The sequence below is a fragment of the Salvelinus alpinus genome, chromosome 3, assembly GCF_045679555.1.
Source record: "Salvelinus alpinus chromosome 3, SLU_Salpinus.1, whole genome shotgun sequence".
NCBI lineage: Eukaryota > Metazoa > Chordata > Actinopteri > Salmoniformes > Salmonidae > Salvelinus > Salvelinus alpinus.
Genome location: NC_092088.1, coordinates 14,952,193 through 15,022,908, shown reverse-complemented (window position 1 = coordinate 15,022,908; position 70,716 = coordinate 14,952,193). Strand labels below are relative to the sequence as shown.

Sequence of the window (70,716 nt, the reverse complement as noted above, 5' to 3'; positions counted from 1 at the left end):
ACTTGTTCAGGTGGTTTACGAATGTCCCAGTTTACTTCACCTAGCAGGACAAATTCAGACTTAGTGTAAGGGGCCAGGAGAGAGCTTAGGGCAGGTAGGGTACAGGCTGGTGCTGATGGAGGACGATAGCACCCAGCAACAGTCAACAAAGAGCTATTTGAAAACTGGATGCTTAAAACCAAATTAAATTGTTTGGTGGACTTGGTAGAGACAACAGAGCACTGTTGTTCCTTGGCAAAGATTGCTACTCCACCACCTTTGGAAGATCTGTCTTGCCGAAAAAGGTTATAACCAGAAAGGTTAACATCAGTGTTCAAAACACTCTTTCTTAATCACGTCTCAGTAATGACCAACACATCTGGATTGGAGCTGTGAACCCACACTTTCAATTGATCTATTTTAGGTAATAAGCTTCTAGTGTTAACGTACAGAAAACCCAGGCTTTTACGAGAGCAGAAATCCGTGAAGCAGAAATCAGAGCACAAGTCAGGATTGGGGCTAGCAGCAGTACGGGCCAGGGTGTACATGCACATTTCCAGATATCATCAACAGTACAATCAGGGCACGGCAGAGGAGAGGGAAAGCTCTGTAGTGTAGATTTTTTATGACATTTGAATGTGCATCAGATGGTAACTAGATCATGTTGTACAGCAATTTCATCAGGTAACATGAATACATAGCTGGCAACTAGGTCGTTAGGATGGGAGGCCAAGAGTGTGTAACCAATAGAGAGTCAGAGTCGCGAGAGTGGGAACAAACATTTTCTGTCCCATGGTCGGGTAAGCAAGTTCATTGTCATAAAGCACAAGAAAAAAAATCAGCGACTTGGGGCTAGCCGTTGTAAGTTCAAAGAGTCACTCGTCCCAACAAGAAAACTTGAGGGAGTAGGTCTCTGAGTCCAGTAGGCTATATAAGTCTGAGATAAAATAAATAACTATATAGTAGGCTTATACTAGTTAATTAAAGCGTTTCTGGGTAAGCTCACATAATAAGCTTCACAAGTGAATTAGCCTACATAAAATGTATGGTAGAGCAGATAAAAACGTCCGGAGTGAAAAGCTTGTTGAAAAACCATGGTAAAGTTGGCTTGAGTTTCGATATTCGCCAGACATTCGGTCCGTCAAACATCAAAAGCTCAGATTTCCCTGCTTCAGAGTCCAATGGCTGCAAAACAAAACATCCAGAGGACCTATAATCCTTTCACTCCCTCCTCTTTACCTTCTCTTCCTCTGCATCTGCTGGTAAAACCACTTTCTATCACACCACTTTCTATCACACAATTTAAAGCTTCTGCCTCTAACCCTAGGAAACTCTTTTCCACCTTCTCCTCCCTCCTTAATCCTCCACCCCCTCCCCCTCCCTCCTCCCTCTCTGCGAATTACTTTTGTCATTCACTCAGCCTATTGAGTCCACTGGTCCCACTCACACGGAACTACCCTACGCCTTGACTTCTGTCTTCCCTTTCTCTCCAGATGAAATCCTGCAACTACATTTAAAAAAATGTGTATTATTATAATTTTTTGTCATTTAGCAGACACTCTTATCCAGAGCAAATATGGTTAAGTGCCTTGAGACCTTCCGGTTACTGGCCCAACGTTCTTAACCATTAGGCTGCCCGACAACCTGCCTGCTCGACCCCATCCCTTCCTCATCCAGACCATCTCTGGAGACCTCCCATTCTTCACTTCCCTCATCAACTCATCTCTGGCCAATGGCTGCGTCCCTTCTGACTTCAAAATGGCCAGAGTTGCTCCCCTCCTTAAGAAACCAGCACTCGACCCCCCTGATGTCAAAAACTACAGACCGGTATCCCTTCTTTATTTTCTTTCCAAAACACTTGAGCGTGATGTCTCTGACCAATTCTCTCGCTATCTCCCTCAAAACGATCTTCTTGACCCTAATCAGTCAGGCGTCAAGACGGGTCACTCAACCGACTGCTCTTCTCTCTGTCACGGAGGCTCTCCGCACTGCCAAAGCTGACTCTCTCTCCTCTATTCTCATCCTACTAGATCTATCCGCAGCATTCGACACTGTGAACCATCAGATCCTCCTCTCCACCCTCTCAGGGCTGGGTGTCTCAGGTTCTGCCCACTCTTGGATTGCATCCTACCTGGCAGGCCGCTCCTACCAGGTGACGTGGAGAGGATCTGTGTCTGCACCACGTACTCTCACTACTGGTGTCCCCCAGGGCTCGGTTCTAGGCTCCCTCCTCTTCTCTCTATACATCAAGTCACTTGGCTCTGTCATATCCTCACATGATCTCACCTATCATTGCTATGCGGATTACACTCAACTACTTTCTCCTTCCACCCCTTTTGACATTCAGGTGTTGACACGCATCTCTGCATGCCTGGACGTTATCTCAGCTTGGGTGTCGGTCCACCACCTTAAGCTCAACCTCGATAAGACGGAGCTGCTCTTCCTCCCAGGGAAGGCCTGCCCCCTCCAACACCTTTCCATCCTGGTTGACATCTCCATGGTGTCCCCCTCCCAGAGTGCAAAGAACCTTGGCATCACCCTGTCGTTCTCTGCAAACATCAAAGCAGTGACACGCTCCTGAAGGTCCATGCTTTACAACATCCGTAGAGTACAACCCTACCTCACACAGGAAGCAGTGCAGGTCCTAATCCTGGGGCTTGTCATCTCCCGTCTGGACTACTGCCACCCTGCTGTTGGCTGGGCTCCCTGCTTGTGCCATCAAACTCCTGCAACTTATCCAGAATACTGCAGCCTGCCTGGTGTTCAACCTTCCCAAGTTCTCCCATGTCACCCCGCTGCTCTGCACACTCCACTGGCTTACAGTCAAAGTTTGCATCCACTATAAGACCATGGTACTTGCCTACAGAGCAGCAAGAGGAACTTCCCCTACCTACCTTCAAGTTGTGCTCAAACCCTCCACCCCAACCCAAGTACTCCGTTCTGCCAACTGTGGTATCTTGGCCCTCCCATCCCTACGGGAGGGCAGCTCCCGCTCAGCCCAGTCGAAGCTCTTTTCGTTCCTGACACCCCAATGTGTGTGTGACAGATGGATGATGTGATATGTGTTATGTAAAACACACTGATCTCAGTAATGGCCTATTTAGATGCTGCACTTTCTCGCTTTATCTCTCAAACACACACACACACACACACACACACACACACACACACACACACACACACACACACACACACACACACACACACACACACACACACACACACACACACACACACACACACACACACACACACACACACACACACACACACACACACACACACACACACACACACACACACACACACACTAACCACATCTGCATCACAACCTCTGCATCACAACCTAGACAGACAGAGAAAGTGAGAGAGTAGGAGGGGATTGGAGGTGGTTCTCTTGTCTCATAAGGCTAATTCTGTCCCAGGGACAGGGAGAGATGGAGGGAGAGAAGTAAAACGATGGGTTGGAGGATATATGAATATATTTTTATATCTTCAAATTCTGCTCTTTGGTTTAGTGGCCATACAGAAAGACATAACGTGAGGTAGAGGAGGAGGGAGAAAGATGCTGTACTTTTAGGAATGGTCTCATGATCTCGTGCCCAATCCCGTCAGACTCTAGCCTGTACCCCCAACACCCTACCACCGACCCCTCTTTAAAGCTCTCTGTCTGTCTGTTAGCCTCAGCTGCCAATGAGAATGAGGAGCGTGTGTTCCGAGAGCGGATTGGTCCTCGGCGGCGGCAGGGGGCCGTCCGGAGGCGTGTCCACCAGGTTAACGGACACAAGTTCATGGCCACGTATCTACGGCAACCTACCTACTGCTCACACTGCCGAGACTTTATCTGGTGAGAAACACACACACACACACATCAGTCTCAACCGTCTATCCGCTGTCTCATCATAGTGCTCCCTCTGCCGGCGAGACCCAGATAAAGTGGCTCAGAAATCCGCTCCAATAATTATCGTAGCATATCCCTGATTTCTATACAAAATGCTGACTTTCTCTCTTCCTCTTTTCCTCTCTATCTCTTTCTCTCTCTTTTGATTTTATAGGGGAGTGCTGGGAAAGCAGGGTTATCAATGCCAGAGTGAGAACAAGTTGTCTTTCTTTCTGTCTGGGTTCTTGAATGATTATGATAGTTTAGAGTGATACCTGAACATTCTAGAATGAATTGAGACATTATTGAGATGCACATTGTCTGTCTGTTGTATTATTATCGTGTGTTGTTCAGTGTGAAAGTGTGTAATTGTGTGTGTGTTTATTGCAGTGTGCACGTGCGTGGTCCACAAGCGCTGCCATGAGCATATCATCACCAAGTGTGCCGGGATGAAGAAGCAGGAGGATACACCCGAGGAGGTATTGTGGACTGTTTATGGTGGCCATGTTGACCAATGAGTTACCGCAATGTGTTTTGGTTTGGAACCCAGATGGTCATGAGCCGTCGTAATCTTCGCTCTCTCGCCCCCGCTACTCTCTCCTCCCCTATCCTATCACCCTTCTCCCTCCTGACTCCTGATTCTGCCTCTCCTCCCCTATCCTATCACCCTTCTCCCTCCTGACTCCTGACTCTGCCTCTCCTCCCCTATCCTATCACCCTTCTCCCTCCTGACTCCTGATTCTGCCTCTCCTCCCCTATCCTATCACCCTTCTCCCTCCTGACTCCTGACTCTGCCTCTCCTCCCCTATCCTATCACCCTTCTCCCTCCTGACTCCTGATTCTGCCTCTCCTCCCCTATCCTATCACCCTTCTCCCTCCTGACTCCTGATTCTGCCTCTCCTCCCCTATCCTATCACCCTTCTGACTCCTGACTCTGCCTCTCCTCTCCTCCCCTTACCTATCACCCTTCTCCCTCCTGACTCCTGATTCTGCCTCTCCTCCCCTATCCTATCACCCTTCTGACTCCTGATTCTGCCTCTCCTCCCCTATCCTATCACCCTTCTGACTCCTGACTCTGCCTCTCCTCCCCTATCCTATCACCCTTCTCCCTCCTGACTCCTGATTCTGCCTCTCCTCCCCTATCCTATCACCCTTCTGACTCCTGATTCTGCCTCTCCTCCCCTATCCTATCACCCTTCTCCCTTCTGACTCCTGACTCTGCCTCTCCTCCCCTATCCTATCACCCTTCTCCCTCCTGACTCCTAATTCTGCCTCTTCGACCCTACTCTCCTCCTTTTCCTCATCCTATGACTCACACTGTCCCCTTTCCTCCCGGCCGGCTGGGCCCTCCCCTCCTGCTCCTTGGCTGAGTAACTCATTGCGAGCTTACAGAACGGGGCTGCGAGCAGCTGCCAAACTCTCTCTATTATAAACTATAGGGTTATATTATTGTATTTCTCCGCGCTCTGTTAGCTGTTATAAGAGAGATGCTCCAATGTAGATGTAGATTCACACCTCCAAACAGTCACCAATTCTCCCTCCCTTCCTTTTTCCCTCCTCCCCTCCTACTCCCTCTCTCCAGGTTGGTGGCCAGAGGTTTAGTGTCAACATGCCTCATAAGTTCAGAAACCACAACTACAAGGCTCCTACCTTCTGTGACCATTGTGGATCTCTACTATGGGGACTGATGAGGCAGGGCCTGCAATGCAAGGGTGTGTGTGTGTGTATTCACTTTAATAATGAAGGTGGTTATGTTTTCATAGGTCAGATAAGACAGATTCACTGATTTGTGTGTGTGTCTGTGTGTGTGTGTGTGTGTGTGTGTGTGTGTGTGTGTGTGTGTGTGTGTGTGTGTGTGTGTGTGTGTGTGTGTGTGTGTGTGTGTGTGTGTGTGTGTGTGTGTGTGTGTGTGTGTGTGTGTGTGTGTGTGTGTATGGCTTCTTTCTACAGTTGGTTTGTGTATATGTTTGTGTGTATTTGTTAGTGTGTATTTGTGTGGGGGTGTGTAAGATGAGTGTTCATTGTCAACAGATGGTGTGAGGATAATGTAGGTCCTAATTGTGTGTGTGTGTGTGTTTAGTGTGTAAGATGAATGTCCACAAGAGGTGTGAGGCCAACGTAGCTCCCAACTGTGGTGTGGATGCCAAAGGCATCGCCAAAGTCCTGGCTGAAATGGGAGTCACTCCTGAAAACATTTCCACGACTGCACAGCGCAGGAAAAAGGTACACTCACACACAAGCTTTTCTGTCCTCGTGGGGATCTAACATTTATATCCATTCAATATAAATTCAATGCCAAATCCTAACCCTAATTCTAGCCCTTACCCTAAACCTAACCCCTATGCTTAAAATAGCCTTTGTCCTCATGGGGATGTGGGAGATGTTCCCACGAGGGTGAATTTTCCTAGTTGTACTATCCTTGTGGGGATATTTGGGGATTTCAGGTCTCCACAAGGATAGAAGAACAAGTACACGCACTCACACACACACACACACACACACACACACACACACACACACACACACACACACACACACACACACACACACACACACACACACACACACACACACACACACACACACACACACACACACACACACACACACACTCACTCACAGAAGATGGCGAGGATGACAGTGATGATGGTGCTTTTCTTTCCTCTTTCTAGTTACCACCAGGGATAGACTCCCAGTCACCTTCAGAACTCTCAGACGAGCTTCCCCCCACCTCCCCCTCACAGCACGGTAACACACAAACACATGGTCACAAACACACTCGAAGTCACACAGCTGTCTGACTTTCTTCATGTGCGCCTGTGCAGAGCTGGCTGAGTTGGAGCGGCTACAACGGGGGATGTCGTTAGAGATGCGAGGCTCTTCCTCCTCCTCCTCCGGTTCCTCCTCTACCTCGCGGGACAACGGAGCAGCGAAGAGGACTCTCAAAGACTTCAGCTTCATCAAGGTCTTGGGGAAAGGAAGCTTTGGAAAGGTGAGGAGAAGGAGGGAGGAGGGAAAGAGGAGGAAGGGAAAGAGCTGATGGTCGTGAGGAAGTGTAAAGTATCTCTCTCTTCCTCTCTCTCTCTCCCTCCCTCCCTCCTTCAGGTGATGTTAGCAGAGCTGAAAGGCAGTGAGGAAGTGTAAAGTATCCCTCTCTCTCTCTCTCTCTCTCTCTCTCTCCCTCCCTCCCTCCCTCCTTCAGGTGATGTTAGCAGAGCTGAAAGGCAGTGAGGAAGTGTAAAGTATCCCTCTCTGCCTCCCTCCCTCCTTCAGGTGATGTTAGCAGAGCTGAAAGGCAGTGAGGAAGTGTAAAGTATCCCTCTCTCTCTCTCTCTCCCTCCCTCCCACCTTCAGGTGATGTTAGCAGAGCTGAAAGGCAGTGAGGAAGTGTAAAGTATCCCTCTCTCTCTCTCTCTCTCTCTCTCTCTCTCTCTCTCTCTCCCTCCCTCCCTCCCTCCTTCAGGTGATGTTAGCAGAGCTGAAAGGCAGTGAGGAAGTGTAAAGTATCTCTCTCTGCCTCCCTCCCTCCTTCAGGTGATGTTAGCAGAGCTGAAAGGCAGTAAGGAAGTGTAAAGTATCCCTCTCTCTCTCTCTCTCTCTGCCTCCCTCCCTCCTTCAGGTGATGTTAGCAGAGCTGAAAGGCAGTGAGGAGGTGTTTGCAGTGAAGGTGTTGAAGAAGGATGTGATCCAGCAGGATGAAGACGTGGACTGCACCCTGACCGAGAAACGCATCCTGGCCCTGGCACGCACACACCCCTACCTCTGCCAGCTCTACTGCTGCTTCCAGACCCGGGTACGCACACACACACGTACACGCACACACACACGTACACACATACACATACACCTACACACACACACACACACACACACACACACACACACACACACACACACACACACACACACACACACACACACACACACACACACACACACACACACACACACACACACACACACACACACACACACACACACACACACACACACACACACACACCAACCGTCTCCTCTCCTCTCCAGGACCGTCTGTTCTTCGTGATGGAGTACGTGAACGGAGGAGACCTGATGTTTCAGATCCAACACTCCAGGAAGTTTGACGAGGCTCGCTCTCGCTTCTACGCTGCTGAAGTCACCTCCGCACTCATGTTCCTGCACCGCAACGGGGTCATATACAGGTAACCTCTGTTCTCTAACCACAGTCCACATGTTCCTGCACCGCAACGGGGTCATATACAGGTAACCTCTGTTCTCTAACCACAGTCCACATGTTCCTGCACCGCAACGGGGTCATATACAGGTAACCTCTGTTCTCTAACCACAGTCCACATGTTCCTGCACCGCAACGGGGTCATATACAGGTAACCTCGGCCCTCTAACCACAGTCCACATGTTCCTGCACCGCAACGGGGTCATATACAGGTAACCTCTGTTCTCTAACCACAGTCCACATGTTCCTGCACCGCAACGGGGTCATATACAGGTAACCTCTGCCCTCTAACCACAGTCCACATGTTCCTGCACCGCAACGGGGTCATATACAGGTAACCTCTGCCCTCTAACCACAGTCCACATGTTCCTGCACCGCAACGGGGTCATATACAGGTAACCTCTGCCCTCTAACCACAGTCCACATGTTCCTGCACCGCAACGGGGTCATATACAGGAAACCTCTGCCCTCTAACCACAGTCCACATGTTCCTGCACCGCAACGGGGTCATATACAGGTAACCTCTGCCCTCTAACCACAGTCCACATGTTCCTGCACCGCAACGGGGTCATATACAGGTAACCTCTGCCCTCTAACCACAGTCCACATGTTCCTGCACCGCAACGGGGTCATATACAGGTAACCTCTGCCCTCTAACCACAGTCCACATGTTCCTGCACCGCAACGGGGTCATATACAGGTAACCTCGGCCCTCTAACCACAGTCCACATGTTCCTGCACCGCAACGGGGTCATATACAGGTAACCTCTGCCCTCTAACCACAGTCCACATGTTCCTGCACCGCAACGGGGTCATATACAGGTAACCTCTGCCCTCTAACCTCCGCACTCATGTTCCTGCACCGCAACGGGGTCATATACAGGTAACCTCTGCCCTCTAACCACAGTCCACATGTTCCTGCACCGCAACGAGGTCATATACAGGTAACCTCTGCCCTCTAACCACAGTCCACATGGTCCTGCACCGCAACGGGGTCATATACAGGTAACCTCTGCCCTCTAACCACAGTCCACATGTTCCTGCACCGCAACGGGGTCATATACAGGTAACCTCTGCCCTCTAACCACAGTCCACATGTTCCTGCACCGCAACGGGGTCATATACAGGTAACCTCTGCCCTCTAACCACAGTCCACATGGTCCTGCACCGCAACGGGGTCATATACAGGTAACCTCTGCCCTCTAACCACAGTCCACATGTTCCTGCACCGCAACGGGGTCATATACAGGTAACCTCTGCCCTCTAACCACAGTCCACATGGTCCTGCACCGCAACGGGGTCATATACAGGTAACCTCTGCCCTCTAACCACAGTCCACATGGTCCTGCACCGCAACGGGGTCATATACAGGTAACCTCTGCCCTCTAACCACAGTCCACATGGTCCTGCACCGCAACGGGGTCATATACAGGTAACCTCTGCCCTCTAACCACAGTCCACATGTTCCTGCACCGCATAAGAATTATATAGTGCTTGCTGCTTTTGTTGAGCCAGTGTTACAGGTAACCATGATTCTCTCTCTCTCTCTCTCTCTCTCTCTCTCTCTCTCTCTCTCTCTCTCTCTCTCTCTCTCTCTCTCTCTCTCTCTCTCTCTCTCTCTCTCTCTCTCTCTCTCTCTCTCTCTCTCTCTCTCTCTCTCTCTCTCTCTCTCTCTCTCTCTCTCTCTCTCTCTCTCTCTCTCTCTCTCTCTCTCTCTCTCTCTCTCTCTCTCTCTCTCTCTCTCTCTCTCTCTCTCTCAGGGATCTGAAGTTAGATAACATATTGTTGGATGCAGAGGGCCACTGTAAGCTAGCAGACTTTGGCATGTGTAAGGAGGGCATCATCAATGGAGTCACCACAACCACGTTCTGTGGCACGCCTGATTACATAGCGCCTGAGGTGAGCTGGTGTTACACTACTTTCTGTCGCCTAAGGTTCATCTAAACTGCCCCTCGTGTCTGACGTGTGATGGCATCGCAGTGTTTTTAGATCCCCGGATGATAGAGATAACGAGTGTGTGTCTGTCTGTCTGTCTCTGTCTGTCTGTCTGTCTGTCTCTGTCTGTCTGTCTGTCTGTCTGTCTGTCTGTCTGTCTGTCTGTCTGTCTGTCTGTCTCTGTCTGTCTGTCTGTCTGTCTGTCTGTCTGTCTGTCTGTCTGTCTGTCTGTCTGTCTGTCTGTCTGTCTGTAGATCCTACAGGAACTGGAGTACGGTCCATCAGTGGACTGGTGGGCTCTGGGTGTGTTAGTGTATGAGATGTTGGCTGGCCAGCCTCCGTTTGAAGCAGACAACGAAGACGACCTCTTTGAGTCTATCCTCCATGACGATGTCCTCTACCCCGTCTGGCTCAGCAAGGAGGCTGTATCCATCCTCAGAGCTGTACGCACCATCACTCCATCATTGTTCACCTTTATCTCATCCCTCTGTCCATCCCTCATCTCTCTTTCTTTCTTTCTCTTTCTTTGTCTAACATCATTGTGTCTGTACCGTCTCTCTCTCCCTCTGTGTGTGTGTGTGTATAGTTTCTGACTAAGACCCCAGGCCAGAGGTTAGGGTGTGTGTTGTCTCAGGGTTGTGACGAGGCCATTAAGAAACACTCATTCTTCAAAGACATCGACTGGACGCTGCTGGAGCAGAGACGACTCAAACCCCCCTTCAAACCACGCATTGTAAGTCACACACACACGCACACACACACACACACACAATCACGTGTCTCCTGGTTGACTCCGCCTTCTCACTCTCGCTCTCTCTCCCACTGTCTCTCTCTCTCTCCCTCACTGTCTCTCTCTCTCCCTCACTGTCTCTCTCTCTCTCCCTCACTGTCTCTCTCTCTCCCTCACTGTCTATCTCTCTCTCTCTCTCCCTCACTGTCTGTCTCTCTCTCTCCCTCACTGTCTGTCTCTCTCTCTCCCTCACTGTCTCGCTCTCTCCCTCACTGTCTATCTTTCTCTCCCTCACTGCCTCTCTCTCTCCCTCACTGTCTATCTCTCTCTCTCTCCCTCTGTCTATCTCTCTCTCTCTCCCTCACTGTCTCTCTCTCTCTCCCTCACTGTCTGTCTCTCTCTCTCCCTCACTGTCTGTCTCTCTCTCTCTCTCTCCCTCACTGTCTCTCTCTCTCTGTAGAAGACGAGGCGTGATGTGAATAACTTTGACGAGGACTTCACCAGAGAAGACCCAGTGTTAACTCCCACAGACGAGGCTGTTATCAGACAGATCAACCAGGAGGACTTTAAAGGTTTCTCTTTCTGTGCAGAGACACAGATCTGAGAACGTAGATGCCCCTCTAGGGTTCAGATGTGTGTGTGTGTGTGTGTGTGTGTGTGTGTGTGTGTGTGTGTGTGTGTGTGTGTGTGTGTGTGTGTGTGTGTGTGTGTGTGTGTGTGTGTGTGTGTGTGTGTGTGTGTGTGTGTGTGTGTGTGTGTGTGTGTGTGTGTGTGTGTGTGTGTGTGTGTGTGTGTGTGTGTGTGTGTGTGTGTGTGTTTCTGTAGAGGAGTCTGAAGCGTGGACCGGTGCTACTGGTTACAAAAATTACTGCTGCCTAAAAAAAAGATAAAAAAATACCTTTGGTCAAAATGTTGAAAACATTTGTCAAATACTTCTGTTGAAAACATTTGTCAAATACCTGTGTGCTTTATTTGGTTTGTCTGGTACAATGGAACCAATGGAATAGTCCCAAAAGTGCAAACTCCAAGGTAAATGAAGTGCATTGGCGGGATATATATTGTATTTTTTATTTCTTTGATTAGTTGATATTGTTTTTGTTTGTACTGATTTTTAAAAATTGTGTCGGTGTTCCATTGCTGTTCCATTGACTCATTTCAACTACCTTCACCAATCAGAGATGAGCAGTCTTCAACGTAGTACAGACCACCTCACTCTCACTCCCTATTTCTGTCCTGTGTGTGTGTGTGTGTGTGTGTGTGTGTGTGTGTGTGTGTGTGTGTGTGTGTGTGTGTGTGTGTGTGTGTGTGTGTGTGTGTGTGTGTGTGTGTGTGTGTGTGTGTGTGTGTGTGTGTGTGTGTGTGTGTGTGTGTGTGTGTGTGTGTGTGTGTGTGTGTGTGTGTGTGTGTCTCTCTCTCTCTCTCTCTCTATCTGTGTACAGCGTGTGTTATGTGTATGTTCTGGGGTGTTTGGCTTTGTGACTGACATGATGTCCCCTGTCACTTTTGTTCCCACCACCACCCCAACCCCCTTCTTCCCAGAAGCCATCTCACTTTTAGTTTCTACCTCTGCTTTTCTATCCATTTCCTTTTATGTTCCGTTTTGTAATCTCTACCTATAGTGCACTACTTCATGTACACACACATACTCACATATACTCACATGCGCACACGAGATAACGAGTGTGTGTCTGTCTGTCTCTGTCTGTCTGTCTGTCTGTCTGTCTGTCTGTCTGTCTGTCTGTCTGTCTGTCTGTCTGTCTGTCTGTCTGTCTGTCTGTCTGTCTGTCTGTCTGTCTGTCTGTCTGTCTGTCTGTCTGTCTGTCTGTCTGCAATAAACACTCAACTGTCAACACAAAACGACCTCTCCCATTTTCTCTAACTGAGCGTGCATGTGTTAGTGTTGTCGATGTGTGTGTGTGTTGTGCAAACCACAATATGGAGCAAATGCATCATTTGTAATTTTCTCTTGTAAATAGCACTTTAATTGTATAAAAATGAATTGTGCACAAAGAATAAATTTTTTCTGGTTACAACAGTTGTACTAACCTCAGGTAGTCTCAGAGTAAGAGTACCACATGATGTGCTCCATTCTGCCAGAGCAGCAAAAAGTCAGAGGGAGCTCTGAGTGTATGTGAGGACATGAAGACGTTTTAACAAGACATGGTCCAGTGTGATGAAATCACTGTGTCAGCGTGCAGACACCAACCAAACATCAAACCACAGAAAATACAGCTTCCTGTTTTGATGTGCAGCACGCCACAAAGCAGATCACACAGGAAACTGGTGCTTCACTAACTGGCACTATATGACAGAGTTATAAAAGATATTAAAAAAATGAGAGAGAGAGAGAGAGCAACGGAGAGGAAAATGCAGTGATAGACATTTTGGAAGCTAGATCGAGAAATAGTTATCTTTTGGCAGATGACCTATGTCTATACATACACAAAGTTCACATTTGTAACATGTCAGTGTCTGAGGGAGGATTTTGGAGTCTTTCTGTAACTTTCTGTGACCTAAGATGACGACATCTGTTCCTGACCTGCTACTGGCTATTCTGGAGGAGCTGGTAGGAAAAGATCTGAAGAAATTTCACTGGTACCTGGCTCAGAGTGTACCAGATGGCTTTCCTCTCATCCCCAAGGGCCATCTGGAGAACGCTGACAGGCAGGACACCGTGGATATGATGGTGAACACCTATGGCCACGATGTAGCTATGAAGATCTCACTGGAAATCCTGAGGAAGATGAACCAGAAGGACCTTACCAAGATGTTAACAGTAGATCAGCAAGGTGGATATACCATACTCACACCTACACTGCTTAGTATTACTTGACAAAACAAATACACTGAAAAAAATCACTTGGAGTTGACAGAAAAGTATATAAAATATTATGTGTGAAATATATTTTTTTAATTCTCTAAAATGTTCTCTCTTTCCATTTGTAGAGGCTGAGGTTGAGGTAGCAGCTGCCTCAATTCGGGTTCCAGACTCTCCTGTCTACATCACTTGTACAGCTCAGACGGGCGGCCATGTTGTGGCCCCTTCGCTCTCCGGCTGCCATATTGGTGGTCCAGTTCACTTCAACATCAGAGTCAACTCATTAGACGAAGGTAAGTCACCTACATACTAAACACTGGACGGAATGTTGTGGTACTCAAAATAAATCACCTTGTGTAAATGTGTAAAACTACTCTCTGTCCCTCTCCCCTTACCCCCAGAGCCCATAGTTCCATCTCAAGCTTCACCTGCCCACTTTACCATGTTTCCACCTGAACCTGTGAATACAGAAGACAATGGTAATACTGATAGAAGGGGTGTATGGCTGTGTTACTGTAGATCTGTGTAGAGATGGTTGTTCGGCAGTGGTAAGAACAAGGAAACACTTTGGATCTGAAGTTGTTTTGGTAAGAAGAACCACAACATGGCAGCGTTGTCCAGTAACCTGTAGTTTACAGAGATTAAGATTTAACAACCCTTCATTATTATACTGCAGTCTCTAAACAGTTTCAGTTTGAGTGGAATATTTACAGGATAATCACATTCACAGGAACCTTTGTATACCGTGTTTGTCCCTTGTTTACTTTACCAGATGAACGAATCGAGAGTTGTCAAAATAAACTCAAACACAATCTGCATAGTAGGTTCTTCAGTGTGTTTGAGGGACTGGCCAGCCACGGGAACAGAAAACTTCTCAACCAGATCTACACAGAGCTCTACATCACAGAGGCTGGAAGTACAGAGGTCAATAATGAACACGAGGTGAGACAGATTGAGACGGCATCCAGAAGAACAGCCACACAAGAAACACCAATCCAATGCAACGACATCTTTCTGCCCTTACTTGGTCAATTCATCAGAACTGTGCTGACGAAGGGAGTCGCTGGCATCGGGAAAACCGTCTCAGTGCAGAAGTTCATTCTGGACTGGGCAGATGGAAAAGCCAATCAAAATCTCCAGTTGATATTCCCTCTTTCTTTTCGAGAGCTGAATTTGATCAGAAAGAAAAGATGCAGTTTGATCGAACTTCTCAATGGCTTTTTTACGGAAACAAAAGAAACCGAGATATCAAACTACGACAATTATCAGGTGCTTTTTGTCTTTGATGGCCTGGATGAGTGTCGACTTCCTCTAGATTTCCAGAACAATGACATTCTGTTTAAAATAACCGAGTCAACCTCAGTGGATGTGCTGCTAACAAACCTCATCAAGGGGAATCTGCTTCCCTCCGCTCAACTTTGGATAACCACCCGCCCTGCAGCAGCCAATCAAATCCCTCCTGAGTGTGTTGACAAGGTGACAGAGGTACGAGGGTTCAATGACCCACAGAAGGAAGAGTACTTCAGAAATAGAATCAGCGATGAGAACCTGGCCAGCAGAATCATCACACACATAAAGACATCAAGAAGCCTCTACATCATGTGCCACATACCCATTTTCTGTTGGATCTCAGCCATTGTTCTGGAGAGAAAGCTGGAGAAAGCAGGGAGTGGAGAGATGCCGAAGACCCTGACTCAGATGTACTCACACTTCCTGGCTTTTCAGGAGAAAGACATGAATCTCAGGCTTCAGGGAAGAGGAACACCTGACCCTGACTGGATGAGAAAGAGCATCATGTCCCTGGGAAAACTGGCTTTCCAACAACTGGAGAAAGGCAACCTGATCTTCTATGAGGAAGACCTGAGAGAGTGTGGCATACTCATCGGCCAGGCATCAGTGTACTCAGGAGTGTGTACTGAGATCTTCAGTGAGGAACTGACCTTATGCCAGGGAAAGGTGTTCTGCTTTGTTCATCTCAGTATTCAGGAGTTTCTGGCTGCCCTGTATGTGTTTCTCACATTCATCAACGACAACGTGAATCTATTAGCCAAACAGCAATCATTTCTGAGACGTTTTCCATTCGGAAATTCATCCTCAACCAGCTTCTACAAAGCAGCAGTTGACAAGGCCTTACAGAGTGAGAGTGGACACCTGGACCTGTTCCTCCGCTTCCTTCTGGGCCTCTCACTGGAGTCCAATCAGATTCTCCTACGAGGCTTGCTAACTCAGAAAATAAGTAGATCACAGACCAACAAGGAATCAGTCAAGTACATGAAGGAGAAGATCAAGGAGAATCCCTCTCCAGAGAGATGCATCAATCTGTTCCACTGTCTGAATGAACTGCATGACCATTCTCTAGTGGAGGAGATCCAAAGCTACCTGAGATCAGGAAGTCTCTCTGGAGCCAAACTCTCACCTGCACAGTGGTCAGCTCTGGTCTTTGTGTTGCTGACTTCAGAAGAGGAGCTGGATGAGTTTGAGCTGAAAAAATACTCCAGATCAGAGGAGGGTCTTCTGAGACTGCTGCCAGTGGTCAAAGCCTCCAGGACAGCACTGTGAGTACAACATCAGAAATCATCAGACACACACTCTTCTCGCTCTGTCTGTTTAGTCAGGTAAAGACTTGTGTTTATGTATTCTATTTCCTAGACTGAATCGATGCAAACTCACAGAGCGATGCTGTGAAGCGTTGGCCTCAGCACTCAGCTCATACTCCTCACACCAGAGAGAGCTGGACCTGAGTCACAACGACCTACAGGATTCAGGGGTGAAGCTGCTCTCTGCTGGACTGGCAAGTCCACAGTGTAAACTGGAAACATTAAGGTCAGCATTTCTGTGGTTTTACAACATGATCATTATTTTCACAATTAATGTAAAATCTATGTTGTCTAGTATATTTTAGGAAAGCATCGATGTTTGTTTGTTATGTATGTCCCCTATTCATTTGATATATTTTCATTCTAGCCTGAGGCGATGCAAACTCACAGAAAGATGCTGTGAAGCGTTGGCCTCAGCTCTCAGCTCAAACTCTTCACACCTGAGAGAGCTGGACCTGAGTGACAACAACCTGCAGGATTCAGGAGTCATGCTGCTCTCTGCAGGACTGGGCAGTCCGCACTGTAAACTGGAGGTTGTAAGGTGAGGGATTTCTAAACAATCTGGTTTTACGAGTAAAATATTGATAATATATATTCACCACTTTTAGAGGCAGCTAAATGTAAAATGATTTTCTCTTTTTGTTTAAAGGTTGTCACTTTGTAGTGTCACAGAGGAAGGATGTGCTTTGCTAGCATCCTCTCTCAATTCCAACCCCTCACACCTGAGAGAGCTGGACTTGAGCTATAATTACCCAGGAGACTCGGGAGTGAAGCTTCTCTCTGCTGTACTGGAAGATCCACACTGTAAACTGGAGAAACTTAGGTAACAATGAATTTGTAAAACAAGTCTATTAACAGTTTGGGATTGAGTGAATCACAGCCCTGTTTTACTGCCTCTCTGACAGTGTGGAGTGCTGTGCTGAATTCAGGATCAGACCAGGACCACAGAGATGTGAGTATGTACATTGTGTGTGCGTGTGCGTGTGCGTGTACGTGCGTGCGTGCGTGTTATTTTACTGTGAGTTTCATAATTTTTTCAGATGCCTGTGAGCTCACACTGGACCCAAACACAGCACACAAAGAGCTCTCGCTGTCTGAGGAGAACAGGAAGGTGACGCGAGGGAAAGAGCAGCCGTTTCCTGATCACCCAGAGAGATTTGACTACTGGAGGCAGGTGCTGTGTCGAGAAGGTCTGGATGGGCGCTGCTATTGGGAGGCAGAGTGTAATGGGAGAGCTCTGATGGGAGTAGCTTACAGAGGGATCAGCAGGAGTGGAGAGGGACATGACTGCTGGTTTGGACGAAACGCTGTGTCCTGGAGTCTGAACTGCTCTAATGACAGCTACACAGCCTGGCACAATGACAAGAGCACTGCCATAACCATCTCCTCTCTCTCTAACAGAGTAGGAGTGTATCTGGACTGGCCGGCCGGCACTCTGTCCTTCTACAGTGTCTCCTCTAACACACTGACCCACCTGCACACGTTCCACTCCACGTTCACTGAGCCCCTCTATCCAGGGTTTAGGCTAGGCTGGGTGGACTCGTCAGTGTCCTTGTGTCAGGTAGAATAGCCTCCCTGGAGAAACACCTGAGATTTCAGGGAGATTACACTCATGTATTTGTGTGTAACATAGTTTAGCAAGTGATTATATTAAAGGGATCTTTTACAGTTGCTACATCTATTTTTAGACTTTTAAATTAGTTATATACAGTGGGGAGAACAAGTATTTGATACACTGCCGATTTTGCAGGTTTTCCTACTTACAAAGCATGTAGAGGTCTGTAATTTTTATCATAGGTACACTTCAACTGTGAGAGACGGAATCTAAAACAAAAATCCAGAAAATCATATTGTATGATTTTTAAATAATTAATTTGCATTTTATTGCATGACATAAGTATTTGATCACCTACCAACCAGTAAGAATTCCGGCTCTCACAGACCTGTTAGTTTTTCTTTAAGAAGCCCTCCTGTTCTCCACTCATTACCTGTATTAACTGCACCTGTTTGAACTCGTTACCTGTATAAAAGACACCTGTCCACACACAATCAAACAGATTCCAACCTCTCCACAATGGCCAAGACCAGAGAGCTGTGTAAGGACATCAGGGATAAAATTGTAGACCTGCACAAGGCTGGGATGGGCTACAGGACAATAGGCAAGCAGCTTGGTGAGAAGGAAACAACTGTTGGCGCAATTATTAGAAAATGGAAGAAGTTCAAGATGACGGTCAATCACCCTCGGTCTGGGGCTCCATGCAAGATCTCACCTCGTGGGGCATCAATGATCATGAGGAAGGTGAGGGATCAGCCCAGAACTACACGGCAGGACCTGGTCAATGACCTGAAGAGAGCTGGGACCACAGTCTCAAAGAAAACCATTAGTAACACACTACGCCGTCATGGATTAAAATCCTGCAGCGCACGCAAGGTCCCCCTGCTTAAGCCAGTGCATGTCCAGGCCTGTCTGAAGTTTGCCAATGACCATCTGGATGATCCAGAGGAGGAATGGGAGAAGGTCATGTGGTCTGATGAGACAAAAATAGAGCTTTTTGGTCTAACTCCACTCGCCGTGTTTGGAGGAAGAAGAAGTATGAGTACAACCCCAAGAACACCATCCCAACCGTGAAGCATGGAGGTGGAAACATCATTCTTTGGGGATGCTTTTCTGCAAAGGGGACAGGACGACTGCACCGTATTGAGGGGAGGATGGATGGGGCCATGTATCGCGAGATCTTGGCCAACAACCTCCTTCCCTCAGTAAGAGCATTGAAGATGGGTCGTGGCTGGGTCTTCCAGCATGACAACGACACGAAGCACACAGCCATGGCAACTAAGGAGTGGCTCCGTAAGAAGCATCTCAAGGTCCTGGAGTGGCCTAGCCATTCTCCAGACCTGAACCCAATAGAAAATCTTTGGAGGGAGCTGAAAGTCCGTATTGCCCAGCGACAGCCCCGAAACCTGAAGGATCTGGAGAAGATCTGTAGGGAGGAGTGGGCCAAAATCCCTGCTGCAGTGTGTGCAAACCTAGTCAAGAACTACAGGAATCGTATGATCTCTGTAATTGCAAACAAAGGTTTCTGTACCAAATATTAAGTTCTGCTTTTCTGATGTATCAAATACTTATGTCATGCAATAAAATGCAAATTAATTACTTAAAAATCATACAATGTGAATTTCTGGATTTTTGTTTTAGATTCCGTCTCTCATAGTTGAAGTGTACCTATGATAATAATTACAGACCTCTACATGCTTTGTAAGTAGGAAAACCTGCAAAATCGGCAGTGTATCAAATACTTGTTCTCCCCACTGTATACCCATTGATTATTGAAGATTATAAACCGGGTGGTTCGAGCACTGAATGCAGATTTGGTAGAAAGCCATTGTATATCAGACCGTAAACCACGGGTATCACAAACAAATACTTGTTTACTGTTCTCATGACATTGGTAACAAGTTTATAATGCCAATAAGGCGCCCTCGGTTTTGTGGTATATGACGCAACTCCTCGTTGGGTCGTGCGTTAGAACAGCCCATAGCCGTGTAATATTGGCTATATACCACACCTCCTCAGGCCGTATTGCTTAAATATAACTTATAGATAGATGCCTCATGAGCCTTCTTCAACTGTCGGAACCAAGAATATGAGCTTGTTTTACTCCTTTGTTTGTGAACAATGCAAATGTAAACAAACACTGTATATCCTCAAAACATGGTTAAAACTACACTGAACAAAAATATAAACGCAACATTAAAGTGTCGGTCCCATGTTTCATAAACTGAAAGAAAAAATCCCAGAAATGTTCCATACGCACAAAAAGCTTATTTCTCTCATTTGTTTTGCACAAATTTGTTTACATCCCTGTTAGTGAGCTTTTCTCATTTGCTAAGATAATCCATCCACCTGACAGGTGTGGCATTTCAAGAAGTTGAAAAAACAACAAGATCATTACACAGGTGCACCTTGTGCTGGGGACAATAAAAGGCCACTTTAAAATGTGCAGTTTTGTCACACAACACAATGCCACAGATGTTTTGAGGGAGCGTGTAATTGACATGCTGACTGCAGGACTGTCCACAGGGCTGTTGCCAGAGAATTTAATGTTAATTTCTCTACCATAAGCTTCCTCCAACGTCGTTTTAGAGAATTTGGCAGTACGTCCAATCAGCTTCACAAACACAGATCACGTGTAACCACACCAGCCCAGGACCTCCACATCAAGCTTACTGATTTCCTTATTTGAACTGTAACTCAGTACAATCTCATATTTTTGTTCAGTATATTGTCTTGATATCATGGATGGTCAACCTTTAAATCTGTATCCACATTTGTGCTTGAACCACACTAGACCTGACTGATAATGATTAAGGTCCATTCATGTGATGATGAATGTGATGATATTTATCGATACATGAATGACAATCGGATTAAAGTACAGACTTTTAAACAAGCAAGAGTAATACTTTTCTTCAGTAACATTTTTTATTGGCTAGTGTTGGCTGTAGTAGCATGGCACAGCCAGCCCCTTCACGCAGCTGTTATTACCCAGGTGCCTTCAGAAAGTATTCACGCTCCTTGGCTTTTTCCACATTTTGTTGTGTTACAGCCTCAATTTAAAATGGATTAAATTGAGATTTTGTGTCACTGATCTACCTACACACAACACCCCATAATGTCAAAGTGGAATTATGTTTTTAAAAAGGAAATGAAAAAATTAAAAGCTGAAATGTCTTGAGTCAATAAGTATTCAACCCCTTTGTTATGGCCAGCCTAAATAAGTTCAGGAGTAAACATTTGCTTAACAAGCAACATAAAACATTTTATGAACACTCTGTGTGCAGTAATAGTGTTGAACATGATTTTTGAATGACTACCTCATCTCTGTACCCCACACATACAATTATCTATAAGGTCCCTCAGTCGGGGCCTTAGATTCAACCACAAAGACCAAGGAGGTTTTCCAGTGCCTCACAAAGGTCACCTATTGGAAGATGAGTAACAAAGAAAGTAAAGCATGGTGCAGTTATTAATGACACTCTGGATGGTGTATCAATACACCCAGTCACTACAAAGATACAGGCGTCCTTCCACTCAGGGGTGTTATCATGATGGTGATTTTAAAACAGTTACAGAGTTTAATGGCTGTGATAGAAGATAACTGAGGATGGATCAACAACGTAGTTATTCCACAATACTAACATAAATGACAGAGTGAAAAGAAGGAAGCCTGTACAGAATAAAAATAGACCAAAACATGCATCCTGTTTGCAATAAGGCACTAAAGTAATACTGCAAAAAAAAAAGGGAAATAAATTACGTTTTTGTCCTGAATACAAAGCGTTATGTTTTGGGCAAATCCAACACGACACATCACTGAGTACCACTCTTCATACTTTCAAGCATGGTGGTGGCTGCATCATGTTATGGGTAGGCTTGTAAACATCAAGGACAAGGGAGTTTTTTTTTAATAAAAAGAAATAGAATAGTGCTAAGGACAGGCAAAATCCTGGAGGAAAACCTGGTTCAGTCTGCTTTCCACCAGACACTGGGGGACAAATTCACCTTTCAGCATGACAATTACCTAAAACACAGGGCCAAATCTACACTGGAGTTGCTTACCAAGATGACATTAAATGTTCCTGAGTGGCCTAGTTACAGTTTTGTCTTAAATCGACTTGAGAATCTCTGGTAAGACTTGAAAATGGCTGTCTAGCAATGATCAACAACTAACTTGACAGAGATTGAAGAATTTTTTTAAAGAATAATGTGCAAATATTGTACAATCCAGGTGTGCAAAGCTCTTAGAGACTCACAGCTGTAATCGCTGCCAAAGGGGATTCTAACATGTATTGACTCAGGGGGATGAATATTCATTTAATCAAGATAGTGTTTTATATCCCATTCATTTTAAAGAAATGTTAGAATTTTTATTCCTCTTTGACAGAGTATTATGTGTAGATAGTTGACAAAAAATTACAATTGAATCCATTTTAATCCCACTTCGAAACACAAAATGTGGAAAAGGTCAAGGGGTGTAAATACTTTCTGAAGGCACTGTATACTGTAGGCTCAACTTGGAAAGGAGAGTAGGCTACTTAACTTGAAGTAGGGAATTCTGAGTGTGTGTGAATAATGCAACAATGTGCATTTAATGTGCTTTTAATAGAATAGGTAGGCTAACACATACAAAGCAGAAAGACGACCATTTCCAAATAATATGCGGAACAAACTTCATGAGGTAGTCACCAGGAATGCATTTCAATTAACAGGTGTGCCTTGTTAAAAGTTAATTTGTGGAATTTCTTTCCTTCTTAATGAGTTTGAGCCAATCAGTTGTGTTGTGACAATGTAGGGGTGATATACAGAAGATAGCCCTATTTGGTAAAAGACCAAGTCCATATTATGGCAAGAACAGCTCAAATAAGCAAAGAGAAACGACAGTCCATCATTTCAAGAACTTTTAAATGTTTCTTCAAGTGCAGTCGCAAAAACCATCAATCGCTACGATGAAACTGGCTCTCATGAGGACCGCCACAGGAAAGGAAGACCCAGAGTTACGTCTGCTGCAGAGGTTAAGTTCATTAGAGTTAACATAAACTCACCCCATTCCGTACAAATGTGCGCAACCGCGACATTCAAACGAGGCTACAAAGAAAACTAATGGGACTGTAGCGACTGTGTTGACTTCAAAATCGGGGGTGTGAACTAGGTTTCTATTCAAGCGTTGATCGACATGGTAATGGCTCTATAGTATTGGAGAAAAGTTGAAAAACTGACCCTCCGTTACATCGTGACGTGTCATGTCGTAACGTACAGCACGCATAAAGCAACGATTTCTGTCTTACAATCTCTCTCCATCAGGTGTAGCACTTCGCTCATCGTTTAAAAACAAGAAATGGACAGTGGCGGGGGTAAGGGGGGGATACCTAGTAATTTTCTTCGTAATCATTGCATGCGATCATCATTCTCAAAGCCGCTGTTTACTTCTAAGATCACTTTAGCTCCGCCCTAAAAACACGATTCAAATTCGACACAAACCTTCAAATAGGTATGTAATGACACATTATATAAACTCTTTATAGTGTTTTATTTACATTTTAGAGGCGATAAGGTGATAAGTTGGACACATCGAGTGAAAAAAGCAATTTTCCCACACGACATCTGTCCTTCTCACTATAACGCATTAGTTTCGCTTCCCCACCCGCCATTTTTAAAAAGACCCGACGGGGCTCATTGCCTGCTTGAATTATGCAGAAACGGGCAGTGTTTAGGTCATGTAATTGATTTTGTTGGAAAGGGGAGAAATTGTGCCTTACAATGGTATTGACATTACAGTTGATCTGGAAGTATTACGTTTTTGGGGCGCTAAAATAAGGGCAATTGTACTGACCAAGTCGATGTACGAGTTTACGCTACCAGCCTCAGAAATTGCAGCCCAAATAAATGCTTCACAGAGTTCAAGTAACAGATACATCTCAACATCAACTGTTCAGAGGAGACTGCGTGAATCAGGTCTTCATGGTCAAATTGCTTTCAAGAAACATGAGCAATGGGCCAAGAAACACAAGCAATGGACATTAGACCAGTGTAAATCTAAACCATTTAACAATCAATGTTATGGTTGAGAAGCTGTTCTAAGTACTGTATCTAAGAAAGTGAATTTAAGTAGCACCATCCGGTTATTCTCTTCATATCATCGTCGACCACACTGCTCTCATCACAACTCTGGGATCATCGTCGACCACACTGCTCTCATCACAACTCTGGGATCATCGTCGACCACGCTGCTCTCATCACAACTCTGGGATCATCGACACGGCTGACTAGCTGTTCTCAGAAGTCCACTCTTACAGAACGAAAAATAGACAACTAAGAAGGACATTGTGACATTGTGACCTTTTGTGGACAATCGGAGACTTACATCTGAGAACGAAGGAGAAGGACATACGAGAGAAGGCCATCCGAAATAAGGCCCAATTGAACCCTCCTCACCAAGCGGAACCCACGAAGGCCTGGGTCCAACAGAGATCCCCGATGAAGACCTTCAAAATGTAAATACATGTATTACTTCTTACCCATAAGAGCGCCAGTTCGGGGCAAGGTATTAGGGTTACTGTGAGTGTAGTTCCCAAATGTATCCAAGTGTTGCTTCTCTCTCTCTCTTTAACTCTACATCTGATGTAACAAGTATCATAGTGTTAGTCTGCTAGGGACTTGTCGTTGTATTAAGTTTCTAATCAATAACCTATACCGTGTGTGTGTATCCTATATTATAATTTAGTTTGTTAGTAAATAAATAATAAAATCAATTTGTGCGGTACGGAATGATTAGTAAGACTCGGGTTTGTGCTGATTCACGAAGTCTGCAACGTTCAGAAATGAGACTGATATGAGGAAATGGATTAATTAGTGACTGTTACATCTTTATTTCATGGAGTTAATTCGGCAGACGGTAACTCGTTAAACAACTTTTCCTGTGGTGCCCCAAATTCCTAATGAGTTATTTGTTACAGGATTTATTTAATCTAATAACAGTTAAACATAGTAGGTAATTATTTGATGAATAACAGTCATCACTTTCATGATAGACACAAAATATCAAAAGGAAGTTTGTTCTGAAGTGTATCTCCTATATCTGAGAGATATAAGAACGATCAGGAAACCTTTTGTTTTTACATGTATTTAACCCTATATTTTTGGCATTAAACAGTCTCCATTATATACTTCCATTCACTTATTCAACTTGTACCAGGGGACCTTCAGATTAGTCTTGAGGCCTGTGGGCAAAACAACCGACCTGTACATGTTCGTGAGCGTCTCACCTTTGCAAAGAGGGGTCATATACCCAAAGGGTCATAGCCCAAACGGTTGGGAACCTAATGACAGAAGTAGGCAGGTAACACCATCGTGTTCGTGAGTCTCATCTTTCCATAGAGGGGTCATAATAGTTTGTAGGCCAAACCGTTCGGACGCTACAGACGATTTTACGAGAAGACCGATTTTCGGGATGTCTCATGGTCTGACAAACACTATAGCTCCGTCACCTTTCACAGAAGATGTGGAAGTGCGACAGGCGGATTGACACATTTAAAATAGGGATTTTTGTATTATACTAATTAGATTTCCCCAGGGGTGCGGACATCAACTTTTTTTTTTAACGGCGAAAAAGAACGTAGGGTGGTTGGTCAGGATGGATGGGTGTATAACCTGGGTGTGTGACGTGAACCTGGGTGTATGACGTGAACCTGGGTGTATGACGTGAACATCGAGTTTGATTCTCAACATGGACAACTTCAGCATTATAGCAACTAAATAGCAACTACTTACTACTTTTTACCTATTTTGGAATACTTAGCATGTTAGCTAACCCTAACCCTGTTAGCTAATTTGTGAGAGAAATAAGCTTTTGTGCATACGGAACATTTCTGTGATCTTTTATTTTAGCTCATGAAACATGGGACCAACAATTCATATGTTGGGTTTATATTCTTTTTCAGTGTAAAACAGGAAATCTGTCATTCATCTTGACATTTTGCAGAGGAAATCTAGTCACGCAAAATTTTACATCTAAGATGTTTGGTGCAGTATTTCTCAATGAAAAGATGTGCATGAAAACAAGTCTCTGATTGAGACTTTGACGAATCCCTACTGTTGACCAATCACCGACGAAGGGGCGTATTCGGCTAACGACTTCAACTTGTCTCAAGAAAAACAAATGGTGCCCGAACTGCACAAAAAAAGCATTACCCTAGTCCAAAACGTTACCCTAATATATGCAAATTCTTCCGAAATGTTTAAGCTGGGAAGCATGCTGACGCGTCTAGTCTACTGTAATCATAGTACCAACAAGCCAATAAGTACAGGGATGGGAGGAACATGGCATTGTGATTCAACAATAACTTTATTAAGGAGTCCAGGAAGAAATGACAAATACAAAACCAAAGAAAAGTGAAACTTAAAATCTCAGTCAGAAAGAAGGGCCATTCAACAGAGACGGGTTGGAGTAGAGGGTAACAAACACAAAATCAGTGGTAAAGACAAGAAAATAAACGCACAATCAGAAATGAAAATTATTCTGTGTGTACCTATGAGCGGATCCCTCTGCCTTCAGAAACACATCACCATCCCCCCTGCGATAGAAGTAAAAAGCAGGAGTGCTTTTGAACCAAGCGTGTGTGTGTGTGTGAGAGAGAGGGGCAGCGACTGATTTGGACTAACAAACCACAGCATTTGAGACAGGTGTTTAAAATGGAGGATTTAATTCTGTACAGGTTATATACGCAGGTTATATATATGTAAATCTGAACTGAGGTGCTACAGCAGACAGTCCTGAGGGTGACAACTCAGAGACACAGCTGTATTTGGAGCATAGGGTCGTGTTCAGCAAGGGACAACATAGCAAAACATTCTGCTACGGAAAAAAATTAAAATAACGTACTTCCTTGTTTCAAATAGTTTCTCCAGTCTCGTACCTCCTGAACATGACTCCGTTATTCTCTGACTGACCTCAATATTGAGAAGCACCGCCAGTAACTCCCTCCCTTCACAGATAGGACAAATACAGCCAGGAAGACACACAGGGAACAGGAATCATTGTGTCAGAATGGTCTCTTATCAGATGCACACGTTAGTAAAGACAACATGACACACACACACACACACCTCCACCAAATCGTCTGTACTGTGTGCCTGTGCGAGTCATAGTGGGACCCAACGCTGGTTGACGCTGTGAGGGTGTCAGAGGTGAAAGTTCAAACCCCTCACCTGTCTGGATGATTCAATGCATAGACATTTCAATTGGTAGATGAACCTCTATCACCACAGTTTATCTCTATATACTCCTGCCCTCTCTCCTATTGCCTTAGTAGTGTTTCTAAAAGTCACAGAGGAGCACACACACACAACATACAGGAGGGAGAATAAAGACAAATAGAAAAATTATTATAGAGATGGAAAACAGCATTTATTTCTGTCTAGTTTGTGTCATCTTCCTTAGTTCTACTGGGTGTTTCTACCACGGGCCGGGGGGGGGGGGGGGGGGTACAGCTACAACGGGCTTCAGTGCTAGACAGAACACCTAGTACAAATCAACAGCAGTGCTCTCCCTCACACACACACACACACACACACACTCTCTACCTCCTCCGTTGGCCAGTGGATTAGCTTCAGTTGTTTTAGAGCTTGACGTTTGGAATAGTTTAGAGTCATATGATGACACATGGAATCTGCCATGAGGCTGTGTAAATGTCTCTGGCCTCTCGCTGACAGAGGGAGAGGGGTTCAGTTTATTAGGTAAATAAAAGAAAGCGCTTCTGAGGGGCGACAGGGTCAGGGTTGAAGAATCAGAGGTCAAGGGTCCTAGCTGAGCAGCTGGCGGATTTCCTTGTGCATGTGACACAGGAAGTCGACGTAGGAAGCTCCTCCGCTGGCGCTTTTGTCCTCACACAGGAAGTGTTTAAAGATTAGCTCCGCCTTGTCCTCCTGCTTCACCACCATCAACTAGAGACATGCAGAGAGAGATGTTAACACAAACACACAGTATACTCTAACTACAACACAGAGAAATATAGAGATGGAAAGATACAGACAAAGAACGAGAGAGAGAGCAAGAGAGGTAGTGAAGTGACCTTCATGTATCGTGATCGTTGTGATCTGAAGGAGACGATTATCTCTCTGAGTCTCTGGGAGAACGGGTTGTCCAGCTCTGGCAGACTCGTCTGGAACGCAACACACACATTTAGGAGATTGCTAACACACACATTCTTAGAGGCAGGAAGATGATTTGTATGAAGTTGAGAGGTGTGTGTGTCTCACCATGTTGGGGTCTATCTGGCTGAAGGTGGGCGTGCCGAAGATGTTGCTGAGCAGCTCCTGCTGGGCATTGGCTCCCACCCACAGGAAGAGGTAGAGCCCTGTCTCCAGGAGGTAGACTCCACCCTTTGACAGGCGCTCCTCCGAGTTACGCACTGCCATTGGCAACGAGCCTCCATCCAACTTAACCTGGGACGGAAGAGATTGGATTAATATACGATTTAACATTGATGTAATATGGTCTTACATGTTTTCTCATGCTTTGTCATGCGAGCAGCGTGTGTCTCACCAGGGGAAGGAGGCGGGGATAGAAGAAGACGTGGCTCTCTGATACGTCCATACAGCTGAGCAGCTGTCTCAGGTAGGCTCTGTCGTCTACTGAGACGTCAGCTCCCGGTTGCAGCACGTCGCTCTTCAACACACAGTTCAAATAGACCGGCAGCAGCTTCATACACTCTGGTAGGATCAGCTACAGGAGGAGAGAGGACAGAGGGGAAAGGGTATGAGTGTGTGTAGCAGAATCATGCCCCACTCAGATTTGTCTTATAACATTTACAGATGGTAAATGAATTACTAAACTTTGTTTTTAAGCTCATGTTTTATCAGAATTATTTATAAAAAGTTCTGTCAGTGGTATTTTGTACAGGGGGCACACTGACTGGACCAGACAAAAAGCAACCCAGCCCTCAAGTGAGTGCACCACGGAGACTGTGCAGACCGTATTGTCAGTGGAGGAAAAAGAGTGTAGAGAATGACACACAAAGCATTTCATTTGATTTTAGCTGCTGGTGATGGAAGGACTCTCAGGAGGTATGTTAGTAAATTAATTTGATATACAGTACCCTTCAGAAAGTATTCACACCACGTGACTTGTTACACATTTTATTGTGTTACAACCTGAATTTAAAATGGATTAAATTGAGATTTGCCACAATAGGGTTCCACATGATTTTTGATTTTCTCTGTACCCCACACGGAATTATCTATACTGAACAAAAATATAAAACACAAGACGCAACAATTTCAAAGATTTTACTGAGTTAGTTCAAATGAGGGAATCAGTCAATTGAAATAAATGAATTAGGCCCTAATCTATGAATTTCACATTACTGGGCAGGGGCGCAGCCTGTGGTGGGCATAGGCCCACCCACTGGGGCACCAGGCCCCCCCAATCAGAATGTGAGGAAAACTCAAGGGCTTTATTAGACAGAAAAACTCCTGTTTCATCAGCTGTCTGGGTGGCTGGTCTCAGACGATCCCGCAGGTGAAGAAGCCGGATGTGGAGGTCCTGGGCTGGCGTGGTTACACGTGGTCTGCGGTTGAGGCCGGTTGGTCGTACTGACAAATTCTCTAAAACAACGTTGGAGGCGGTGTGGCAACAGTTCTGGTGGACATTCCTGCACCCAGCATGTCAAATGCGCACTCCCTCAAAACTTGAGACATCTGTGGCATTGTGTTGTGTGACAGAACTGCACATTTTAGAGTGGCCTTATTGTCCCCAGCACAAGGTGCACTTGCATAATGATCATGCTGTTTAATCAGCTTCTCGATATGGCACACCTGTTAGGTGGATGGATTATCTCGGTAAAGTAGAAATGTAAAAAAAAATTGTGCACAAATTTGAGAAATAAGCTTTTTGTGGAACATTTCTGGGATATTTTATTTCATGAAACACGGGACCAACACTTTACATGTTGCTTTTATATTTGTGTTCAGTATATAAAGTCCCTCAGTCGAGCACTGAATTTCAGACACATATGTAACCACATACTAGGGAGGTCTTACAATGCCTATTGGTAGATGGTAGCCCTATTGGTAGATGGGTAAAAAATAAAAAGCAGACAATGAATATCCATTTGAACTGGGTGAAGTAATTCATTACACTTTGGATGGTTACCAATACACCCGGTCACTACAAAGATACAGGTGTCTTTTCTAACTCAGTTGCTGGAGATGAAGGAAACCGCTCAATGTTTAAAACAGTTTCAGAGTTCAATGGCTGTGATAGGAGAAAACTGAGGATGGATCAAGAACATTCTAGTTACTCCACAATTTTAAAGTAATTGACAAGAGTGATATACTGAGTTCATAAACTCAGTATATAACAAGGTAAAGATACAACGTCATGCATTGGGGCCAGCTCCTTCACAACATGGCTCTATTATACGCCAATCTATCACTGATCTGAACGACGTGTAGGTCTCATATCAGTTACAATAAAAATATTCAAAAACATGCATCCTGTTAACTTTTTCTCTCGAGTAGAAAGTGTTATGTTTGGGGCAAATCCAATATATTACTGAGTACCACTCTCCACATGTTCAAGCATAGTCGTGGCTGCATCATGCTATGGGAATGCTTGTAATCGTTAAGGAATGAGGAGTTAGTTTTTCAGGATTAAAAGAAACATAACAGAGCTAAACACAGGCATAAATCCAAGAGGAAAACCTGGTTCAGTCTGCTTTCCACCAGACACTGGGAGATTAATTCACTTTTCAGCAGGACAATAACTTAAAACACAAGGGCAAATCCACACGGGTTGCTTACCAAGATGACTGAATGTTCCTGAGTGGCCGAGTTACAGTTGACTTAAATCTATGGCAAGACCTGAAAACGGTTGTCTGGCAATGATCAACAACCAATTTGACAGAGCTTGAAGAATTTAGAAAATAATAAATAGGCAGATATTGTACAATCCAGGTGTGAAAAGCTCAGAAACTTACCCAGAAAGACTCACAGCTGTAAACTCCACCAAAGGTGCTTCTACAAAGTATTGACTCAGTGGGGGTGAACTTATTTCAATTAGACTTCTGTATTTCATTATCAATATATTTGCTCAAATGCTTAAATTTTTTTTTTCCACTGTCATTATGGGGTATTGTGTGTAGATGGGTGAGAAAAATGATTTAAAACATTTTGAATTCAGGCTGTAACAAAATGTGGAATAAGTCAAGGGGCATGAATACTTTGACGGTACTGTATGCTTACATATGCAGAAAAATACATAGTTTAACTGTAATCTGGCACCGTACGATACGTGCCTGTGTTGATGATTAAGCTATAAGGCACACGAGGCAGTGCTGTATCATGAATAGTGTTTTTCTGTGATAGGGAATTATCAATGGAAAGTGTTGGTTTTCAGTTCAACATAATGTCAGTCCTGAACTTACAGCTACTTGTGGCACGTTCTTATTGGTCCAAATTGTTAATACGTTGAATCTGAAATAGGATACTTGTTATTGGGCCATTGGCCCAGTTTTATTGCAAGGAATTCTAATTGGTCAACCACAGGCTAGGGCTGGGTTATAAAGTATATCCTGTCCCTTTGTTCTGAGGAGAGAATCACAGGAGAGAACCACTGTGGACAGGGGAGAATGGCCATCTACTTCCAAGCATGTTTTGTCCTATTTGAATAACCTGTCTTCCTCCTCCTGATTTGCTTTGGGGTGTGTGTTACTAAAGAACGACATCAATGGCTAACAGTCTTTTGGTCATGTTGCTACAGACACGACCCAGTCGTTAATTATTTTTCCTTAGTTGCTATGCAAAAGGACTGGTCGTCCATTCTAAACAAAATGGTTTCTATGAAGGCTGTATAACATTCTTGTCACTTGCTAGCTAGCCAACATCAGCTAACTCAGTCACGTCAAACATTGGACCTAGAATGACAGTACACTGGCTGCATTTTCCTATTGACATTTAACATGGATATGTCCATGATAATGACGTTGATGCGTGATTTCGACTGGCTCAGTAAAAGTTTCGTCTGGTGACCGTTCACTCTACGTATGGTAGGACACAGATCAACATTCTAAAGTGAAACATTGTTTTCAGACAGGCAGACAGTGAGGCTTATATTAACCCCCGCTGTACCAAACTAAATGCTAGGCTGGAAGCAAGGGGAAATAACGGCGAGTTGAGAACTATACAAGAGTTGAGTGGGACAGCAACAGGAACATGAAATTCTGATGAAGGCGCAGTGATCATTCAGATGGAACGGTGAGCAGACATAGGTGTGTTTGTGACGGCCAATACAGAACGGCTTGGAATGCTCCTCGTCCAATCAGCATCCAGGATCCAAACAACCCGTTTTATAATGTGCGTTATGATCCCATGTACTGTGTTGTAACGTGGATGTATTATCCTAGGCATGTTAGTGCCGTACATTGAGATGTGTGATTGACAACAGTCAGAATGACACCCTCATTAAAATGACAATTGAACAAGTAAAGAGGTATGTTAGGACACACAAGCAGGAAAATAGACATTTTGACAGAGAACTAGGCCCAACGATTGTGGCTGTAAATTGCAGGAAAAAGCTGTTTCAGGTGATGGAAAAATGCAAATGTATCCAACTTCAGGTCAGGTGGCAACGCCTTTCTCACGTACATTGTGCCCCCTCTAAAATAATGGGCGCACGACGCCCCTGAGTGCGTGTGTATAAGTTGTTGTGTGTGTGGGGGATTTATGTGTGTGGGGGATTTGTGTGTGTGTGGTGTTGGGGTGAGCATTTAGTGTGCGGGTGAGTGTCTGTGTATCATGCGTGTGTCACTGACCTGTCCAAGAGGGGGGCTGTGTGAGTGACTGACCTGTCCGGCAGACGAGGGGCTGGCACAGTTCTTGCGGTAGCAGGCCAGAATCTGGGCACACTGGTTCACCAAGGTGTCTCTCACCGTCTTGGTGGGGGTGTTCAATAGGCTGCGGTACGCTACACACACAGAGAGAGAAAAAGCATATTGGTATCCATTTCCAGACATGAAGTTTAAATCCTACTGATCAGACTGCTATAACGCATCTGAAGTAGAATTGGTTGTTTGTTGAGTGAACCCTTGCTGTTCTTTATACATGCTCTCTTAGTAACGTAACCCAGAAACATAGTTAACTATTTCACTAACATACAGTGGCTTGCGAAAGTATTCATTCCCCTTGGCATTTGCTGGTGTACAGCAATCTTTAAGTCATACCACAGATTCTCAATTGGATTGAGGTCTGGGCTTTGACTAGGCCAGTCCAAGACATTTAAATGTTTCCCCTTAAACCACTCGAGTGTTGCTTTAGGGTCATTGTCCTGCTGGAAGGTGAACCTCCGTCCCAGTCTCAAACCTCTGGAAGACAAACAGGTTTCCCTCAAGAATTTCCCTGTATTTAGCGCCATCCATCATTCCTTCAATTCTGACCAGTTTCCCAGTCCCTGCCAATGCAAAACATTCCCACAGCATGATGCTGCCACCACCATGTTTCACTGTGGGGATGAGAGGTGTTGGATTTGCGCCAGACAGAGTTTTCCTTGAGGGCCAAAAATCTGACCAGAGTACCTTCTTCCATATGTTTGGGGAGTCTCCCACATGCCTTTTGGCAAACACCAAACTGGTTTGCTTATTTTTTTCTTTAAGCATTGGCTTTTTTCTGGCCACTCTTCTGTAAAGCCCATGTCTGTGGAGTGTACGGCTTCAAGTGGTCCTATGGACTGATACGCCAATCACCAAGGTTGAGCTTTGCAGCCCCTTCAGGGTTATCTTTGGTCTCTTTGTTGCCTCTCTGATTAATGCCATCCTTGCCTGACCTGTGAGTTTTGGTGGGCGGCCCTCTCTTGGCAGGTTTGTTGTGGTGCCATATTCTTTCAATTTTTTAATAATGGATTTAAGGGCACTCCGTGGGATGTTCAAAGTTTCAGATATTTTTTTATAACCAACTCTGATCTGTACTTCTCCACAACTTTGTCCCTGACCTGTTTGGAGAGCTCCTTGGTCTTCATGGTACCACTTGCTTGGTGGTTCCCCTTGCTTAGTGGTATTGCAGACTCTGGGCCTTTCAGAACAGGTGTATATATACACACTGATATCATGTGACACTTAGATTGCGCACAGGTGGACTTTAACTAATTGTGTGACTTGTGAAGGTAATTGGTTGCACCAGATCTTATTTAGGGGCTTCATAGCAAAGGGGTGAATACATTTGCAGGCAGCACTTGAGTTTTTTTTAAATTATAAAAAAAAAAAATCCCATTTCACTTCACCAATTTGGACTATTTTGTGTATGTCCATTACATGAAATCCAAATAAAAATCCATTTAAATTACAGGTTGTAATGCAACAAAATAGGAAAAACACAAAGGGGATGAATACTTTTGCAAGGCACTGTATAGAGAGGGGAACAGTTGGATAGACAACGTGTGACTCTTACCATACTTGGAGAAGAAGTTGATGATTGTGTCTGTCTCACAGTTCCGGTAGAGGTCGGCGAGCTGGGAGCAGCAGTTGACCGCCATGTTGTGGACCCTCAGACGCCGCTGACCACTACAGCTGGTGTACAACACCGCACACTGCATGAGTGCCCCCGTGTCCTCGCTGAGCTTGTCGTCATGGCGGAATTCCACGGTAACAGTCTTGTCACAGTCCAGCCCTGCCAGCTCCACGTCTGTCGTGTTACTCATGAAGAACGAGCCGAAGAAATCTGTCGCTCTGATACCTGGAGGAGAGAGGGAGGAGATTATGATGGCACTGAAAAACAAGACTATTTAACACTAGGTGAAGTGTGTGTGAGAGCGAAACACCTACCTGTGCTCGTTCGGACCCTCATGACAGCGTCAAAGCCCATCGGCTTCTGAACGTCTCGCCGCAGGTCATTCAGGAACCGCTCGCGGTCCATCTCAGCCTGACACATATACAGAGTGAGTGAAGGCAGATAACAGGAGAAGGGTGGATGGGGTTTGGATCAGAGCCAGTGTGTGTATAAATGTGTGTGTTTACCTGGAAGTAGGTGTATTTGTAGACTGAGCCGCCAGTGGAGACGGGCACCACGCCGAGCGTTGCCACGTCGACGTACTGGTTGGGGAACAGGAAGAGGTCCACACAGCAGCCCTGTGCTACACACTCCTTAGACAGGTTACTATAGAAACCAGACTGGGGCTGGAACAGAGACTGGGGGGGAAAGAGGAGCGAGACACATTGACGGAGTCATTCACTGCCCAACCAATACCAGAGAGAACACATTCTCCCTCTGTGTTGTGTGTCTGCCACGCTGAGTAGCCATATCAGTTTACCTTGTCCTTGTGTGTGTGTGTGTGTGTGTGTGTGTGTGTGTGTGTACCTTCTCCTTGTCTGTTCCCACCAGTTTCTTGTCCTCTCTGTTCTTCAGTTTCCCAGGAGCCTCAGCGATGGGCAGACTGGAGTGGAACAAAAACAGCTTCCCGGCACAGTCTGCAGCCTTCAGTGCCTCCAGTCCTGCCTGGATGACCGGTCCAAACACCGTCTCAGTCTCCCTGGTGTCTGCAAACATCTCCGGAATCTGGTCTAGCAAACTGACACACACACACAATGATTCTCTGCAACAGAAACAGTTGAGAAGCCTGGACAGATGAGACTTCTGCTGTAATATAAGTGATGGATATAAATGTCTGTATATTAGGTCCATTTAGACATTTTGCGACCCTTTGACTTGGCTGTGTTTAATATTTCTACATGGTCACCTCAATCAAAACCCGTCAATCAGTAAAGTACATTATTCTCATGATTCCGGTAATGAAAGTTTACACCCTGCAGCTGCCCGTTGTTTCGCTGGCGCCTGCTGCCTACTGTGGGAGGGGAGCCTGCTGCCTACTGTGGGAGGGGCGCCTGCTGCCTACTGTGGGAGGGGCGCCTGCTGCCTACTGTGGGAGGGGCGCCTGCTGCCTACTGTGGGAGGGGCGCCTGCTGCCTACTGTGGGAGGGGGGCCTGCTGCCTACTGTGGGAGGGGCGCCTGCTGCCTACTGTGGGAGGGGAGCCTGCTGCCTACTGTGGGAGGGGCGCCTGCTGCCTACTGTGGGAGGGGAGCCTGCTGCCTACTGTGGGAGGGGAGCCTGCTGCCTACTGTGGGAGGGGCGCCTGCTGCCTACTGTGGGAGGGGCGCCTGCTGCCTACTGTGGGAGGGGCGCCTGCTGCCTACTGTGGGAGGGGCGCCTGCTGCCTACTGTGGGAGGGGCGCCTGCTGCCTACTGTGGGAGGGGCGCCTGCTGCCTACTGTGGGAGGGGCGCCTGCTGCCTACTGTGGGAGGGTCGCCTGCTGCCTACTGTGGGAGGGGAGCCTGCTGCCTACTGTGGGAGGGGCGCCTGCTGCCTATTGTGGGAGGGGCGCCTGCTGCCTACTGTGGGAGGGGCGCCTGCTGCCTACTGTGGGAGGGGCGCCTGCTGCCTACTGTGGGAGGGGCGCCTGCTGCCTACTGTGGGAGGGGCGCCTGCTGCCTACTGTGGGAGGGGCGCCTGCTGCCTACTGTGGGAGGGGAGCCTGCTGCCTACTGTGGGAGGGGAGCCTGTTGCCTACTGTGGGAGGGGAGCCTGCTGCCGTCTATGGAGCGCATCGGCCATTGCATCGGCATCATTGGGGAGTTTTTTAGGGCATAAAATGTACTGCTAGATTAACTTATGGATACTAACAGTGGGTATTATATTTTGAGTTGGCGATCTAGCTCGCGTTTTTGGGTTTACATTTAGAGTTTGCAATCTAGCTCATGTGTTTGGAGTTTCCACTTAACCAGGTAGTGAATTAGCCCCCCAAAAAGAAGCCCATGATATTAGTATTCAAAGATGTAGGCAAAGTCATCTCCATTGAACAGTAAATACAGAAATAGTCTATTTGTAAATCTGAAAATCATGACAATCACTGGATTAGGTTGCACACAAAAACACTTGTTAGATGAAAACAACTTATTTCTTGAATGCCATCTCAGTAGTCTATTAGACTAAAATGATTACTAGATTCAGAATGCCATCTCAGTAGTCTATTAGACTAAAATGATTACTAGATTCAGAATGCCATCTCAGTAGTCTATTAGACTAAAATGATTACTAGATTCAGAATATTTAGGACCAGGGGTGCTATTTTCACTTTTGGTGAAAATCGTATGATTTTTAAACGGCCTCGTACTCAATTCTTGCTAGTACAATATGCATATTTTTATTACTATTGGATAGAAAACAACCTCTAGTTTCTAAAAACGTTTGAATTTTTTCTCTGAGTGGAACAGAAGTCATTTGGCAGCACTTTCCCTGAACAGGAAGTAGAATGCAAGATGTCTATGCTCGCTTCAACGCTCTGCCTATACATGGTCATGCCACCTATGACCCGAAACACACCTCATACGCCTTCCTCTGGGTGTCAAGAGGACGTCAGAGGAGAAATTTTGTGTTTATCTTGTTCTGACGTGAAATAAGACCTATTTCTTTGACGTGACCGTCCATTTCCGGAAGTCTGAAGCGCGCGACTTAGAAGAGAGATTGTGTTTTGTTTTGCTGCCGTTTCGGATGTCAACTATCTCCGGCTCGGATTTGATAAATGAGACCATATCATCGTAATGTATGTTTTTTCAATATAGTTTAATCAGATTATTTGAATTTTTTTCGGGAGTTTTGCCGTGTTCCGTTGTGTGACTTTGTTTACTTGGAGAGATCCGTGCCACTCGACTAGTACCCATGCTAAATGAAGTGGGAAAGGTACCATTCTGAATGGAATGAACGACTCATCTGGACTAAGGACATCTTGATCAACATTCTGATGAAAGATCAGCAAAAGTAAGACCCAATTTATAATGTTATTTCATATATCGGTCGTGCATGTGAACTGGTCTTGGGCGCCCAGCTGGTTCTGGCTGGCGTGGCTATGCTAATTTAGCGCTACATTTTGTTTTCGCTATAAAACATTTAATAAATCTGAAATATTGTCTGGAATCACAAGAATCCTGTCTTTCAATTGCTGCACAGTATGTATTTCTCAGATATGTTTTATGATGAGTAATTAGTTATTTGACGTTGGTGTCTGTAAATGTTATGGCTGCTTTCGGTGCAATTTCTGATTGTAGCTGAAATGTAATTTATGATTTATACCATAAATATGCACATTTTTCAAAAAAAACATATGCTATACAATAAATATGTTATCAGACTGTCATCTTATGAAGTTGTTTCTTGGTTAGTGGCTATATATATCTTTATTTGGTCAAATTAGTGATAGCTAGTGATGGAGTAAAAAACTGATGGAGTTAGAAAAGTGCTCTCTTTTGCTGACGTGGTTAGCTAATAGATTTACATATTTTGTCTTCCCTGTAAAACATTTAAAAAATCGGACATGTTGGCTTGATTCACAAGATGTGTACCTTTCATATGCTGTATTGGACTTGTTAATGTGTGAAAGTTAAATATTTCTAAAAAACATTTTTTTGAATTTCGCGCTCTGCCTTTTCAGTGGAATGTGGGAGGAGTTCCGCTAGCGGAACGGGGGAGTGAGACGGGTTATTAAGATGAACAACGTTCATATTCAGTTGAGAGCAATTAACAAATGGTTAGTATATTTATATTTTTATTGGGGATTGGGGACACTGCTCTGTGTAGGGTGCCGTCTTTCGGATGGGACGTTAAACGGGTGTCCTGACTCTCTGAGGTCATTAAAGATCCCATGGCACTTATCGTAAGAGTAGGGGTGTTAACCCCGGTGTCCTGGCTAAATTCCCAATCTGGCCCTCAACCATCATGGTCACCTAATAATCCCCAGTTTACAATTGGCTCATTCATCCCCCTCCTCTCCCCTGTAACTATTCCCCAGGTCGTTGCTGCAAATGAGAATGTGTTCTCAGTCAACTTACCTGGTAAAATAACGGTAAAATAAAAAAAATAAAAAAAAATAGACAGGATTTCCCGTGCTCTATTTGGGACTCATTGGGTGTGGGTTGATGGTAACTAGACTTAATACTGAATGTTATGGATTATTCTCATATCTGTTGATAGTGACTGACGCCAGACTGAAGGTACAAGGACAGAGGACACTGTTACTGTATTCTGTAGCAGCTGGTGTTGACAGAACGTCAGTGCTGTGAGATTAGAATAGAAGGACATGCTTAGAGAAGCCGAGTTAGACATTTTCTCTGCTTCTGTTCTGGAGGCGTCTCCCTGTTGTAACTTGTATTAGACCAGATGGACATCGATTGTCTGCTCTTCTCCTCACCTTGAAAATCCCTATTATATTTACATATGTTCTCTATCGCGTGATTGCGCAAGAACAAAATAGCTGTGACCAAATCAAGGGCTGGTGCCACCAACTGAAAAACGTAGCTGCACCAGTGGAAATGTTAGTCTGGAGATCTGGTGTGTGTGTGTGTGTGTGTGTACATACCTCTCGATGACCATCCGGCTGTCGTTGACGTTGACCAGGAAGCCGTCGAGCAGAGGGAGGAACATGTCACTGACGTCACTGACGACCATCATCTGGGGCTGGGCCAGGCTGGACTTGACGTTGTAGAAGTGCAACACCTTGTTGTAGGTCACAAAACCAACACGCACCACCGAGTCTGCCTCTGGATTCTCCCTGGAGGGACAAGACAGAAAATGTCATTAATTAGCTGGTGTGTGTGTACCTGGGCGTGTGTGTGTACCTGGGCAGGCAGAGTGTGTGTGTGTACCTGGGCAGGCAGAGTGTGTGTGTGTGTGTGTGTGTGTGTACCTGGGCAGGCAGAGTGTGTGTGTACCTGGGCAGGTAGTCCAGTAGAGTCTTGAGCTCCTGACAGACGATGTTAACCATGCCACTCTTCACGGCGTTGTAAGACACATCGATGAAAAAGATGAACGACGGGGGCTGGGGGAGCTTATTGTTCTGAGTGTGAGAAGAACTTAGTATTTAGACTAGACATATTGAGCATATTACATCTTGAGAATCTCTGGTATGTGCCCAGCTTGGTCCTCTCATCTGGCTCTTTGAGAAAATCTTCTGGTCCAAATGGAGCAACGCTACAGACCTCCAGTCTCTCAGAAAAACACAGTAGTCACCTACCTTGCAGTAGTCGACGGTTGCCACAAACTCGTAGCTGCCCAGCGAGAGCTCTGGCCGGTCGCAGCAGTCCACCCTCTTCCCTGTGTGGTCCAGATGCTGAAAGTAGTGGGGAGGCACTGTGGATGGATATATTTAGATAGTGTTATAACCTACAATAACGATACCACACTAACACAATATCTTCCCACACACAAACACACACACCGTCTGTGACGCAGCTGCAGAAGCCACACTGGAAGCGGCGTCCGCCCTCGATGAACTGCATGTAGGGACACATATAGGCCTTACAGCGGTTACAGCGGATAGGACCGGCCTCCCCATGGTCCACGATGTACGGACGGGTCTGAGAGACAACAGGGTTGTTAATATTCTTAAAGACTAGTTCATGCTCAGAGAAATTTTAACATAACAATAAAACGAGAGCGTGAATGTGATGAGAAAACCAGAGGAGATAGCGGTGTGGTGTGTGTGTCTCACCTCGTCAGGGGGCAACATGGCTAGAGGTTTGATTACGGCTGCCAGGGGGACCTGGGACTGTTTGGCCATGTCGGCCGTGCAGGGTATGTTGTAGGCTGTACAGCGGATGAAGCGCGGGCTGGCGTTGCCCTGGTCTTTCACCTGGAAGTTGGTGGTGACAAGGGGCGGAGTCTGACCTTTGACCCCCGTGGTGAACGGCTCACTGCTCTTGTTGGCCCGGTCGTCCTCAATCACCTGGATCTGTAATACAGAGAGAACGGCAGTTTTACAGACACACTAACGTCAATACGATAGAGGAGAGAAGAAAACACATGCAGAGAGAGAGTAAGAAAATAAAAACGTTTGAAAACAGTGATGCCATCCCATAATAGGGCTGCGTAATTAACTTACGTCGAAATCGCAATATTGACATCGCAAGAGACCTATAACGGGAGCAGTAATTTGAAACGCCGCTCTCCCTCTACTCTTGCGGCTGCGCAGACGCTGTCAGATTGTTCCAAACAAGAACGATGCGGATTCTTAATACAAATTATTACATGTCTATGATTCAAACAGTTTGTGTTTTGATGTACAGTGCATACGGAAAGCATCCACATTTTGTTACGTTAAAGCCTCATTCTAAAATTGATTAAATCGTTTTTTCCCATCAATAATGACAAAGCAAAAACAGGTTTTTAGAATAAAAAAACTGAAATAACACATTTACATCGGTAGAGTGACCATCGTGTTCTTGGTCACCTCCCTGACCAAGGCTCTTCTCCCCTGATTGCTCAGATTAGGAAGAGTCTTGGTGGTTCCAAACGTCTTCCATTTAAGAATGATGGAGGCCACTGTGTTCTTGGGGACTTTCAATGCTGCAGACATTAATTAGTACCCTTCCCCAGATCTGTGCCTCGACACAATCCGGTCTCGGAGCTCTACGGACAATTCCTTCAACCTCATGGCTTGGTTTTTGCTCTGACATGCACTGTCAACTATGGGACCCTATATAGACAGGTGTGTGCCTTTCCAAATCATGTCCAATCAATTGAATTTACCACAAGTGGACCCCAATCAAGTTGTAGAAACACCTAGGATGATCAATGGAAACAGGATGCACCTGAGCTCAATTTCGAGTCTCATAGCAAAGGGTCTGAATACTTATGTAAATACATTTTTTTTTTTTTTTTTAATTTTTTAAACCTGTTTTCACATTGTCATTATGGGGGTAGTGTGAAGATTGATGAAAAAAAAGTTTTTAAAAAAGTAATCCAATTCAGAATAAGGCTGTAACGTAACAAAATGCGGAAAAAGTCAAGGGGTCTGAATACTTTCCAAATGCACTGTATATAGCAAGTCAAATTGCAATACTATGTTTTGCCCATATCGTGCAGCCCTAAATCCCATAATACTAACACAATGGCACAGCAACACTGTAGAGTACAGTGCACAACACACCAAAACCACTAGGTAGGGCGTAACACAAATGTAGAATGATCGTGGACAAACTTCACAATGCAAGGAATTGTGGGTGAGTCGTGAGTGAGATACTGCAGGCTGGCATGCGAGGTGGTGGTGGTGGGGGGGTATCAGCACAGTGAGCACGGTCTACCGCCAGAGGCAAAGGTGGGCTCCAGAGGGTCAGGGCAGTGTTTCCGCTGGAAAAAAACATGTAGCAGTGGGGGAGGAAAAGGTCACAGGGGGGTGGGGGGTATCTAGGACTGAGAAGCTCACTTCTGGTGACTTTTTCAAAATCGAATTTCTACTCAAATGGATGAAAATAAGGTGGGGTTTTACATCAAGTTATGATAGAATTGACCCGTGTTACATTTAGCACCCTATGCAGTCACAGCCTATTGTGGAGCGGTAACATGCTTAACCAAGCCACTGCTAAAAAATCTGGGCATAAAAATTGGTGCAGTTTGCGCTATTTAGGAGGTTAGAAATAAATAAAGTAGGACTGGAAAGCTGGGAAGATCCCCCTCTTTAACAAAGACCATTAGCAACTTGACCAAGCCTCCCCCAGATGGCTGATGTTCTGAAAGAGATGCAAAATCTGGACCCCTACAAATCAGCCTGGTTAAACAATCAAAAATTATCCACCGAAATTGTTGCAACCCCTATTACTAGCCTGTTCAACCTCTTTCGTATCGTCTGAGATCCCCAAAATCCCAAAAATTGGAAAGCTGCCGCAGTCATCCCCCTCTTCAAAGGGGGAGACACTCTAGACCCAAACAGCTACAGACCTACATCTATCCTACCCTGCCTTTCTAAGGTCTTCGAAAGCCAAGTTAACAAACAGATCACCATCCATTTCGAATCCCACCGTACCTTCTCCGCTATGCAATCTGGTTTCCAAGCTGGTCATGGGTGCACCTCAGCCACGCTCAAGGTCCTAAACGATATCATAACCGCCATCGATAAGAGACAATACTGTGCAGCAGTATTCATCGACCTGGCCAAGGCTTTCGACTCGGTCAATCACCACATTCTCATCGGCAGACTCAACACCCTTGGTTTCTCAAATGACTGCCTCGCCTGGTTCACCAACTACTTCTCAGACAGAGTTCAGTGTGTCAAATCGGAGGGCCTGTTGTCCGGACCTCTGACAGTCTCTATGGGGGTGCCACAGGGTTCAATTCTCGGGCCGACTCTTCTCTGTATACATCAAAGATGTCGCTCTTGCTGCTGGTGAGTCTCTGATCCACCTCTACGCAGACGACACCATTCTGTATACTTCTGGCCCTTCTTTGGACACTGTGTTAACAACCCTCCAGACGAGCTTCAATGCCATACAACTCTCCTTCCATGGTCTCCAACTGCTCTTAAATGCAAGTAAAACTAAATGCATGCTCTTCAACCGATCGCTGCCCACACCTGCCCGCCCGTCCAGCATCACTCCTCTGAACGGTTCTGACTTAGGTATTTGTAGTTGTCCACATATTCTAAGTGTCTGGTTAGACTGTAAACTATCCTTCCAGACTCACAATAACATTAAGCATCTCCAATCCAAAATTAAATCTAGAATCGGCTTCCTATTTCGCAACAAAGCATCCTTCACTCATGCTGCCAAACATAGTCAGTTTTACTAGGGTATCTAACGACCCTTGACTTCGGCAAGGTCATCTACAAAATAGCCTCCAACACTCTACTCAGCAAATTGGATGCAGTCTATCACAGTGCCATCCGTTTGTCACCAAAGCCCCATATACTACCCACCACTGCGACCTGTATGCTCTCGTTGGCTGGCCCTCGCCTCATATCCGTCACCAAACCCACTGGCTCCAGGTCATCTATAAGTCTTTGCTAGGTAAAGCCCCGCCTTATCTCAGCTCACTAGTCACCATAGTATCACCCACCCGTAGCACACGCTCCAGCAGGTATATTTCACTGGTCACCCCCCAAAGCCAATTCCTCATTTGGCCGCCTTTCCTTCCAGTTCTCTGCTGCCAATGACTGGAACGAACTGCAAAAATCACTGAAGCTGGAGACTCATATCTCCCTCACTAGCTTTAAGCACCAGCTGTCAGAGCAGCTCACAGATCACTGCACCTGTATATAGCCCATCTGTAAATAGCCCATCCAACTAGCCCATCCAACTAGCCCATCCCCATACGGTTATTTATTTTGCTCCTTTGCACCCCAGTATCTCCACTTGCACACTCATCTTCTGCACATCTATCACTCCACTGTTTAATTGCTATATTGTAATTATTTCGCCACTATGGCCTATTTATTGCCTTACCTCCCTTATCCTACCTTATTTGCACACACTGTATATAGACTTTTTCTATTTTATTATTGACTGTATGTTTGTTCATTCCATGTGTAACTCTGTGTTGTTGTTTGTATCGCACTGCTTTGCTTTATCTTGGCCAGGTCGCAGTTGTAAACGAGAACATGTTCTCAACTAGCCTACCTGGTTAAATAAAGGTTTATTTTAATTTAATTTTTTTAACTTCAGTTTTCCCCACGATTGCAAGAATTGTTGTGCATTGACTGCTTGTCAGAATGCATGTTTCCTCCCTATGGCACTTAAATATTCCTCTCGAAGGCGCATTGATCTCACATAGAACACACAAGCCAACTCAGTAAACAGATAAACTATTCTACTACGGGGTTATCTGATCTCTCTATTGGATATCGTTTTGTTTGCAGAGGAAAAGTCAATGTGGACTTTTCCAGCATCTTTAAAGTACGCTTCAGAAATACTTTTTCATGTTCCATATTTTTTGACGGTGGCGGCAATGATTTTGACGCTGCGCAGCGCCACAGCTAAATGATTGCAGCGGAAACACTGATCACAGGGTTAGGGTTCAAAGGTTCGGGTGTAGCAGTTAGTGAAGCGGAGAGGACACAGAAGATTGCTGGGCTGGGGTCAGGGATTAGTGCATAGGGTGCAGACAGGGATGATTGGTTAAGGGGTATAGCAGAAGCGTTAGCGTGTAGGGGTTAGGGTGCAGACAGAGATAATGGGTTAAGGGGTATGGCATAGGGGTTAGGGTATAGACAGGGGGATAATGGTTTACGGGGTTTGGGCATACAGGTTAGGGTGTAGACAGGAGGATAATGATTTACGGGGAAGGGCATAGGGGTTACAAGGTAAACAGGAGACTTACTGGACTGGGGATAGCATCTGGGTCTATTCTATGTCTGAATTTCTGCACAGCCGGCAGCTCAGACACTTGCTTTACATTCACAACAGAGTTTTGTCCAGCAAATCATCAAATTAAACAAACCAAAAGAAAAAAAAACAGGACAAAGAGACAAGAGGATGAAAATAACTCTGTAGCAGGATTATTAAATCCCTGACTGATTGTCCAGACTGGGATTATTGGTTCTAGATTAGTCAGTGATCAGAGAGAAGGCCAGCAGATCATCAGTCTGAAGCACATGCTCAACTTGGACTGGGTTACACTGTTAGACAGACATGCAGTTTTGTGTTGCTATCCTTGAAAGAATTGATTCTCATCCAAAATCCTATTTTCCGTAACCCCCCCAACCTTAACCCCTCAAAATAGCATTTTTACTCATAGGGACCAGCAAGATGTACCCACTTTTCCTTGTTTTACTATCCTTGTGAGGACTTCTGGTACCCACAAGGATAGTTAAACAAAAACACACACACGGTACAATATCTAACATCATTATCACCAACACACTAATACATCACAGGACAAAGTGTTTATGTGTTAGCAGGATAGGGATTGGGAGAGTGCGTGTGTGTTTGTGTCTTACCGGGCTGGGGATGGAGTCAGGGTCCAGTCTCTTCTGTGTGGGGGCAGTGGTGGGGGCAGGGCCTGCTCCGTAGTTCTGTTGCCCAGGATACTGTGGGCCTGCATAGCCGGGCTGGGGGCCTCTGGGCTGCCCAAATGCACCTAGGGAGAAAAATATTTATCCATCTATTAGAAGCTCTTCTGGTTTATTAGCTAGAAAATGGTGAACCTACTAAGACAACATTTTGTTGTCAAAAGTAAGCCAGCTGTCTGGTTGAAGTTGTACAGGGGTTTGAACATAGTGTACTCACCATTCTGCTGGGGTGGGTATCCTCCCTGCATGCCAGGCTGAGGAGGCTGCTGCATGGGGCCGGGGGGAAGGTGGTTGGCCTGCTGCTGGGACATGGAAGGGGGTGGCATAGGACATTGGGGAGGGGGGCCAGAGTGGAAGGGAGGTGGCCCGGGTTGGGACGGGGGCTGGGGGGCAGGGTACTGGGCAGGGGGTGCAAAGGTAGGTGGGAAAGGGCCAGGTTGGGAGGAGGGAGGGGGGCCAGAGTACGAGGCCTGGGAGACTGGAGGAGGAGCAGAGTTGGGGAAGGTTTGCTGAGCAGGGGTAGGGGGGCCAGGTGGGAAGGACTGTTGTCGAGAGTCTGCAGGGGCCCATGGTTGGCTGGAAGGGGTAGGACCCGAGTATGGAGAGGAGGGGAAGGGTTGTGAGGGAGGGGGGGCGGAGGAGGGGAAGTGTTGTTGTTGAGAGGGAGGAGGGCCATCATAGTAAGGTTGGGGGGCTGCAGGCTCACTGGGAGGGGGAGGCTGGGATGGGGCACCAGACACTGGGGGAGCAGCTTGGGTATAGGAGGGAGGGGCTGCAGCGGAGTAGGCAGCACTGATTGGAGGCTTGGAGCTGGGAGTTGGAGCTGGTGAAAGAGCCGAGAACATTAAATTCAGCAAGAATCGGTAACTAGAGTTGTGTTTAGTAGGATGCAAAGTTCGGCACGAAATTCGTCAATTGATTCATTCTAAATAATTTCTTACCATATCCCGGCCCAGTAGAGGTGAGGGGGCCTGACCCGACCTGCATCCCTGACATCTGATTGGCCATCTGTTGCATGGAGGGCTGTGCCTGGTACTGCTGGGGGTAAGAAGGGTGTGGCCCCGACAAGTTCATAGCACCTTGGCTATACGGCTGAGACACTGGAGGCCTGGACACACGTACACAAAAACAACTCAGTACACACACAAACATCTGGACACACACACACACACACACACACACACACACACACACACAGTCTACTGGATACTCTTCATGTGTGTTGTCTGACCTGTGAGCTGGCTGAGCCATAGAGTGATCCATAGGTGGGGGTCCATTCTGAATGTCTCCCTGGGCATACTGGGAGTAGGCCTGGTTGGTGGAGACTGGAGTGGGGCCCCTGGCAGATCCTGAGAGAGAGGGAGGCCGTTAGGCACCTGCCTGCAATGACCACAGGTTTGAAACACAGCGGATGCATTCTTGAAGTTACATCATCCGCTATGATGAATGTTATGTCATCAACGCAAGAATGTTAAATGGAGGATTACTTCCTGCCAAAAAAACCCACGTTGGTAAAGTTCCTCATCCTAAGGTAAGGTTGGGCGATATACCGTATACGTTGGTAAAGTTAGTCATCCTAAGGTAAGGTTGGGCGGTATACCGTATACGTTGGTAAAGTTCCTCATCCTAAGGTAAGGTTGGGCGATATACCGTATACGTTGGTAAAGTTAATCATCCTAAGGTAAGGTTGGGCGGTATACCGTATACGTTGGTAAAGTTAGTCATCCTAAGGTAAGGTTGGGCGGTATACCGTATACGTTGGTATTTTGAATACCTTGCAGGTAACGTCATGTGAGAAAGCTACATCATAGATTTGGAACTTTAAGTGGTTCATGAGAACCATTGCTCTCAGCCACATGACCAGCGGGCTGGAGAAGAGTGTAGGTAGGAGGAAGGAACCGAGAGGAAGCAGTTACCCAAGTCAAGAGGAGAGGGCAGGTCAGAGACTGGGTTAGCTGCCACAGCCTTAGAGGGAAAGCTGGCATAGGTAGAATAACCTGAAAGACAAGAAGAGGCAGACACCATGTACTGAGGAAAAGAAATGCTGAAAGACGGGTGAGGAGGAACACATACAAGCATTCACACTGATTCAATCAAATACATCCAAACAGGTTTAGTTCCCTTTCTTTCTCACACAGATACACACACAGGAAAGGCAATGAGTAAACTTTGCAACGGGCACAGAGACTCTCTCTACCTTGCAGAAGGCAAGCTAGCTTTTGGGAAGAACAGAAACAGACAGGAAGAAGACGCAAGAGGGAAGAAGCGAACCAGAGGGATAAGGTTAGAGAAAGAGGGACAGACGTACCTTGTGGAGCCCCAGGCTGGTAGGCTGTAGCGGGGCCGCTGTAGGGTCCGTAGGGGCCGGGGTAGCCGCCTCCCAAGGGAGCGTAGCTAGGCTGGCCATAGCCAGGCTGGGGCTGGCCGTACGGAGATGCCATGGGAGGCTGCTGGTTCACATTCATCCTCAATTCATACCTAGAGCTGGGAGAAGTTAACATGCATTTAACTCCAGAGGCAGGGTTTGATTTCTATATCAACTTTACTGCCCTGACAGTGCTAGACTGGGCCAGCAACGTGAATGTTTTGACATTCCAGGGGTAGGGCTCTACAGTGACACTATTTTACTTGCATATTTGCCTAAATAATTAGCTGTGCGAATTAGAATATTTATTTAGGTGCACCAGTGAGTCAAGAGAAATTAAGGATTCTAGCTTTATTAACTCAAATATTTTTAATTGTGTTCCTGAATTTTTTTGTTCGCCTACATTTAAACTTAGGCGCACGTGCTCCATGAAAAAGAGGTCAGCTTTTAGCCACACGGGACTGCCCTGCTTCGTTAGGGTAAGAATCCCTGTAGTTGGAAGTGAGCCCCTGCTATCAACGCTGAGAGAAGAATGGTTTCATGCATGTTAACATTAGAAGCCTCCTCCCTAAGTTTGTTTTATTCACTACCTTAGCACACTCTGCCAACCCGGACGTCCTAGCCGTGTCTGAATCCTGGTTTAGGAAGACCACCAAAAACCCTGAAATTTCCATCCCTAACTATAACATTTTCCAACAAGATAGAACTGCCAAAGGGGGCGGAGTTGCAATCTACTGCAGAGATAGCCTGCAGAGTTCTGTCTTACTATCCAGGTCTGTGCCCAAACAATTTGAGCTTCTACTTTTAAAAATCCACCTTTCCAGAAACAAGTCTCTCACCGTTGCCGCTTGCTATAGACCACCTTCTGCCCCCATTTCTCTTTCACCCAAATCCAGATAGCTGATGTTCTGAAAGAACTGTAAAATCTGGACCCCTACAAATCAGCCGGGCTAGACAATCTGGATCATCTCTTTCTAAAATTATCCGCCGAAACTGTTGCAACCCCTATTACTAGCCTGTTCAACCTCTTTCGTATTGTCTGAGATCCCCAAAGATTGGAAAGCTGCCGCGGTCATCCCCCTCTTCAAAGGGGGAGACACCATAGACCCAAACTGTTATAGACCTATATCCATCCGGCCCTGCCTTTCTAAAGTCTTTCGAAAGCAAAGTTAACAAACAGATCACCGTCCATTTCGAATCCCCCCGTACCTTCTCCGCTATGCAATCTGGTTTCCGAGCTGGTCATTAGACATTACTGTGCAGCTGTATTCATCAACCAGGCCAAGGCTTTCAACTCTGTCAATCACCACATTTTTATCGGCAGACTCAACAGCCTTGGTTTCTCAAATGACTGCCTGGTTCACCAACTACTTCTCTGATAGAGTTCAGTGTGTCAAATCGGAGGGCCTGTTGTCCGGACCTCTGGCAGTCTCTATGGGGGTGCCACAGGGTTCAATCCTCGGGCTGAGTCTTCTCTGTATACATCAATGATGTCGCTCTTGCTGCTAGTGATTCTCTGATCCACCTCTACGCAGACGACACCATTCTGTATACTTCTGGCCCTTCTTTGGACACTGTTAACTAACCTCCAGACGAACTTCAATGCTCTTAAATGCATGCTCTTTAACCGATCGCTGCCCACACCTGCCCGCCCGTCTAGCATCACTACTCTGGACGGTTCTGACTTAGAATATGTGGACAACTACAAATACCTAGGTGTCTGGTTAAACTGTAAACTCTCCTTCCAGACACATTAAGCATCTCCAATCCAAAATTAAATCTAGAATCGGCTTCCTATTTCGCAACAAAGCATCCTTCACTCATGCTGCCAAACATACCCTCGTAAAACTGACTTTGGCGATGTCATTTACAAAATAGCCTCCAACACTCTACTCAGCAAATTGGATGCAGTCAATCACAGTGCCATCCATTTTGCCACCAAAGCCCCATATACTACCCACCACTGCGACCTGTATGCTCTCGACGGCTGGCCCTCGCTTCATATTCGTCGCCAAACCCACTGGCTCCAGGTCATCTACAAGTCTTTGCTAGGTAAAGCCCCGCCTTATCTCAGCTCACTGGTCACCATAGCAGCACACACCGGTAGCACACGCTACAGCAGGTATATTTCACTGGTCAACTCCCAAGCCAATTCCTCCTTCGGCCGCCTTTCCTTCCAGTTCTCTGCTGCCAATGACTGGAACGAACTGCAAAAATCACTGAAGCTGGAGACTCATTTCTCCCTCATTAGCTTTAAGCACCAGCTGTCAGAGCAGCTCACAGATCACTGCACCTGCACATAGCTCATCTGTAAATAGCCCATCCAACTACCTCATCCCCATACTGTTATTTATTTTGCTCCTTTGCACCCCAGTATCTCCACTTGCACACTCATCTTCTGCACATCAATCACTCCAGTGTTTAATTGCTATATTGTAATTATTTCGCCACTATGGCCTATTTATTGCGTTACCTCCCTTATCCTACCTCATTTGCACACTGTATATAGACTTTTTCTATTGTATTGACTGTATGTTTGTTTATTCCATGTGTAACTCTGTGTTGTTGTTTGTGTCGCACTGCTTTGCTTTATCTTGGCCAGGTCGCAGTTGTAAATGAGACCTTGTTCTCAACTAGCCTACCTGGTTAAATAAAGGTGAAATAAAAACAATAATGACTCAAGGTGAAAAGAGTGTGAGCAGGTTGATGTAGTAACCCACTAAGGTCACTCTACCAGTCTGGGTTCCCCTGGTTCTAGAGAGAATACATGCCTACTCAGCACAACCAGGCCAGCAGCTGTGTAATGGAGTCAGTATTGTACTGCAGCCAACACCTCAGACATGGGTTGCTGCTGCATCTCAATAGTCTCCTGGTCTCCTTCTCCATCAATGCTGATGTAGACAATCTGGAAAGCTGAGAGAGAATTCCAAGAGGGCATCCACCATATTTATTTCGCTTATCATTTGTTTGATCGATCAGTGCAGAGGAGAGAAAAAGCACTAGAGTTTTGAGATGCAGCCCAGGTCCTGTTTAGCTTCACACCCGCAGTCTCAAACCTAGTCAATGTGCTGGACTGCTTGTAGTTACAGTAACATGAGATGATATAGCCTGTGGACAGCTACATGTCACTGACAGTCAGTTACATAAACTTTTGACCGGTAGTGTTAGAAAATCATTCAAGGGTTTTTATTTTACTATTTTCTACATCATAAAATAATAGTGAAGACATCAAAACTACGAAATAACATATGGAATCATGTCGTAACCAAAAAAGTGTTAAATCAAAATATATTTTATATTTGAGATTCTTCAAAGTAGCCACCTTTTGCCTTGACAACTTTGCACACTCTTGGCATTCTCTCAACCAGCTTCAAGAGGTAGTCACCCGGAATGCATTTCAATTAACTTCTTATGGCTGCAGGGGCAGTATTGAGTAGCTTGGATAAAAGGTGCACAGAGGTGCCCATAGTAAACTGCCTGCTCAGTCCCAGTTGCTAATTCATGCACATTATTATTCGTATTGGATAGAAAACACTGAAGTATCTAAAACTGTTTGAATGATGTCTGAGTATAACAGAACTCATATGGCAGGCAAAAACCTGAGAAAAAATCCAAACAGGAAGTGGGAATTCTGAGGCTGGTCGATTTTCAACCAAGATCCTATTGAATTCACAGCGAGATATGGATGAGTTTGCACTTCCTACGGCTTCCACTAGATGTCAACAGTCTGTAGAACCTTGTCTGATGCCTCTACTGTGAAGGGGGGCCGAATGAGAGGGGAATTAGTCAGGTCTGCCATGACCTGACCATGCTCTGACCATGCGCGTTCACATGAGGGAGCTCTGTTCCATCGCTCATCTGAAGTCAATGTAATTCTCCGGTTGGAACGTTATTCAAGATATACGTTAAAAACATTCTAAAGATTGATTCAATACATCGTTTGACATGTTTCTACTGACTGTTACGGAACTTTTGGACATTTCGTCAGCTTTTAGTGAACGCGCTTCCTGACGTTGGATTTGTTTACCAAACACGCTAACAAAAATAGCTATTTGGACATAAATGATGGACATTACCGAACAAAACAAACATTTCTTGTGGAAGTGGGAGTCCTGGGAGTGCATTCCGACAAAGATCAGCGAAGGTAAGTGAAGATCTATAATTATTTTTATGAGTTTTGTTGACTGCACAATTTGGCGGGTAACTGTATGGCTTGCTTTTGTGGCTGAACGCTGTTCTCAGATTATTGAATATTGTGCTTTTGGCGTAAAGCTTTTTGAAATCTGACACAGCAGTTGCATTAAGAACAAGTGTATCTTTAATTCTATGTAAAACATGTATCTTTCATCAAAGTTTATGATGAGTATTTATGTTATTTGACGTGGCTCTCTGCAATTTCTCCGGATATTTTGGAGGCATTTCTGAACATGGCGCCAATGTAAACTGAGGTTTTTGGATTTAAATATGAACTTTATCGAACAAAACATATGTATTGTGTAACATGAAGTCCTATGAGTGTCATCTGATGAAGATCATTAAAGGTTAGTGATTCATTTTATCTCTATTTCTGCTTTTTGTGACTCCTGTCTTTGGCTGGAAAAATTACTGTTTGTCTGTGATTTTGCGGTGACCTAACAATCGTTTGTGGTGCTTTTGCTGAAAAGCCTATTTGAAATCAGACACTTTGGTGGGATTAACAACAAGATTACCTTTAAAATGGTATAAGATACATGTATGTTTGAGGAATTTTAATTATGAGATTTCTGTTGTTTGAATTTGGCGCCCTGCACTTTCACTGGCTGTTGTCATATCATCCCGTTAACGGGATTGCAGCCATAAGAAGTTAACAGGCGTGCCTTGTTAAAAGTTAATTTGTGGAATGTCTTTCCTTCTTAATGCATTTGAGCCAATCAGTTGAGTTGTGACAAGGTAGGGGTGTTATACAGAAGATAGTCTTTTACCAAATAGGGTTAAGTCCATATTATGTCAAGAACAGCTCAAATAAGCAAAGAGAAACGATAGTACATCATTACTTTAAGACATGATGGTCAGTCAATCTGAAAAATGTCAAGATTGTTGGAAAAGCATTCTAGGTGAAGGTGTTTGAGAGAACTCCAAGAGTGTTCAAAGCTGTCATCAAGGCAAAGGGTGGCTACTTGAAGAATCTCAAATATATTTAGATTTGTTTAACACTTTTTTGGTTACTACATGATTCCATGTGTTATTTCATAGTTCAGGTCTTCACTATTATTCTACAATGTAAAAAAAAAAATTAAATAAAGAAAAACCCTTGAATGAGTAGGTGTTCTAAAACTTTTGACCAGTAGTGTATGTCTATAATAGCTGAGTCACATTCCCTGTGACAGATTGAAACACACCTATATCAGCTCTGTGTATTGTTTGTCTAGACCACGCCTTCACAATACACCTCAGTACACACTAGGCACGGCCTTAAGCTCATGGGAATTGGCCTACATGGATAGGGCTACATTTAAATGTTTCATACAGAAGAAATATGGAAAGTATATGAATAACCATGGTAGCAATTAAAAGGGAACAGATTGGAGATAACGGGGAAATTAGACTAAAGATGACTACAGTTCAACTGACTGAATCCAAACATTACTGTTGATTTTGTGCATTTGACATTTATTGTACTTTTTGCCGCATTTGTTGATAACAAAATCTGAAAACTCCGGATACACTCATTATTCCTGGAAAATTTGGGGTAGTTGCAACATAGGACCAAAAAAATGACAAGGGTTTGAGAGAGAGGTCTAACTGGTGTCTCCAAGTAGCCACACACACCTCTCCAAAGTGTGCACGGATCCCAAGTCATTTCAATGCACTTTTATGTCCAAAAAAATGATCTTCAACTACAAGGTGCTTTTTTGCGCTCTCCTCTCTGTGCCATTAAGGAACTAGACCAAGCACACTTGTAGTTGTTTTGTTTGGAACATCACTCATTTCCAGTCTTTACACAATTACTGTTGATCCCAGAATCCCAAAACGGTCCATTATAAATCACGATTGGGTTCAGGTGGGCATGATTTGAAAGTGTGTTCAATTGCCAACATGACTAGCTAAATTATAATATACAATCTTACAGTGTTAGGCTTTCATAAGGCAATTCAGAGAAGCAGATGGTAATTTGGGTGCGCATAGAATGGAGTCATGGGTGCATTCAGATGTGTGGTTCGTGGAACATTTTCTCCACGATACAACAGACACATTCTGTTCAGGACCACCCAGGGTATGACGCCATGCCATCTTGTAAACATTAATATTGTATATTACATGAGGTTTATGATATGGAAATGTGAAGAGCACATTTGGATGGGTGTTTGGCTTGCTTGTATGAAATCAAAGCTGTAGTGATAATCCTCAACGGTCATCTTTCAAAATACATTGAGTCCTCTTAATTTACAGCATTTCCCTCACTCAGACAACAAAACATTTGCAAAGGTTGCCCAATTAGCGGGAGGGATGGGGCAACTTCTTGTCGCATGAGGTGATCATGTTCAGATCGTAAACCCATACAGAGCTGTGAAGCGGAGACGGTGAGCTGACATTATGTACTATAGCATGTTACTGTAATTCCAATTTAGGCGTTCACCAGTGCCAAAATCTGCCATTTTCAAACCGGATACAGGAACGAGTGTAAAGGGTTAATTATCCTACTACAGACCTGACATGGTATTGGGTTTGGCAAACAGGAGGATGACGTTCCCACCACTTAATTTTCTTTTAAACACACTTAACTTCTCTTTGTGAGCCACCAATACAACCCTAGCTATACAACAAGTCGGACCAACTTCTGATCAATCAGATCTTGTTGAACCATAATGCTCAATCAAACGTCATGTGCTAGGCTGACAGGCAGCCATACAATCACATAGTTAGTCTATGCTGTAGTGTCCTGTCCTCTGAACACTGAAAGTAGGCCTAGCTAACGTTACACCACCTAACTTTACTTGTCAACAAGACTGTTCGCATACTAGTAGCTGAGAGTAACTGGCTATTGAGCATTCATTCACTTACCTTACAACATGTCTTTCCTAAAGGTTAAACGAGCAGGTTAAAGGCACCGATAGTCACAAGAAAGACTGGACCATGAAATTGAAATAATTGATGTAACGTTAACTCATTGCCTATAGTAGCTGGCTAGTCTCATCCAATGGAATTCGCATCGGTTAGCTAGCTACAACCGTTACTAGGTTACCGTGGCTGGCTTGTTAGCTGATGTAGCAATATTATTTTATGACAAACACGGTTTCATCCAACGCAGCTCTTTCAATAATTCAATGTAGAAGTTGCCACGGCTAGAAATACAATACAGTTGGATCCGTGTATCTATTAGCGTGATAGGCCTGTTGAATGACCAATCTTCGCCGTAGCGGCTTTGGCAAAAAACAGTCGAACGTGCAGTAGCTAGCTAACATTACGACTGGCTATCTAATTAGCTAGCTAAATCTGTCTAGCAAATGATTCTCGTTCAAATTGCTCAGATTACTTGGTCAATACAGCCCACGAGAGTATATTGAACACTTCAAAGAACAACGCAGCAGAGGTATTTGGGGTTAGCTGGCTAGCCAGGCAAGAGTAGCTAGCGCGTTTGGTTAGCTAACCTCAGCAACCAATGTCGCATTTGACATAACTTAGTTAGCTAAATGATTATTCATGGTCCAGACCAGGCAGAGAATAAATCATATTTGTTTCTATACACTGAGTCTTCAGTCGAAACTTAAAAGCACGAACCTTTGTCAGCTAGTTGAGAGTTTGGGCCTAATTTACACACTGCTTTTAATCATGGAAATAAGAATCAGCTGTGGCTATCCTGTTGGCTATGTAGCGAGTTAAATTAGCATGTAACGTTAGTTAGAAGAACCAGTATCTGTGCGTTAGACCTCTGGCCCTAACGTCCAGAAAGCTCCGATTCAAACTCCCATTCACCATCTCTACAAGCGTTGTCATGTCAAAATGCGTTCGTTGATCAGCAAATATGGAGTTTCGCTGAGTAACTATCTAAATTTAATCACGGTATGGCCGGTATGTACTTCCAAAAAAGGTCCAACGTTAAATAAAAATGTACAAACAGGCATTTTAAATATTTTTCTTAAGACTTTTTTTTGGAAGTACATAACGTTACCGGCCGTAACGAGAGTAAATTACGATAGTATTTTTGACATAACGCTTAAAGAGCTGTTGAATGAGAGTTTGAATCGGAGCATTCTGGGCGTTAGAGCACCACCACGGAATCCCAATCCTATGTTTTCTTTAAAGGAATGTCACACACTGCACCACGGTACAACTCGACAACCCACCTCCAACTGGGTAAAATAACAAGTTAGCCAAGCAGACGTTTGTTTCCTGTTCAGAACCAGTTCCGAAGCCCTTTGGCCGTCAATACTTCAAAGCGATGTCTTCCCGGGATTGATGTTCTGCTAATCCTTTCTCTGGTTTCTCTCTAAGAAGACATTCGCACCGGAAGTGTCGTGGCTGTCTGCCACGTCCACATCCGGACAGGGGTTGGGTTATGAATTATGTAACGTTGCGTTCATAACAAAGTGGGAATTTACCACCATAGAGTTAGCTAGAGGACTATAGATGGGAAAAACTGTTTTGCCATGGACATTGCTATTTAGGGATTCACCATTTTAAAGTAGCGAACTGGGTGGGCCTTCCTTGGGTGAAGGAAGGATCATATGATTCCATCTGGGTCATCAGGAGGGATCAGACAATGAATTATACTTGTGAGCAAACATACCATAACTATAGGTGGCAGTAAAACGCCATCCTTGGCTTTATACCTGTTCAAACAACACTCTAGTGTCTAGACTCTAGTCTAGGTGGCAGTATGCACCCTTTCAGTTTGTTGTGCCTGTTTACTCCTCAGGTTGTCATTCCTTCCTTTCTGCAGATCCAGCACCAATCCAGATCCCGGGTTCCAGTACCAGTCCCAGCACCAGACGAAGCACAGAGGAGGGACCAGACCAGACCTTCACCTGGTGCGAGTGGACACGAGCGGACCACAGGTAAGTACTACCATTGACCTCTGGGTCTAGGGCTCCCTTGTATGTCTGATTGCTCCTCAGGTTGTCCTTCCTCCCCTCTACAGAGCCAGATCCCGACCCAGAACCTGCAGCAGCCCCAGTTCGCGGTTCCTGTTTTTTCCCAGTCAGTCCCCAGCACCAGACCCAGCACCTCTGGTCTCCAGTCCCGGCCCCAACACCAACACGGTTCCCAGTTTCCAACCCAGACACCAACTGTTCCCCACCTCCATTAAAAGGACACAGACAGACCTGCAACCACTCCACCAGACCAACCACTTCAGAAAAAACTTCGAAACTCAAACAGGCGAAATCTACTTTCCAACAAACACTATCAAATGAAGACGGACGGATAGTAATAGTTTGAATTTTGGTTAAATGTTTTTTTTCTTCCTTTTGTAATGAGGCTTTTTTTTATTTTCATATAATAACTGATTGATTTATTGACTTAGCATTTATTGAATTGTTTGAATATCTTGTTTTAAACTTTTTTAACTTGAATACCATTTGAATGATGTATGACTTATGCATAACCAAATAAAAGAGCCTCTAATGGTTCAGTGTTTGGCCTGTAGTCACTGCCAGTTTAAGTTTCAAGTTTCATAGTTTTAATGTCACATGCACAAGTACAATGAAATACCTTTCTTGCAAGCTCTAACCCCAACAATGCAGTAATAAATAACAATGTAATACTAAAATCAACAAGGTAGAACAAAAACACAAAATATAAAAATAAGAAATAAGAAGACAATAAAGTAAGTAAGCATGCTATATAAATGGGCAGTTCCAGTACTATATTTACCATGTGCAGGGATACTGAATCCATAGAGGTAGATATGTATAGGAGTAAGGTGACTAGGCATCAGGAAATATGATAAACAGAGTAGCAAGAGCGTATATGATGATTGGGTGTGCGTGTGTGTAGAGTCCGTATACATTTTTGTACATATTATGTGTGTGTGTGAGCAAATGATGGAGTGTTTGTACGTGTGTTGGCGTGTCAGTGTGTGTAAGTGTGTAGGGCCCTTTGAGAGTTTATAGAGAATAAGAATAAGATACATGGGTCAACTCAGATAGTCTGCGCAGCCATTTTGTTAGCTATATAGTTAAATATTTAGCAGGCTTATGGCATGGGAATAGAAGCTGTTCAGGAGCCTGTTGGTGTCAGACTTGATGTACTGGTACAGCTTGCCATGCGGAAGCAGAGAGAACAGTTTATGGCTTGGGTGGTTGGAGTCTTTAATGATTTTTCAGGCTTTCCTGTCACACCGCCTGACATAGAAGGTCCTGGATGGCAGGGAGCTCAGTCCCAATGATCTACTGGGCTAGCCGCACCACCCTCTATAGCGCCACGCGATCGAGGGCGGTACTGTTGCCATACCAAGCGGTGATTCAACCAGTCAAAATGCTCAAAGTGGTAGAGCTGTAGAACTTTTTGATGATCTGAGGGCCCATGCCAAATCTTTTCAATCTCCTGAGGGGGAAGAGGTTCTGTTGCGCCTTCTTCACGACTGTGCGCATGTGTGCGGCCAATTTTTAAGTTCTTAGTGATTTGAAGTGCTCGACTTGCGCCACTGCAGCCTAGTCAATGTGGATGGGGGTGTGCTCGCCCCCCTGTTTCGTGTAGTCCACAATCAGCTCCTTGGTTTTAATGGCGTTGAGGGAGCGGTTGTTGTTCCGGCCCCACCCTGCCAGATCACTGACTTCCTCCCTGTAGGCGGTCTCATCACCATCGTGTTGTCAGAAAACTTGATGATGGTTTTGGAGTCATGCGTGCACAGTCGTGGGTGAACAGAGTACAGGGGGGGGGACTAAGCACATACCCCTGTGGGGCCCCCGTGTTGAGGGTCAGCGTGGCGGAGGTGATGTTGCCTACTCTCACCACTTAGGGTTGGCCCGTCAGGAAGTACAGGATCCAGTTGCAGAGCCATTACAAGTGCAAGTAATATAAAACACCAAATATTGATTGGTATGCTGTGAGCAATTGCTGTAATTTTATTAACATACAATTTAACAATAATGTTTGTTTTGCTGTGTATTTACTTCAGCATTCTGTAAATTATGGTGCATTGTGGACACATTTTGAGGTATGGGAAAGAATCGCTGGCTGATTACCATATTTCCAGTCTTGCTCTGGAAGTGTCTATATTTGTTGCACCTGTTAGTGAGAATGTTGTACCACTTTAATGCTGTACCACCAGAATGCTGGCCACTTTAACTTTACCTACATGTACACTACCGTTCAAAAGTTTGGGGTCACTTAGAAATGTCCTTGTTTTTGAATGAAAAGCCATTTTTTTGGTCCATTAAAATAACATAAAATTGATCAGAAATACAGTGTATACATTGTTAATGTTGTAAATGACTAATATTGTAGCTGGAAACGGCAGATTTTTTATGTAATATCTACATAGGCGTACAGAGGCCCATTATCAGCAACCATAACTATTGTGTTCCAATGGCACGTTGTGTTAGCTAATCCAAGTTTATCATTTTAAAAGGCTAATTGATCATTAGAAAACCCTTTTGCAACTATGTTAGCACAGCTGAAAACTGTTGTTCTGATTAAAGAAGCAATAAAACTGGCCTTCTTTAGACTAGTTGAGTATCTGGAGCATCAGCATTTGTGGGTTCAACTACAGGCTCAAAATGGCCAGAAACAAAGCACTTTCTTCTTAACTTCTTAAAGCATTGTTGGTTAAGGGCTTGTAAGTAAGCATTTCACTGTAAGGTCTACACCTGCTGTATTTGGCGCATGTGACAAATAACATTTGATTTGATTTGAATATTACTGATATGTGGTAGTAGTGCCCTATCAATTGAATGTATATAGAGGACAGATCAGAGTGATAGCGGGTGTTAAACCTTTAATGGGTAAATATTAAGCATGTCCTGTATTTTGATCAAATTTGGTCTTGTTTGGAGGCAGAGGTCATTAGCATCATACCCAGCAGTATGCTTTGCAAGTGTTCATTTTTACATTTAAATTTCAGTCCTTTAGCAGATGCAACTCTCCAGAGTTATTTAGTCAGTGTATTAAACTAAGGTAAATGAGATCTAAACTGGGTGGTTAGAGCCCTGGATGCTGATTGGCTGAAAGCCGTGGTATCAGACCGCATACCATCGGTAGGACATAATATTTATTTTTACTGTTCTAATTACACTGGAAAATAGTTTATAATAGCAATAAGGTACCTCTGGGTTTGTGATACAATATAGCCAATATACCACAGCTAATATCAGTACTCAGGATAAGACTCAGATGCGGACAGCTAGAGTCACAGATGTTTATTGACCCAAACAGGGGGCAGGCAAAAGACAGGTCAAAGGCAGGCAGCGGTCCATAATCGAGGGCAGAGTCAATAAGGTACAGAACAGCAGGCAGGCTCAGGACAGGCAGAGGTTCGTAAATGGGTCAGAGTCAGGCAGGTACAGAACAGCAGGCAGGCTTGGGGTCAGGGCAGGCAGAATGGTCAGAACCGGGGAAACAGAACTTGAGAAAGCAGGGAGATGGGAAAACACGCTGGTAAGACCAGACAAACTGGCAACAGACAAACAGAGAACACAGGTATAAATACACTGGAGATAATGAGGAAGGAAGATGAGCAACACCTGGAGGAGGGGGGGGGGGCACAAGCACAAAGACAGGTGAAACAGATCAGGGTGTGACAACTAAGGGCACTATGCGTTGTGTTGTGATAAAGAACAACCCTTAGCTGTGGTATATTGGCCATATAGCACATCCCCTTGTGCCTTATTGCTTAAATATACCACAGTCATAGTAAATAAAAAGATTGTTACCGTTACCGAGAATGTTTTAGTTAAGTGGGCTACTTGCAAGTATATATTTGTATTAGAAAATACAAAATACATGTATTCTAATTAAACTCTTAAAAAATATGCTACATGAATTATAGTTCAGGCCAATGAAATACAAATTACAAAATAGGTATTGAAAATATTAAAAAGATCAAATAAATGTAACATAAATACTGCCTGTTGTTGGCACTAGCTACCTGCACTGTAAATCTGTAACAGTTTACTAACCACTGTGGTTCTAGTAATGCACTGTACCTTCTAGAAATACAGCATGTTACTGTAGTCAGCTGTTCCAGTAATATGCTGTAAATGTATGTTACAGTAAAGGTCCTGTATATCTACAGTAATTTACTGGCTACTGTGCTGCCAGTAATTTACTGTAAACATTCCAGGACATTTTTTACAGTGTGGGTTCGCTGTTGAAAGTGAAGCTGAGAAAATGAAGAAGGAAAGTGGTTGGGGAGCGGTTGGGGAGCGGTTGGGGAACGGTTGGGGAGCGGTTGGGGAGCGGTTGGGGAGCGGTTGGGGAACGGTTGGGGAGCGGTTGGGGAGCGGTTGGGGAGCGGTTGGGGAACGGTTGGGGAGCGGTTGGGGAGCGGTTGGGGAGAGGTTGGGGAGCGGTTGGGGAACGGTTGGGGAGCGGTTGGGGAACGGTTGGGGAGCGGTTGGGGAGCGGTTGGGGAGCGGTTGGGGAGCGGTTGGGGAGCGGTTGAGGAGCGGTTGGGGAGCGGTTGGGGAGCGGTTGGGGAACGGTTGGGGAACGGTTGGGGAGCGGTTGGGGAACGGTTGGGGAGCGGTTGGGGAGAGGTTGGGGAACGGTTGGGTAGTCGTTCGGGTTCAAAGATTGACACGAATATTCAATGGTGAGAAGAGATGCTGTTTTTTTTAGGAGGAGTCACTTCCCAAACATATTAAAGGTCCTGAACAGTCATTCTGAAAAGTACTTGTTCTCTCATGTCTACCGGGAAGTTTGAAAAGACAGGCTAAGTGGGCGAGGAGCTTATATTCATGAGCTCGTCTTGACTGACATGAGCTCGCCTTATTTGTTGCCCGTTATTTACCTCGAATTCCTTCCATCAGTATTATTATTATATATATATTTTTTTAACCTTTATTTTAAGTCAGTTAAGAACAAATTCTTATTTACAATGACGGCCTATACTGTCACCATCATCCCATGCTGTTTATTTGCTTTATAGCATCTATAATCAATTAGGAGATGTTATGAACGACTAAAACAACCTATTCTAATGTATTTTCGAATATCTAATGAGGAAATTACATTTAAATTGATTGAAGGTTTATTTTGAGTGTTTTTATAGCAGAAGAGATCCCTAAAGTAAGCAGAAACACCACTAAAGTAAAGTGGGACAGTACTATAAATTAGATTTTCACAAAATATAAATGCTGTTTACATGAATGGTTATTATATTTCAAAATACTACAAATAACTATTAATTTTAACATCAAAAGCTAGATTGTTGAATTATTAAATCAAATGTTGTTTGTTGCATGCACATACAGTGGCAAGAAAAAGTATGTGAACCCTTTGGAAATACCTGGATTTCTGCATAAATTGGTCAAAAATGTGATCTGATCTTCATCTAGGTCACAACAATAGACATAACAGTCTGCTTAAACTACACACAAACAATTCTACGTTTTCATGTCTTTATTGAACACACCGTGTAGACATTCACAGTGCAGGGTGGGAAAAGTATGATTTAGGACTGGTTGACCCTCCTTTGGCAGCAATAACCTCAACCAAATGTTTTCTGTAGTTGCAGATCAGACCTGCACAGCGGTCAGGAGGAATTTTGGACCATTCCTCTTTACAAAACTGTTTCAGTTCAACAATATTCTTGGGATGTCTGGTGTGAACCGCTCTCTTGAGGTCATGCCACAGCATCTCAATCGGGTTGAGGTCAGGACTCTGACTGGACCACTCCAGAAGTCGTATTTTCTTCTGTTGAAGCCATTCTGTTGTTGATTTACTTATGTGTTTTGGGTCATTGTCCTGTTGCATCACCCAACTTCTGTTGAGCTTCAATTGGGGGAAAGATAGCCTAAAATTCTCCTGCCAAATGTCTTGATTAACTTGGGAATTTCTTTTTCCGTTGATGATAGCAAGCTGTCCAGGCCCTGAGGCAGCAAAGCAGCCCCAAATCATGATGCTCCCTCCACCATAGTTTACATTTGGGATGAGGTTTTGATGTTGCTGTGCTGTGCCTTTTATTTTCCACACGTAGTGTTGTGTGTTCCTTCCAAACAACTCAACTGTAGTTTCATCTGTCCACAGAATATTTTGCCAGTAGAGCTGTGGAACATCTAGGTGCACTTTTGCAAACGTTTTTGGACAGCAGGGGCATCTTCCGTGGTGTCCTCCCATGAATGCCATTCTTATAGGGTGTTTTCAACAGAGATGTTAGCATGTAAGTCTTTAGCTGACACTCTAAGATTCTTCTTAACCACATTGAGCATTCTGCGCTGTGCTCTTGCAGTCATCTTTGCAGGATGGCCACTCCTAGGGAGAGTAGCAACAGTGCTGAACTTTCTCCATTTATAGACAACTTGTCTTACCGTGGACTAATGAACATCAAGTCCTTTAGAGATACTTTTGTAACCCTTTCCAGCTTCATGCAAGTCAACAATTCTTAATCTTAGGTCTTCTGAGATCTCTTTTGTTCGAGGCATGGTTCACATCAGGCAATGCTTCTTGTGAATAGCACACTCACATTTTGTGAGTGTTTTTTATAGGGCAAGGCAGCTCTAACCAACATTTCCAATCTTGTCTCATTGATTGAACTCCAGGTTAGCTGACTCCTGACTCCAATTAGCTATTGGAGAAGTCATTAGCCTAGGGGTTTACATATTTTTTCCAACCTACACTTTGAATGTTTAAATTATGTATTCAATGTAGACAAGAAAAATACAATAATTTGTGTGTTATTTGTTTAAGCACAGCATGTTTGTCTATTGTTGTGACTTAGATGAAGATCACATCTACATTTGATGACCAATTTATACATACTTTTTCTTGCCACTGTATTTAGCAGATGTTATTGCAGGTGTAGTGAAATGCTTGTTTTCCTAGCTCCAACAGTGCAGTAATATCTAACAATACACACAAATCTAAAAAGTAAAATAATATAATTAAGAAATATGGAAATATTAGGACGAGCAATATCGGAGTCCGGAGTATAAATATACAGCATACACGGTGCATTTATAAAGTATTCAGACCCCTTGACTTTTTCCACATTTTATTACGTTAGCCTTATTCTCAAATGAAAAAATATTAATACAAATCCTCATCAATCTACACACAATACCTCATAATGACAAAGTGAAAACAGGCTTTTAGGAATTTTTGCAAATGTATTAAAATAAAAACAGAAATACCTTATTTACATAAGTATTCAGACCCTTCAGACATGCACTGTCAACTGTGGGACCTTATATAGACAGGCGTGTGCCTTTCCAAATCATGTCCAATCAATTGAATGTACCACAGGTGGACTCCAATCAAGTTGTAGAAACATCAAGGATGATCAATGGAAACAGGATACACCTGAGCTCAATTTTGAGTCTCATATCAAAGGGTCTGAATACTTATGTAAATAAGGTTTTGTTTTTTGTTATTAATAAATTAGCAAACATTTCTAAAAACTTGTTTTCACTTTGTCATTATGGGGTGTTGTGTGTAGATTGATGAAAAATGTTTTTTGTAATCATTTTTAGAATCAGGCTGTAACGTACCTTCCAAATGCACTGTATGGATAGAATATGTAGTATATCTGAAGAATAGTATATGTACAGCAATAGTTAAATAGAATAGGCCTTGACTGGAATAGAGTATATACAGTGGGGAGAACAAGTATTTGATACACTGCCGATTTTGCAGGTTTTCCTACTTACAAAGCATGTAGAGGTCTGTAATTTTTATCATAGGTACACTTCAACTGTGAGAGACGGATTCTAAAACAAAAATCCAGAAAATCACATTGTATGATTTTTAAGTAATTAATTTGCATTTTATTGCATGACATAAGTATTTGATCACCTACCAACCAGTAAGAATTCCGGCTCTCACAGACCTGTTAGTTTTTCTTTAAGAAGCCCTCCTGTTCTCCACTCATTACCTGTATTAACTGCACCTGTTTGAACTCGTTACCTGTATAAAAGACACCTGTCCACACACTCAATCAAACAGACTCCAACCTCTCCACAATGGCCAAGACCAGAGAGCTGTGTAAGGACATCAGGGATAAAATTGTAGACCTGCACAAGGCTGGGATGGGCTACAGGACAATAGGCAAGCAGCTTGGTGAGAAGGCAACAACTGTTGGCGCAATTATTAGAAAATGGAAGAAGTTGAAGATGACGGTCAATCACCCTCGGTCTGGGGCTCCATGCAAGATCCCACCTCGTGGGGCATCAATGATCATGAGGAAGGTGAGGGATCAGCCCAGAACTACACGGCAGGACCTGGTCAATGACCTGAAGAGAGCTGGGACCACACTCTCAAAGAAAACCATTAGTAACACACTACGCCGTCATGGATTAAAATCCTGCAGCGCACGCAAGGTCCCCCTGCTCAAGCCAGCGCATGTCCAGGCCCGTCTGAAGTTTGCCAATGACCATCTGGATGATCCAGAGGAGGAATGGGAGAAGGTCATGTGGTCTGATGAGACAAAAATAGAGCCTTTTGGTCTAAACTCCACTTGCCGTGTTTGGAGGAAGAAGAAGGATGAGTACAACCCCAAGAACACCATCCCAACCGTGAAGCATGGAGGTGGAAACATCATTCTTTGGGGATGCTTTTCTGCAATGGGGACAGGACGACTGCACCGTATTGAGGGGAGGATGGATGGGGCCATGTATCGCGAGATCTTGGCCAACAACCTCCTTCCCTCAGTAAGAGCATTGAAGATGGGTCGTGGCTGGGTCTTCCAGCATGACAACGAACCGAAACACACAGCCAGGGCAACTAAGGAGTGGCTCCGTAAGAAGCATCTCAAGGTCCTGGAGTGGCCTAGCCAGTCTCCAGACCTGAACCCAATAGAAAATCTTTGGAGGGAGCTGAAAGTCCGTATTGCCCAGCGACAGCCCCGAAACCTGAAGGATCTGGAGAAGGTCTGTATGGAGGAGTGGGCCAAAATCCCTGCTGCAGTGTGTGCAAACCTGGTCAAGAACTACAGGAAACGTATGATCTCTGTAATTGCAAACAAAGGTTTCTGTACTAAATATTAAGTTCTGCTTTTCTGATGTATCAAATACTTATGTCATGCAATAAAATGCAAATGAATTACTTAAAAATCATACAATGTGATTTTCTGGATTTTTGTTTTAGATTCCGTCTCTCACAGTTGAAGTGTACCTATGATAAAAATGACAGACCTCTACATGCTTAGTAAGTAGGAAAACCTGCAAAATCGGCAGTGTATCAAATACTTCTTCTCCCCACTGTACATGTGAAGTGGGTTAAACAGTATGTAAACATTATTAAAGTGACCAGTGATTCCATGTCTATGTACATAGGGCAGCAGCCTCTATTGTGCATGGTAGAGTAACCAGTTTGTATCCGGCTAGTGACAGTGACTAAGTTCATTGACCGAATGACAGTGTCAGAGCTGCTAGGAGTACTGGGTGGAGGAGTCAAGCGCAGAGAGCAGGTATTCAAGAACGTGGATTTATTTCCTGTAGACAGGGAAAACGATCATGCCCAACCACACGGGCCCATGAAAATACCAGTCCAAACACACAGGACTAAACTGTCCGGAAAATATAGAATCCACATAAAAATCCAACACCAAATAACAGAGAACAAGCCCGCACAAAAGCCAGCGGGCCTACTGCCCTTAAATAGCCTACCCACAAAACTAAACTCAAAACAGGTGCACCCAATCAGCCCAAACTAACAGAAACAAAAAGAAGAGAATCGATGGCAGCTAGTAGGCCGGTGACGACGACCGCCGAGCGCCGCCCGAACAGGAAGACATTTACATTTACATTTAAGTCATTTAGCAGACGCTCTTATCCAGAGCGACTTACAAATTGGTGCATTCACCTTATGACATCCAGTGGAACGGCCACTTTACAATAGTGCATCTAAATCTTTTAAGGGGGGGGGGAGTGAGAAGGATTACTTTATCCTATCCTAGGTATTCCTTAAAGAGGTGGGGTTTCAGGTGTCTCCGGAAGGTGGTGATTGACTCCGCTGTCCTGGCGTCGTGAGGGAGTTTGTTCCACCATTGGGGGGCCAGAGCAGCGAACAGTTTTGACTGGGCTGAGCGGGAACTGTACTTCCTCAGTGGTAGGGAGGCGAGCAGGCCAGAGGTGGATGAACGCAGTGCCCTTGTTTGGGTGTAGGGCCTGATCAGAGCCTGGAGGTACTGAGGTGCCGTTCCCCTCACAGCTCCGTAGGCAAGCACCATGGTCTTGTAGCGGATGCGAGCTTCAACTGGAAGCCAGTGGAGAGAGCGGAGGAGCGGGGTGACGTGAGAGAACTTGGGAAGGTTGAACACCAGACGGGCTGCGGCGTTCTGGATGAGTTGTAGGGGTTTAATGGCACAGGCAGGGAGCCCAGCCAACAGCGAGTTGCAGTAATCCAGACGGGAGATGACAAGTGCCTGGATTAGGACCTGCGCCGCTTCCTGTGTGAGGCAGGGTCGTACTCTGCGGATGTTGTAGAGCATGAACCTACAGGAACGGGCCACCGCCTTGATGTTGGTTGAGAACGACAGGGTGTTGTCCAGGATCACGCCAAGGTTCTTAGCGCTCTGGGAGGAGGACACAATGGAGTTGTCAACCGTGATGGCGAGATCATGGAACGGGCAGTCCTTCCCCGGGAGGAAGAGCAGCTCCGTCTTGCCGAGGTTCAGCTTGAGGTGGTGATCCGTCATCCACACTGATATGTCTGCCAGACATGCAGAGATGCGATTCGCCACCTGGTCATCAGAAGGGGGAAAGGAGAAGATTAGTTGTGTGTCGTCTGCATAGCAATGATAGGAGAGACCATGTGAGGTTATGACAGAGCCAAGTGACTTGGTGTATAGCGAGAATAGGAGAGGGCCTAGAACAGAGCCCTGGGGGACACCAGTGGTGAGAGCACGTGGTGAGGAGACAGATTCTCGCCACGCCACCTGGTAGGAGCGACCTGTCAGGTAGGACGCAATCCAAGCGTGGGCCGCGCCGGAGATGCCCAACTCGGAGAGGGTGGAGAGGAGGATCTGATGGTTCACAGTATCGAAGGCAGCCGATAGGTCTAGAAGGATGAGAGCAGAGGAGAGAGAGTTAGCTTTAGCAGTGCGGAGCGCCTCCGTGATACAGAGAAGAGCAGTCTCAGTTGAATGACTAGTCTTGAAACCTGACTGATTTGGATCAAGAAGGTCATTCTGAGAGAGATAGCGGGAGAGCTGGCCAAGGACGGCACGTTCAAGAGTTTTGGAGAGAAAAGAAAGAAGGGATACTGGTCTGTAGTTGTTGACATCGGAGGGATCGAGTGTAGGTTTTTTCAGAAGGGGTGCAACTCTCGCTCTCTTGAAGACGGAAGGGACGTAGCCAGCGGTCAGGGATGAGTTGATGAGCGAGGTGAGGTAAGGGAGAAGGTCTCCGGAAATGGTCTGGAGAAGAGAGGAGGGGATAGGGTCAAGCGGGCAGGTTGTTGGGCGGCCGGCCGTCACAAGACGCGAGATTTCATCTGGAGAGAGAGGGGAGAAAGAGGTCAGAGCACAGGGTGGGGCAGTGTGAGCAGAACCAGCGGTGTCGTTTGACTTAGCAAACGAGGATCGGATGTCGTCGACCTTCTTTTCAAAATGGTTGACGAAGTCATCTGCAGAGAGGGAGGAGGGGGGGGAGGGGGAGGAGGATTCAGGAGGGAGGAGAAGGTGGCAAAGAGCTTCCTGGGGTTAGAGGCAGATGCTTGGAATTTAGAGTGGTAGAAAGTGGCTTTAGCAGCAGAGACAGAAGAGGAAAATGTAGAGAGGAGGGAGTGAAAGGATGCCAGGTCCGCAGGGAGGCGAGTTTTCCTCCATTTCCGCTCGGCTGCCCGGAGCCCTGTTCTGTGAGCTCGCAATGAGTCGTCGAGCCACGGAGCGGGAGGGGAGGACCAAGCCGGCCTGGAGGATAGGGGACATAGAGAGTCAAAGGATGCAGAAAGGGAGGAGAGGAGGGTTGAGGAGGCAGAATCAGGAGATAGGTTGGAGAAGGTTTGAGCAGAGGGAAGAGATGATAGGATGGAAGAGGAGAGGGTAGCGGGGGAGAGAGAGCGAAGGTTGGGACGGCGCGATACCATCCGAGTAGGGGCAGTGTGGGAAGTGTTGGATGAGAGCGAGAGGGAAAAGGATACAAGGTAGTGGTCGGAGACTTGGAGGGGAGTTGCAGTGAGGTTAGTGGAAGAACAGCATCTAGTAAAGATGAGGTCGAGCGTATTGCCTGCCTTGTGAGTAGGGGGGGAAGGTGAGAGGGTGAGGTCAAAAGAGGAGAGGAGTGGAAAGAAGGAGGCAGAGAGGAATGAGTCAAAGGTAGACGTGGGGAGGTTAAAGTCGCCCAGAACTGTGAGAGGTGAGCCGTCCTCAGGAAAGGAGCTAATCAAGGCATCGAGCTCATTGATGAACTCTCCGAGGGAACCTGGAGGGCGATAAATGATAAGGATGTTAAGCTTGAAAGGGCTGGTAACTGTGACAGCATGGAATTCAAAGGAGGCGATAGACAGATGGGTAAGGGGAGAAAGAGAGAATGACCACTTGGGAGAGATGAGGATCCCGGTGCCACCACCCCGCTGACCAGAAGCTCTCGGGGTGTGCGAGAACACGTGGGCGGACGAAGAGAGAGCAGTAGGAGTAGCAGTGTTATCTGTGGTGATCCATGTTTCCGTCAGTGCCAGGAAGTCGAGGGACTGGAGGGAGGCATAGGCTGAGATGAACTCTGCCTTGTTGGCCGCAGATCGGCAGTTCCAGAGGCTACCGGAGACCTGGAACTCCACGTGGGTCGTGCGCGCTGGGACCACCAGATTAGGGTGGCCGATGCCACGCGGTGTGGAGCGTTTGTATGGTCTGTGCAGAGAGGAGAGAACAGGGATAGACAGACACATAGTTGACAGGCTACAGAAGAGACTACGCTAATGCAAAGGAGATTGGAGTGGCAAGTGGACTACGCGTCTCGAATGTTCAGAAAGTTAAGCTTACGTAGCAAGAATCTTATTGACTAAAATGATTAAGATGATACAGTACTGCTGAAGTAGGCTAGCTGGCAGTGGCTGCGTTGTTGACTTTGTAGGCTAGCTGGCAGTTGTTGACTTTGTAGGCTAGCTGGCAGTGGCTGCGTTGTTGACACTACACTAATCAAGTCGTTCCATTGAGTGTAATAGTATCTACAGTGCTGCTATTCGGGGGCTAGCTGGCTAGCTAGCAGTGTTGATTACGTTACGTTGCGTTAAGAGAACGACAATAGCTGGCTAGCTAACCTAGAAAATCGCTCTAGACTACACAATTATCTTTGATACAAAGACGGCTATGTAGCTAGCTATGTAGCTAGCTACGATCAAACAAACTTTTCTATACCCCAATATTACACGTAAGTGTGTGCAATTCATTGGTTACAGAGAGGTCCCAAACATAAACTTTGGGGCAAAGTTTGTTCCTGTTTCAGTCACATCTTTGGTCACGTTCGCTTGGTTCAACCAATCATTGTGGTGTTTTTTTGGGGGGGGTTGACCCACACGAACGTGACCAAAGACAGGACTGAAACGGGAACCAACATTGCCCCAATTCTAAAGCTATAATGCCTCCAACTAGCCAGGTGATGGCTAAGCGTTGGGGAGAAGTAAATGGAGAACATTTGAAGGCGACTTCATTAAAAAAACAGCATTACCTTTGATTACATGGTTAATGGAAAGTTCATGCAGTCGACATGTAGGTGGACTCGTCATTTTTCCTCTCCCCATAAGGCAACACAC

General features: G+C 45.1%; 3 protein-coding genes and 1 long non-coding RNA gene across 9 annotated transcripts in view; 3 read left to right on the top strand and 1 right to left on the bottom strand.

Moving 5' to 3' along the window:
• The window catches only part of LOC139570078 (protein kinase C epsilon type-like), a 22,347-nt gene extending 9,789 nt beyond the window's left edge, over window positions 1–12,558 (top strand). Inside the window, exons 4-16 of the mRNA XM_071391582.1 lie at window positions 3,661–3,826; window positions 4,035–4,069; window positions 4,250–4,338; window positions 5,442–5,571; window positions 5,940–6,082; window positions 6,532–6,607; window positions 6,685–6,851; window positions 7,479–7,652; window positions 7,886–8,040; window positions 9,833–9,971; window positions 10,262–10,450; window positions 10,594–10,740; window positions 11,198–12,558. Of these exons, the coding sequence (XP_071247683.1) occupies window positions 3,661–3,826; window positions 4,035–4,069; window positions 4,250–4,338; window positions 5,442–5,571; window positions 5,940–6,082; window positions 6,532–6,607; window positions 6,685–6,851; window positions 7,479–7,652; window positions 7,886–8,040; window positions 9,833–9,971; window positions 10,262–10,450; window positions 10,594–10,740; window positions 11,198–11,341 (1,754 nt within the window). The 3' untranslated portion in view covers window positions 11,342–12,558. The remainder of the gene's footprint in view (window positions 1–3,660; window positions 3,827–4,034; window positions 4,070–4,249; window positions 4,339–5,441; window positions 5,572–5,939; window positions 6,083–6,531; window positions 6,608–6,684; window positions 6,852–7,478; window positions 7,653–7,885; window positions 8,041–9,832; window positions 9,972–10,261; window positions 10,451–10,593; window positions 10,741–11,197) is intronic.
• Window positions 12,559–12,713: 155 nt separating this feature from the next.
• On the top strand, window positions 12,714–17,949 carry LOC139570077 (NLR family CARD domain-containing protein 3-like). Its single transcript, XM_071391581.1, has 9 exons — window positions 12,714–13,526; window positions 13,684–13,848; window positions 13,957–14,034; window positions 14,328–16,110; window positions 16,205–16,378; window positions 16,520–16,693; window positions 16,802–16,975; window positions 17,058–17,104; window positions 17,193–17,949. Exons 1-9 carry the CDS (start codon window positions 13,256–13,258, stop codon window positions 17,720–17,722), a joined length of 3,396 nt encoding a protein of 1,131 aa, XP_071247682.1. The 5' UTR covers window positions 12,714–13,255; the 3' UTR covers window positions 17,723–17,949.
• Window positions 17,950–26,035: 8,086 nt separating this feature from the next.
• On the bottom strand, window positions 26,036–56,352 carry LOC139570076 (protein transport protein Sec24C-like). Of its 5 annotated transcripts, none has more exons than XM_071391576.1 (22): window positions 56,214–56,352; window positions 47,833–48,008; window positions 47,441–47,521; window positions 46,756–46,873; window positions 46,466–46,632; window positions 45,742–46,347; window positions 45,453–45,592; window positions 44,834–44,902; window positions 40,236–40,475; window positions 39,963–40,101; window positions 39,759–39,874; window positions 39,457–39,581; window positions 39,105–39,296; window positions 35,054–35,264; window positions 34,714–34,884; window positions 34,522–34,618; window positions 34,148–34,432; window positions 32,521–32,672; window positions 28,254–28,433; window positions 27,968–28,153; window positions 27,781–27,870; window positions 26,036–27,652 (listed from the first exon to the last, which is right to left on the bottom strand). In XM_071391576.1, the coding sequence occupies exons 2-22, from the start codon at window positions 47,987–47,989 to the stop codon at window positions 27,512–27,514; spliced, it is 3,663 nt and encodes a 1,220-aa protein (XP_071247677.1). In that variant the 5' UTR covers window positions 47,990–48,008; window positions 56,214–56,352; the 3' UTR covers window positions 26,036–27,511. The 5 variants fall into 5 exon arrangements, with proteins under 5 accessions (XP_071247677.1, XP_071247678.1, XP_071247679.1 ...); XM_071391577.1 differs by having other exon boundaries at window positions 32,554–32,672; XM_071391578.1 differs by lacking the exon at window positions 44,834–44,902.
• On the top strand, window positions 47,692–57,496 carry LOC139570079 (uncharacterized). 2 transcript variants are annotated; one of them, XR_011674011.1, is made up of 3 exons: window positions 47,692–47,807; window positions 56,810–56,924; window positions 57,008–57,496. It is a non-coding gene; the product is annotated as an uncharacterized lncRNA (long non-coding RNA). The 2 variants fall into 2 exon arrangements; XR_011674012.1 differs by lacking the exon at window positions 47,692–47,807 and adding an exon at window positions 56,434–56,642.
• The last annotated feature ends 13,220 nt before the right edge of the window (window positions 57,497–70,716 follow it).

What these genes read in the sequence shown, in the direction of transcription:
- LOC139570077 (XM_071391581.1), top strand. Translation starts at nt 13,256, where the DNA reads ATGACGACATCTGTTCCTGACCTGCTACTGGCTATTCTGGAGGAGCTG. An exon ending in AGTCAACTCATTAGACGAAG is followed by an intron (nt 13,849 to 13,956) that starts GTAAGTCACCTA and finishes CCTTACCCCCAG; the next exon opens with AGCCCATAGTTCCATCTCAA. An exon ending in TGTAAACTGGAGAAACTTAG is followed by an intron (nt 16,976 to 17,057) that starts GTAACAATGAAT and finishes CCTCTCTGACAG; the next exon opens with TGTGGAGTGCTGTGCTGAAT.
- LOC139570076 (XM_071391576.1), bottom strand. Translation starts at nt 47,989, where the DNA reads ATGAATGTGAACCAGCAGCCTCCCATGGCATCTCCGTACGGCCAGCCC. An exon ending in CAACCGTCGACTACTGCAAG is followed by an intron (nt 39,582 to 39,758) that starts GTAGGTGACTAC and finishes TCTCACACTCAG; the next exon opens with AACAATAAGCTCCCCCAGCC. An exon ending in ACAGCCCCCCTCTTGGACAG is followed by an intron (nt 28,434 to 32,520) that starts GTCAGTGACACA and finishes CTCCTCCTGTAG; the next exon opens with CTGATCCTACCAGAGTGTAT.